The 66,494-nt window shown below is 45.4% G+C and overlaps 1 protein-coding gene across 1 annotated transcript; it reads right to left on the bottom strand.

Annotated features, from left to right (window-relative positions):
* Positions 1-13,154: 13,154 nt before the first annotated feature.
* LOC104405608 (arf-GAP with GTPase, ANK repeat and PH domain-containing protein 1) lies at positions 13,155-58,028 on the bottom strand (the record flags this gene model as incomplete). Its single annotated transcript, XM_010014356.1, has 5 exons — positions 13,155-14,677; positions 15,075-15,330; positions 49,436-49,658; positions 56,165-56,255; positions 57,874-58,028. Coding segments are annotated over 5 exons (929 nt in total), but the record flags the coding sequence as incomplete, so codon positions are not given.
* Between the last annotated feature and the right edge of the window lie 8,466 nt (positions 58,029-66,494).

The following is a 66,494-nucleotide window of genomic DNA, read 5'->3' on the forward strand; positions in this document are numbered from 1 at the left end:
GCAAACTAAGAGACTCCTTCTTTTTTTGCTGGCAACCTCGACTCAGTGTGAACCAGCCAATTTCTTTGGGCCAAGGCACTATCTCTTTACCCAAAGCCCTCTTGCACATATCCCCAAAGCAGCCCTAGGGCATGTCCCACCACCCCAAATTTAGCAGCCAGGGGTAATGTACCCTCTGAAATACATCCCCCCCCTCCCCCCAAATCTCAAAACCATACATTAAAATTGCCAGGTCACCCTCCTGCCGCATTTCAAGGCCCTGGATAGCACCCAAGAGCTTTTAAGCTTCTAAAACTCAAACCTCAGCATCTTTTTCTTAATGTTTTTCACTCAAAACATCGAGGGGATTTGGGTTGATGTTCTCCCTTCCTCTCCCAAAGCCCTAACCCCAACGCCAAGACCCCCCCCAGTGTGCAGCAACATACCCCAAAGAACTAGAACACTGTGCAAGGACGAGCGCAAAGAGTCACCCAGTCCAACCGGCACCAGTAACAGCAGCTTTCTCCCCACACCCATAGTCACCTCTTCGCACGGAGAGGATGGATCATAGCAGAGACCTTCTGCAAACCTCACAACTTGTAGATATGCCATCGAGCACTGAACATTTACAAATAGCCTGCTCATTGCTAAGAAGCCACTCGGGCTTTTAGGAATGTCGTTATGGCCGTGGTCTAATAGTATCTATCAAAAACATTGCCTTTCTGAATTAGGGTAATGGTCATTTTTAAGACACACATCTGTATTTTTTTAAGCAGATGCCTGGCTCCTAAGCCCATGACTGCTATTTCTCCCCCTCCCCAATTATTTTTATATTTCCCCGTTTCCAAAGCAGCAATAAGTTCCCGCGAAAGAAGGGTAATGGGAAGTCTCTCTCTAAGAGAAATTGTTAATTTGGGATTTATAAAGGACTTTCCTTAATGAATAATAGTTGAGATGGATATGTCTTCCTGCCTCATTCTGCAAAGTAACATTTGTAAAGTAAGGTGATCCCAATTACTCCCTCTAATAGCCCTCTCCAGTAAGAGATCTCAGAGCCGCAGCCATGAAACCCGCCTGCCTGCCTCTGCTCCCCCGGTGCCATAAGCACCACCTGCACTGGAGCTTCCTGGCTTCATCCGGCTCATGATTCCCCATCTTCCTGCCTGCCATGGACCAGCTCCATCACTGGAAACCCCCAGGGTGGGATGCTGAGAAGGATGCTCTGTCTGGCTCTTGGGAGGTTCCACACTGCTCTCGTTACCCCTCTTCAGCAGGGGCTGGAGGGGGTCTGCAGCCCCTCGATGATCTGACACCCCCCCCACCTCCTGGATTATCAGAGAGAGGAGATTATTGTCCCTGAGCGCCTGCACAGGGAGCAAATCCTGGCACTAAAGGGCTCTTGACTCACCAGGAGGATGGCAGCGCGAGCAGCGGTGACGGCGGCTCGAGCCAGACAGGCTCAAATTAGAAGCAAGGCTTCTCTTTTTTTTCTCCTCTCTTTTCTTTTTCTTTCCTTAAAATAAGGAGGACCATTAAAGATCAGAGCCAGGTAACAAGGTTGGGGGGTAGCTCCAGGCCGCAGCGTCTTCAGTTCAGGGCTGGATGCCTTTGGGGAAGAGATGCTTTAGCCAAGTGTGGGGTTTTGCCATAGTAAGCGCCTTCTCCAGCCGTTTTGCCATGTCTCCCCTTTCATGCTGCCTCCCCTCCCTTTGGATCCTCTTTACGGCAGGGAATGAACGTGTGGAAATCCCATTCCCTTTGTTCCTTTGCTTGGTGGCATCCAGATGCGTGTCCCCATCCCACATCCAGAGAATGGCGGTACTTCTGGAGCCAAGGGAAGGGACCTTTCCACCGTGCTTTAATTAACAAGTCCTGCTTCCCTGGCTCCCCAACATCTGGGATAGAGGCAGGCTCTGCCACAGCACCAGTGCTGTGCTCAGGAGACATCCAGCTTCATCCCAAAGGGATGTTTAAAGCAAAATAAAGTTCTCTTTCATATCCCCTTTGTGAAGCTGGAGGGGACTGGGAAGTGCAACTCACAAGAAGCTTCAAAAGAGGTGATCCACAGACGGACACTGCCTTTGGACGCCTTGTCCAGGCCACGAGGGCTATTTTGGGTGCTCTGTTACACTGCAGCATGTGAAGGGCAGAACATGCCCCTTTTCCTGCCTGCAGGCATCTTCCTGCAGGTGACCAGCGCTGGTCTGAGCTGGGCATGGTGCTTGGACTAGCCCTCACCCCACAGGGAGGGGATGCTGTGGGTACCACTCTGCCTGCATCCGAGCTCAGGCACTCACTGGGCGAACATTGCCAGCTCCCAGTGCTGGAAAGGATGAAATCCTGATGTATTTGTTCACCTGGCACAAACCTCAGTGCTGCCAGTATTAACTGGCCAGGCCGATTAGTGGCACAGCCACTAAAATTGGAACCATCTCCAGACCTGATTAGCTTGCTAATTAAGCTCAGTTACAGGGAAATCTGCAGTCAATCAGCCCGGCCATTACCAGTTGGATCTGCAGAGCGGGAGCTGTAGATGCTGCATCTCTGGTGGGGAGGAGGAGGAGGGAAGCGTGCTGGGGGTGGGAAGGAAGGTGGTGTCGAAATCTGCTTTCCTCAGCAGCAATTGGAGATGCTTTCCCATCGGGGTGATTCCTGGCAGCCTTTGGTGCACCCCAATGCTGTTGGGGGGGGGATTGCCCTGTCCTGTTTCAGTCACCACAGTCCTGTTCCAGTCCAGAATGCCTCCAGAGACAGCCTATTGGGAAGGGTAAACACAGGCCTTTGGTGGGGGTTGCTTGCCCTCCCCTTCCCACAGCAATGTGCAGCTCTGACACCTCTCTCTGACTCCCAGCTCTTCCCTCCTGCACCCAGAGAGCACCTGGGGACCCACACCAAAATGCTGATGGGCATCTTCATCCCGGCACAGAAGCCAAGGGCTCTAAGTGGCTGCTTCTTGCCTGCAAAGGAGGGACAGCATCTCCCGTAGCGCCCAAGGCAGAGGTAAGGATTCAAGATTCATGCCCATTGTTGCTGTCAGCATTGCAGGATGAGGTGCTTTGGCATTCAGGGACCCCCTTGCTCCCCCCCCAGCTGCAGAGTCCCCATCTTGGCAGCTGCCAATGGGTATCACGCATTTGCTTTCTCTCTACCTCGTCTCTCCCTCTGGCTCTGGCAACTCAAGACCACTTGGGATCCCAGCCCTTGCTTCATTAGGTGGAAAGAGCTGGCCTTTGGTGACTGCTAATCCTCCAAAACGCTGGGAATTGTTTGATCCTGCACCAAAATGACAATAAATGATCATTTTCCACTGCAAAAGGTGACCAGGAGATTCTCTACACCTGAGCAACAAGCAGAGCAGCACCAATGCTGAACCATTTCTTAAGAGGCTCCAGCAAACCCCAGGCACGTTACGTTCCCAGCATTAACCCCCCGAGCAACGGGAAAGCCCTGCTGGGTGCTTCTGCTGCTCTGCATCCCTCCATCCCTCCTGCCCCATGGCACAGCATCACCTTGCTTCTTCCGCTGCTTTAGCTCTTCCCATTCCCTCATTGGGAAACGCAGGGAGTCTCCCTGGCTTCAAACCAACCTGGAGTCGGGGAGTGGAGCTCAGCGGGGGCAGAATGCAAATACAGTCGTGGTAATTGCTGGCAGCGGCGCTGTGTGTCGAGCGTGGTTATTGTGGCCGCATTTATTGGCCAATTAAGGGTTTTACTGAACAGGAGGTGAGATAAACAACTGCCTGGCGTCACTTTGTGGTTTTCCTACTGCACAGTTCGTGGTTTCACCAGGAGGAACCAGCCATGCTCCCCTCTCGCAGCCCGTGCTCTCTCTTTATGGTTGGACTTCGTGATCTTAAAGGTCTTTTCCAATCTAAATGATTCTATGGTTCTCCAATGGTTTGGGGCATCGCTCAGGTGGGATGCTATACGGAATACTTCACCAGGGAAAACCCACACGGCCTGCTTCCCCTGCCCCAGAGCCAGCACAGAAACAGAGTGGAAAGGGCAAAAGGATAAGCTCAAATGCAGAATTGCTTTGTGAGGGACATGCTGCTCCCCAGCCTGGGTTTCTGCTGGGCTTTTCATAGCCAGGGAGTTAAAGAACAACTAAGAAACAGTAAATCTGATGAGGGAATGTTTTGGATGAGGGCTAAAAGCAGGCAGTACCTGTGGAGCAAGTGTCTTTAGGGCTCTGGAGCAGGTTTGCTGAGCTGGTGCTCCCAGCATCCATCAGAGCTAATCCTTTGCAGGCAAGGGTGGAAATGCACAGCAAGGCCTTACGGCAGAGCAACAGCCTGGTCTTTACAGGAATTGCTTTTTAATAATAATAAAAAAACGGAAAAAAGAAAAAAGGGGTTTTCCCCCACTCCCATGACGGGAATCAACAGCTTTCCTTCAAGGACTTTTCCTGAGCCCTGTTCCTTTGCAGTAGGATACTGTCTTACTGTCTTTTCTTCCTCAGCATCCATGAATGCCACCAGGTGAGAGCGTTTCACGGGTACAGAGGGGTAGGCTTGGGGGTAGGTGAGAAATGTGGGAATGAAAGACATCCTTAAACGTGCTCCACCATCCCTGGCACCAGGATCGTCCAGGAGAAGCCAGCTCTTCGGAGGGTTGTTAGAGAGCAGCTAGCCATGGCCATCATGAATCAAACCCCACACCCCTTTAAGAGAGCAAAGGAGGGGAGGGACGGATGCTTCCTAACAGCTCTACATCCAAGGGGAGCCCAAAACAAGTTCTCCCATGTTCGAAGTTCCTATTTCAAATCCAGAAGGGGAGAACACAAAGCACCCACCTCCTGCTTCGGTGCTGGGTGGGTGCGTGATGGGACTGAACACGGCGTGAAAGCCTTGCAAGAACAAACGTGTACAGCATGACAACACAGCGCTGTAGACCCCCCAAAATGAACAAGATACAACACCCACAAGCAATCCTGCAGGTTTCTCATCCCCCACAACGCTGCTACAGCCTGTCTGGAGCACTTGGAGAACTGAAGAGCAGAAAAGGAGACAGAAAACCTCCCTCAAAGCCACAAACAAATCCTCCTGAGGCAGGACAGAACTGAGGGCTCTCTGCTGGTGGGGGACCCGATGGGATGGGCGATAGTCTGAAGAATGAACAAATCCACACCAAGGCACAAGCAAATGTAAAGGATAAACCCCCCCAAACCCCAATCCACAGCGTGGGCAGTCCCGCTCGGCCCACGAAGATGCAAACTCACCTTTCCAACCCTGGCCAGGTCGTCTCCTGAGCAAAACCCTGCTGCAGCGAAGTCTCTGGTCCCGTGGCACGTTGGACATCCCAGGTACCCTGGCATCAGTTTTGACTGTGCTGCCCTTTGGTAACAGCTCATGCACTGCGTTGCTTGCAAGACCAGGAAAAGAGCTATCTCCAATCCGCTGCTTCTCCCCTGGCTGTCTATGCTTATCAGATCCCCCTCTTTGTTTTTTGAGGGGAATTCCTCAGTTTTTTCATCATAGCTCTACTAATTCCTGAACATCCCTCATTTCCCTGCGTCTTCGATAAGGTGGGACAAGTATAGATGGCCAAACCGCAGCACTGGTTGTCTTGCTCCATTGTGGATCTTAAAACCTTACATTTCTCCACCTCAGAGCATATTTATTAATGCACATTTAGTTATTCTCTGTGTTCCCACCTTGGTACCACACAGCTCCCGCGGCCATATGCAGCTTTTCTGCAGCCACTGATACCACTAAGTGTTATCGTCAGCCCATTGAGACACACCGGTCCTGGCAGGGACCCTTCCAGCATGTGGCTGGTCCACTCAGGTGAACACTCACCACCTCTTGCTTTCCCCTCCATCCCATCTCCCATCTTGCCGCATCAAGGCAGTATTTTGTCTTCTCCTTGGGCCTACTTAGATTCCTGATGTCTTCTCATGGTGCACTCAGGCCAAGACCTTTAACAAGGTAAATAAATGTGTCAATCAGTTGCCCATTGTTCAGGGCTTTAAACGACTTGTTCAGAGAAGCCTAATAGAGCGCCCTGATTTCCCTTCAAAGAAGTGATTAGACCAGACCATACCATGACCTTAAAGATGTTTTATTATTCTTATTTTAAATGATCATTTCAGCCAATTTAGCAGATACAGATGTAACCGTTAGTGGCCTAATTCCTTGGATCTCCTCCAGAGACTCTTAAAGCCGAGGTGCAACGTTTACTACTCTCTCTTCCTCGGGGAGAAGAGCTGTTTTTAATGAAAGCTCGCCTAGTTTTTTGGCTGGGAGATCTGTCATTCAGTTCATCAGCACTTTCAGAACTCTTAGATATACACCATTACAGCCCGCTTGACTTATTGCTTTTTAATTTATCAATTTGCACCATTACCAGCTCTTCTGACATCCCAGGTCTCAGATAATACTTCATCTTTATTACTGGCAAAAAGTGACAGTATCTCATCGTTAACAGGAGAAGGAAGTGGGGCCAGGGCAGGTATATCTCAATAACACGGCAATGAAGACTCAAGCAAAGAAGCAAGCTGTGACGAACAAGTTTTCTTGTCTTTATTAGAAAGAGACCTATACAATAGAGCAGCCTCTCTCTGTGGTACTTTACAGCCTTTTTTCCTTTTTTTTTTTTTAATTATTATTATTATTTCTTTTATTATTTAGAATACTGTACAGCTGACACAAAAACCCCAACGCGGAGAGAGAGAGAGAGAGGAAAGGGGAACATAATACAAACTGGCATACTGAATCAAACCAAACCCATATGAAACAACAAGCAAAGTGAAATGTTTGTCAATCAGTTTAATTACAGTACAAACAATATAAATAAAGCATCGTTGAGTCATTGTAAAACAAACTTGCTGAATGAGGTAATATAAAAACCAACAACAAAAGACTTTTATTTTTTTCTTATTTTTAATCATTTCCACACTGTCTTGTCATCATTTGTACATTACTATTTACAGGAACAGAAAAAAACCCCAAACAAACTCAGAAACTCGCTATAAAGCCTGCCATGTGCTAGGAATCTTGTGCCTCTACCCCAAGCAGAGGTGTCCCTACTCACCTGGGCTCCCTTTCTCCCCATCCCAACCAGAAAGACAAACATCACACAGCAGAACAACTGAAAGACTTGGGGGCTAAACGCGGCTGAACCGAAAAGCCGGCCTTTGCAGGCACTCACGGGGTGCTAAGGAAGAAAGGAAAGGAAACCAGTGTATGCATCCGCTTCCCGAGTGGTGCCGATGGCACTTCCTAAAATAAGAGGCTAGACTGAACCTCAAATCACAACCTTTGAACCTCAAATCACAACCTTTGCACCTCAAATCACAACCTCGCTGAAACCAGGGGCCCAACTCAAATATAGACTCCAACCCTGCTGAAGTTGGGAGGTTTAAGGCAGGGGGAGCTGCAGCATCAGGCCCCCGGCAATGCCAAACCACAGTCCAAAGGCAACGGTTACACAAAACTAGTCCCTGGTGGTGTAAAAGACACCACTCCCCTCTCAAAACACCTCTTCAGTTTGTGCACCCACCTGCGCAAGTGAAAGATGCTCTTGACACTGAAATAGTAAAGCTGGACTGAATGCATGAAGTCTCCTGGAAGCTTGGCATTTCCATGGAGCAAAGGGCTGTGCTCTCAAGGGACAGGTATGTCCAGTTTTCCCCATGGACTGGCAAAATGAGCTGAGTAGATTCAATGGAGAATCCAGCTGAATCTCTGGATATATTGGAAAAAACACTTGAAGGGTTCCAAAGGAACAGCGTTCCAAAGGAATTCTTTTGCTACAGGTACAAGAAGGGGAAATACAAGATACTCCGTGTTTCCTACTATACCTTGCTCAGCTCCAGCAAACACCCTTCTCGCCCTGCCAGACGTGCTCTCCCCCCCATTCATTTCCCCTGATGAGGACTATAAACCAAAAGCAACAGTAGAAATGGTGTGAGTGCTTGGTTAAGTTTTCCTGGACTACCTGGTTCACACAAAGTCTTAGCACACTTGTCTCGCTGGCCAAGTTTATGGTTTCCTCAAGTTGAGTGTTGCCTGAAGGTACCGGGTGTTTTGGAAAACCTCTCAGACAGGTATCCGTGGAGCCCCGAGGGTCTCATGGCTCACGAGCATCCCAGTGAGCCTGTACCTTGTATTCCTGCATCACTCCATCCCTCTAGCAGGGGTCCCGATCCCACACCTGCCTTCTATGCTCTTGGGAATGGCAGGTCTTCAGCTGGGAAACTTGGGATCGTTTAGAAAGGTCTACCCGAAAAGCTGGCTCTAGCTATGGATTCATGTGTGAACGTGCACCTTCTACGCTTGCTCACAGCAGGATGTAGCACATACAGAAGCACACATATGCACCCTGAACGCAAAGCACGTGTAGTTAGTGGCCTCCATGTGACACACCACTGCCTTCACCTTAGGACCCAAAGCAGACTGCACTTCATCCACCAACTCAACTCAACTCAACTCAATCCCCACGTCAGGGAACTAGCTGCCAAATAACAGCCCACCTTTAGCACCAAGCCCCTTTCCATGGTCCTGCATGAGAGCTTGGGCTTTGCCTTCAGCACAGGTCAGACACTATCAAGTTGCCTGCTTGGAGGTGTTGTACTCCCTGTACCTTTGTCATTCCAGAGGACCAGGGAAGTGTTTTCAGCTACTTCAGTTCTCAGAAACAAAACCCCCACCGATCGGTTCTGGGAAACGGGGCACACACGGAAGACCTGATGGTGCATTCACTGCCAACAAGCAACACGGTCATCCCAAATGCATGCCATGAGACCTCTGTAAGCCAGCCTCCCGCACACATCCACAGCTTCATTCTAGCTGCACAGTTCACATTTTGTACATAACACACAGGTAAAAGTTACTAGCTCTGAAGCACTGCAGAACAGTCAATCCTTAGGGCTGGAAGCTAAACACACATCCAGAAAGTTCATGGCCAAGAGAAAGCTGAAGCTCTGCCTGCCACCAGAACTGACCGCGACCGCTTGAGTATGCCACAGGGATTTGGGAGACAGGCAGACACAGAGACATGAAGAGGCTAAAATGCTGAAATGCACAAAGACATTAGTTTATCTGCCCACAAGCAAAATCTCCCCCCCTCCCCCCAGACATTCAGGGACTGGTAGTAAACAACGGGAGTCAATTCACACACATATTGCTGGCACCCTGAAATGAAACACAGTGGCCAAGATGACCAGAAGCATGCTTAGTGATGTGGGGCTTCAACAGCTCTAAACTCTGCCGCCCTCCCCCCAACAACAACCTTTTGTTTCAGAGATCATGCAAGCCTCCTCTCAACACAGGAACTATTCACAGCTCCTGAAAACCTTGGCCAAACCCCTTCGAGCCTCCCTTTAAAAACGTGAGACGGATTCAGTTAACTGTTATGGGATGAGATCACCCAACATGTACTTTAAAAACTGGCCAATGCTAAGCAACAAAACCAAACCTAGAACATCCTAACACAACAAAGCTACCTACCTACAGCTTTGGATATTTTGCTCTATTACCTCTACATTTCTTTCAAACAGGAGATGATTTTCTAATGAACCCATTGAAACCAACCTTCTTTTTGTAGCTTAGAACTTAAGAAGTCAAAACTCACTGCAAAACCTTTTGTTTTGGGTTAATTTAGGGTATATCTACCTTGAAAAGAACTTTAAGCTGGAGTGAGGTTTTCTTCTGCTATGCAGAAACACAAGAACATCCCAAAATGGTTTTCTACACAATACCTTTCACCCACAAACCACCAAGAATGGAAGGAGATGTTGGACTGAGGACCTGAGACTAACAGCCAGAGACCCCACGTACGCGTTGCTGAAGCAGCCACGGGAGGGGAAACGACGATGCCTGATGATGAGATACAGGTGGGCAAGTTGTCTCCTACCTGGCCAGGCTGCCCCAGACTTGGTCCCCAGTGCTGTCCTCCTTTGCCTTGAGTCCCTCCAGCAACAACAACCATTTGTTCCCTGCTAAGGTGCAAGCGTGGCTCCCCGAGACGTTTGGAAAGGGCCCCTTTGGGACCCCCTTGTGAAATCTGTGCTTGTCTCCACTATTACTACTTTCTACTAGAAACTACAAATTACTTCATTTTTTTCCTTATCTCCATACAAATATAAACCATGAAGCTATCCAAACCCCAGATAACCTAAATAATATACTACATTACAGTGTCTAAGCCCGTATCTGCATTCTCACCTCTATTCCTCTCCCTACGCTACTCAGCTTCCTCTGGCCAGGGGAAATCTCCAAGTACAGCTAAAGCTTTTTTTGCCCTCACACACATAATTTAAGGGAATGGAGAAAAGACAGCAAATCGAACAATAGTAATGTTCACACCGTTATTATACACTAGGCCCAAATGCTTAAAAATCCCCTCTGCCTTAAAGGAGCTCACGTGGCTTTCTGAGCAGCACCTAGCTCAGAATATACCAAGGTGCTCCAAAAAGAGCTTTTCTTCTGCCTCCTGAATCACAAATCTGGTAACCGAAGCCTTTGGCCAACTGTATGCACTGGCAAGACCCTGAATATTCCCAAGGTTCGATCTTACTTCTTCATAAATAGCAAGGAGAAGTAAACCCTCCTTCAAATCTGGGAACATCAAGGTTCAGACACTGGATATAACACATCCAACCTCATCTCCACTGTTCAACAGCAATTAGCTTAAAATAAACAGAAGGAAAGTGCTGATGTTACTAGCAACGGCTGGCTTGCTTCTACTGTTTTAGTTGATAAAGTGCAGAGGAAGGGGGATTTAAAGGTATCTGGGGTGATGCAAAGGGTTAAATGGGCGACGCAATGAAAACCACAGCCACAGACTCCACTTCTGCAGAAAACAGCTTTAGCTAACATGTTTCTGCTGGGATTTCTTACTGACTGGATCTCAATTTGGTTTCAATTTGCTCATAACATGCTCAAAGGGCATAACCAGCCTGGCAAGTGGGTTCCCTAAAAGCAACGAGAGGGGCTAAACATGCGACGAAGAACAGAAAAGGGACAGGTTAACGGAGTGAAAGCAAGGGGAACAATTCCAGCCAGTGCTCGAGGTGTCGCTTTGTATTCCCTGTTTCTGCACCCGGACGGCTTCAAGAACACCCTCTGCAAAGTGCAAACACATCCCCTGAAAAGCACACGGGGTCCAGAGACCTCGGCTCACAAAGCCAAGACACCTTCTGGACCCCAGCCATGGAAACTTCCTCCATCCTCGCTCTCAGCTGTGGCGGGAAAGTGTTCCTCCTCCTTTTACCATGCAAGAAGGGGACAGAGCCTGTCCCACCACCAGAAGGTGCCACAGAGTTTCTCCCAGCCATCCAACCAAACCCATTTGAACAGGAGATGCTGTGGCCAACAGCCCACGAGGCACAGACCCTCAGTCTGTTCTCCTGGGGCTGGAGCATCACCCGCTGTAGTGTCTTGGAGAGACAGTGCTGGGTCATCGCTCATCTTTCAAAGGGGTTATGACTGGGTATCCTCCCCACAGACCCCGAACATATTTGGGCAAGCCATCACATAGCCTACGCTGCTTCGACCTTGTTACTGCCAATGCTTACACCTCCATGGGAAAACTATGTTTAGGCTAAAAGCAACTGTGTTACTGATTGATTAACGTAAGAGGTGATTAGCTGGCTAGGCGGGCTGTATTAATTTCTCCTATAATACAGTGGAATTTTGTCTCCTAAAAATATTCTGTGTTTTTTCAACACTTGCCTTCGGAAAATCTTTTATGAAAGGAGCATATATAATTCTTCTACTTGCAATCTGCATGACAGCCTGGCTGCCCTTGTTCCTCAAACATCACTCTCAGCTTTACAAGAGGAACGTGGCCCAAGGAGAGCATTACATTATGTACAGAAAATATTTTCAATTAGGAAAAAACCAGCTCTGAAACAGAACGTGCATCGAGAACTTAACAAATCTGCCTGCAACGTATTTGAAACATGGGACTTGCGTTTTGGATACAAATGCCCTTGATGCTCCCAGGGGAACAGCAGGCAGCTATAGCACCTCAGGGACACGAGCCGTGATTCCTGAATCCCCGCTGTGCTCCCCCCGTAGGGGTGTAAAGCTCATGAGCACCAAGACACAGAGGGCTTCACGGCATCCCCTCCAGCTAGCTGCATGTTACGTGGGTTGTCCTGTCGCTCAAGGACCACCCCTAAGTACCAAAGATGAGGGAGCTGCCGGGGAACGATGGAGAAACTGCAATTAGACACCCTTCCTCGATTTAAAGACAATTCAAATTACCCTAGTACGAAGAGAATCAGCTGAAACTTCCTCTGCCGCAGCCAGCCCTTGGGGGTTGAAGAAAGATTTCCCCCTCCCCAGCAGTCAAAGGTCTATACAGGAACAAAGTACAACATGAGAACACCGACAAAGCGGAAACGCTGGCCAATATTCTCACGCTTCCACTTTGAGGCTCACTTTTCTTCCACAACTTGATGATTTTCCATCAAATCATTAATTTTCTATTTTTCTTTCCCCCTTAAGATAATGACTGTTTTTTTCCTTCACATTTTGTCCACATCCAGTTTATTTAGCAATTGCTACGCTCCTCCCATTTGTATGCTAAATGAAATCCAGAGCCCCAAGGAAGAGAACCACTGAAGGCTTGGGAAATATATATGAGCAGGTAGATTTGTAAATTACTATGCTGTGTGCACCTCACTGCCTTCACATAATTGCTCCTTTGCCATTGAATTCAGTTGAGTTTTCAACTTTCCCTGTGACAGACCCTTCCCCCATCTTCACACTGCCATATGCCACTTAAAAAGAAATCAACTTCCCTGCCTGCCAAACCCCGTACTTCCCCGTGCCAGAATCCTACTTGGTTGAACACGGGAGAAGCTGGGATCTTCCCGGGAATACCAAAATCATCGAATCAAATATTAAAACTTGGAATTCAAATGAACTGTCTAGGCTACTTTCACAAGCCATTTTTCTTCCAGCAAGCAGCCAAGTTGGGAGTCAAGTGCAGCCATGCCCTGCCTGCTGCGGTGAAGGCTATCAATTCTGAACTTAATCAAATCTGATCTTCCCACAGCCAGGCTTGGGCTTTTTGTCTTGGCTTGTGAAAGCTTTGTGACTTTGCGAGTAAAATACATTTACAGCACTGAGGAACAACCTCTTTTTCCTTTCTAAAAGGTCTCGCACACCTTCTATTTTCATGCCAAAAGCACCATCAACTCCTCCTGATACGTCCCTCAAAGCATGGCGATGGAAACAAGAGTTCACTGCTGGGAGTACTGTCAATGTACAATGATCTGCAATGCACAGACCCTAACTAGTTGCACATTATTTAGCTCACATTCATTACAGTTTATAAATTAACAGAGATGTCATTTTCTGTACAACAACAAAAAAATAATCAATGCAGATTATTTTTTTTTTATTCAAATAGATTTTACATACATATCATCTAGAGACACAATACAAAAATCTGTATAAGTTAGGCAATGCATCACAGGAGTGACCAAAAACTCAACACATTTACCTTGGCAAAATGACAGAACCTATTTCTGCTGGCTGAAAAAAATACTAGCCTTTAATGTGTGTATTAATTCCACTAAACGTACTTGCAATGGTTTTCCTTAGCGGTGTTCATTATTCCTTTTTGTGTTTCAGAGTTACTCTTATTTATTTTTTCCATTTTGTTTTTACACCGAGGAGACTGCAGTCAAATAACACTCAGCAACTCATTTCCTCTCTTTGGACTGAAAAATTAAACAGATACTAAATTATGACAGTGAATTTAGAAAGGAGGGCTCCAAGGGCTTGAAAGAACATGTCTGAGATAATATGATGCTTCTAAGAATATTGCAATCACATCCAAGCAATCACCGAAGCGTGCCATGTAACTACCTCCTCAGCTAATATGCTTTTTTCTCCGTGATGACTAATCATGTTCTATTAAACAGCGGTAATGCTGGAAGAACTCAACTATACAAGTGTAATGAAGCCAGTATTCTCCCCGGACAGATTAGCTACAACTGATTTGACACATACCATCATAGGAGCTTCAAACCTGACAAACTCTGTGCTTGCTTCTGATTTATGCCGTCAAGCTCTTCAGAGAAGAGAATGAAATCCAGGCGTCGCGTTTGGTAGAGGTGAAATGTACTGATGTGCTTAACTGTCAGTTACAGAAAGTCACCATCTCTCCTTCCTTCTCCTCTCGCTCGCCTCTCCCTCCGCCCCTTCCCTCCACGCTTGGGGAGCCTGGTTCCCCCCCCGTGGACGACCGCTCTCCCATGGTCCCGGTGCCACGCGCAGCGTGTCCTGCTCAACCCACATGCACTCGCCTGCTTGTTTCCATCGTTGGAGAGCTGCCACTGAAACGACTGCTTTCTCTGCAGCCCCTTTTGCTCCTTCTCATCCCCTCACTGTTTCCGGATGGGACAGGGATGTACCAAAGGGAAAAGGGGAAAGGAGAGTTACCAGACTCACAGAGCAGAGCTGTGATGGGGATGGAGGAATATGAGGCTGCGGATGTAATTCAGGTCAGCGAATACACGAGTGAGCTCCTCCTCAGATGATGGTGGGCATCCTTCCGCTGCTGTTGTTCCGGTTATTGTTCTTCCTGGACAAGTTTGGAGTGGCCATGAGGACGAAGCGCTCATCGGGGCAGCCATACTGGAGGAGAACGTCAATGCATTCCTGGCTGGAAGCCTGCCGGGCATAGGCCAATGCCGTGTTTCCATGGGCATCGCGTGCCATCACGTCAACGCCATACTACAGAAAGAAGAGAGGTGGTGTTGCCAAGACAGCATTAAAACAGAGGGAGTGGATTCAGGACAGATAGAACCACAGAATGGTTGGAATGGGTTGGAAGGGACCTTAAAGCTCCTCCAGCTCCAACCCCTGCCCCGGGCAGGGACACCTTCCACTAGAGCAGGTTGCTCCAAGCCCCTGTGTCCAACCTGGCCTTGAACACTGCCAGGGATGGGGCAGCCACAGCTTCTCTGGGCACCCTGTGCCAGCGCCTCAGCACCCTCACAGGGAAGAGCTTCTGCCTCAGAGCTCATCTCAGTCTCCCCTCTGGCAGGTTAAAGCCTTAGGTCCAACTGCAGGACACGTCTAAGCAAAACCCGACCAAGCCAACCCTCTCCCCTGAACACCAAGTACTTACCCAAATCAAGAGCTGCACTAACACCACGTTTCCTTTCCTACATGCCAAGTGCAGGGCAGTGCGCCCATCACCGTCTCCACAGGTCTCGTTCACCTCTTCCCGAGTCCCATGGGCGAGGAGCAGGATGACTGTCCGCAAGTCCTCCTCGGCTGTAGCCCTCAGGAGATGCTGGCCCAGAGAAAGCTCCAGGCACTGCAGTGGCGCAAGGAAGAGCTTCTGCTCGTATTTTGCACGTATCCAGAGCTCTTTTTCTTCCCTGGAGAAGCCAAAGGAGACAGGTCACTCTAAGCTGCCTTCGCTGCCTCTAAATAGCGGCAGTTCAGGCACCAGCACACTAGCAAACAGTGGTTAACCAACCACAACATTATCTCCCCTTAAAATGTTTGGCAAGAAAGCCCTCCTAGAAGCAGTTCATCCAAACTTTAGATGTACAGCAGTGCTTGTGTCACCCATCTCATCATTACTGAGCCGTATTATTGCAACGCCCAAGATCCCCCTTGCGCTGGGGTGGTAAGATCACAACATCCAGTAGGTCTTACAAAGCCCTGGGCTGCCCTGAGGGCCAGCGAGAGGTCAGTGCAAGAGCCCTCACTGTCATGAAGACCAAAGACCAAACAGGCAGCGTGGCTGCATGTTAAGGATGTGCTGCAAAACACATCACAGAACATGCACTGAATTTCTTTATCTGAGACCAGAAGTAACCAAGCACCTGAGTTTGTGTTTCAGACAGGAAAGCAAGCCCTGAAAGACACAGCCTTCCTCACAGGGGTGCTTTTTCCTTCTACAAGTCCCAACGCAAAAGGTGTATGGATGCTTCCTCTGTTTGTTTTCCCAAAACACAAACCCCCAAACCCGTGCTTTGAAGCACCATTTCCTCCTGATATGTCAAAGAACTACCAAAAGCTTTCTGCGTCCTATTAGATTACAGGAGAACAAGGACTACAGACAAGTCCCTCAACTCTCCATTAAAGAAATTACCATACAATTATATGATCTAAGAGATCGAGCCGTAGACAAAGTCCCTTTTAGAGGTACCTCAGGTAATCTGTTCAGCCTGTGAGAACCACATACATCACCTAAGCCGGGCAACTTGTTACTGGTGACAGATTCTCTCTTCTGGAGTACAAAAGGCAAAGCTCTGTTTATGCCTTTCAGCCGTGTTTACACTACTCCCAGTAATCTAGTGTCAGGTTAGCCCTAATCTGTTTTTAAATACTTATGTAAACAGATCCTTCCAACAGCAAATCTGGATTAGTTTTGCATCATTTCCTGGTACATGTGGAGTGACCTTGCTTTGACCTGCATGGATGCTTTCAGGCACAGCTTCCCAAAGCATGAGCTTCTCTACACTGACTACAATTTACCCTACAAACAGGTCCAGGGCTTTTTTTTTCTCCCCCCCCTCCCTGCCCCTCGAAACAAAGTGCAAACAGAAAGAGAACACAAAGAGTGCTTCGTTTAAATCAAACCTTTGAATGCCTCCTGCAACCTAAAAGACACACCAAAAAACTCACTCCAAACATTTGGGGAGCTGCAAATTAACCTTCGATGGCAGGATCTGACAATGAGAGTATCATTTCAGGTATTCCAGATGGGGAGGAGGAAGAAAAAGACTTTAGTTACTATTGCATCTGTAATTAATGTGGTTTATATTTTGTTTTAAGGTAAAAAAATCAAACCGGAACCAGAACTTCATGCCACAAAAAGGATAAAGTAACATGCAACTATTAATGACAAAATGGGTCTTCTTGCCCCACTGCAACAGTTCTACTTCCAGTACCCATCTCGATTATCTCCAAGAATGCTCAGCAAACATCTCATCTATGTTTTTTAAACATGGATTGAGGGATTGAGAGTATAACCAATATATCCAACTACACGTTTAAAACGTGCCAGACTGAACTGAAGTGATTCAGCCTGTGCTGTCCTACAACAGTAGCACACATCAGGGCTTAGGGGGTTCATTTCTCATACACGTATACATCCTGATGGCAAAATATACCTCAGACACATAACTGATCAAATTCTTCTAGCCTAGTCAAGATCTGCAACTGCCCCACCACCACCTGCATTAGTGATGGAGAGGATTGTCGTGGTTTAAGCCCAGGTCCTTCCATAAGGCACTCTCCTGCAGTATGATCAAGTACCCCGTAACTGCTCTGCACTAATGCTGACTGTATGCTCCGGGCAGGATTCATCCCTTAACCAGAGGAGATCTGATGCAGAGCTGGGGAGCAGTTAAGAGGACATTGTGCCCCTCAGGAGACGCTCACTGGTGTGGCTGGCCAGAGCAGGACCCTGCGGGCTGTGCCACTGGGCTACACTCACCTAGAAATCCAACCTCTGCACGTGGTTATTCCACCTCAATTCAGTTTCCTGTAGGGCCCCGAAAGACTCAATTCATTAAGGTCCGCTTCTACTTTTGGAGTCTCTTGAAGGGTTGTGGTGGGAACACAGTGGACACTAGACAAAAATGAAGTGTTTTAAGAGCCTCAGACATTTGGGGGCAGTGTGTCACTGACATCGGTTACTGAGTCAGATTTAGGTCCTGCTCAACAGTACACGAGAAAGATTCATGAGTTGGATTTTCTGGTAGGAAACTGTTTCAGGAATGAGTCCCATTGTCTGACTCAATTCTCTCTGGGGTGCCGTGTCGCCACAAGACTTGTTTCTCAAGGCCCAGGATAGTGTTCTGGGCAGTGGCGTGGGGCACAGCGTATGTTTCCAGCCATCCGGTGGTTGCTTCCACCATGGTAAGCACATAGCGCTTGCCCTGGCGAGTCGCTGGGAGTGTGATATAGTCAACCTGCCAGGCCTCCCCATACTTGTACTTCAGCCATCGTCCTCCATACCAGAGAGGCTTTAACCGCTGGCTTGCTTAATTGCAGCACATGTTTCACATTCATGAATAACCTGGGCAATAGTGTCCATTGTTAAGTCCACCCCTCGATCACGAGCCCATCTGTATGTTGCATCTCTGCCCTGATGGCCTGAGGTGTCATGGGCCCACCGGGCTAAGAGTAATTCAGCCTTATGTTGCCAATCTAAGTCCATCTGAGCCACCTCAATCTTAGCAGCAATCACTACAGTCAAAAATGAAGGTGTTTTAAGAGCCTCAGACATTTGGGGGCAGCATGTCACTGACATCGGCTACCGAGTCAGGTTTAGGTCCTGCTCACCAGTACAAACTGGGCATGAGAAAGAGACATCATTTGGGTTTTCTGGTAGAAAATACAACTTTATCACAGTGCTGGGAGGAAAAGCACGCTCACCCTCGCCTCGGGAAAAGACCAAATGCAGAGAGACTGATTTCCACTAAGCACGTACAAAGTCAACATCTATGAACACCCTCTCCCTACACCTCTGGCACACAAACCATTTCATTTGGAATGGGAAGTCCTGGGGACTTCCCTGGAAGACATCTTCAGCTCTGCCGCTCCCATTCACCTCAGCAATCCTGGCAACATGACATCAATACTGTAATTGTTGCTCTGATGCCCCGATTTCACTTCTGGGATCCACAGCTTGTCTTGGTTGAGGTTTCATTTCCCCTGAGGAAGGCCAGTCCAAGAGGAGAGTTGTCAGCAGTAGATCACTTAACCTCACTGCAGTTCCCTGGAGGACCACTGTTCACATCCCCTGTTAGCTAATGAGCTAAGAAATGAATTATTGGAGCGGTCAGCAATAAGCAGGCAGAGGAGGCACAGTGTTTCATTTCAGCCAGCGCTGCCGTACCTTTAAATAAATCAAGTGAATAAGAGTACAAGGAAATGTGGGAAGAGCAACTAATCAGAAAGACACCGAACCTATCCCTAAAAATAAAGGAAACATACATCAGCTGGTAAATATGTCCCCCGTTTTCTTCCCTTAGCTGTAGTCCTGGGAACTTCTGCTCCAAATGACCCCTTCAATTTCGGAGACTTCAGTTGTAGCTGTCAAATCCAAAACAAGGCTCTTTTACTGAGCTTTTGAAGTCCAGTGGAGTCCATTTCTCAGGACCAGATTAAAGCCAGTGTGCTGGGAAGGCAACATCATCATGTGCTCAGATCGCCCCAATGATACGTAATGCTGGAGAACGTGTGAGCTGCCTCCTTCTTATATGTATTAAAATTACTTTTCTCCAGTGATCATGCTAGCTGCTGTATTTTCATGGCATATGCACAAAGGAATTAAGGGATTATAAACTCCATCTAGGAGTTAAAAGAGAAACAAAAAATAACAGAAGAACAGACTTTCCTTGAGCCTTTTATCTCTGAAGATACTCATTCAAGCCCAGACTGCTGATACGAACTTCAAACCTCAGTGGTTATACAAGGGCCAGATGCAACAGAGTAAGACTCAAAAATACCCTGCGCTACCAGGAGAGGACTGAGCCACTAAACCTTGGCCAAAAAGTACCACCAAGCTCTTTGCTCATGCAGGAGCATCACTAGTGAACTCTAAAGTACACACAGTGGTGTGAAGAATGAAACCTCTGCCATGGCAGTGCTACTGTACATAGGTAAAGGGTTACTAGGAACAGATGAATATTTCAGTTCTCAGTTTATTTTGATCTAATTAGGTGCTTGCTTCTCAAGATAATGTCCAATTATTTAAATTACTCTGCCAGCCACATCACATCATTATTATCTGGAAGCATAAATACTGGGCACTGTAAGGGGGAGGACTAACTAGGTAGCCTGAGAGAATATGAAACGCAGATTTGCTTAGAGCACAGCTTCACTCAAGGAGCTGAACTACTTTCCTCCCTTACGGATTTGCACCAGAGATGCTCATTTAGGAGCCCATGTCCTACACACCTCAGCCCTCTCAGCATCGTGTGGCTCTCCCACCTGCACTTTTACACCCAACAAATCTGAGCAGGATACACGGCTGGTACCAACTCTCCATCCTACTCCTCCTTGCTCCTGTTCACCTCTGCCTTCATTTGTCCCTCACATACACTCGGTGGACAGGAATGAAAGGCAAACACGGAAAGGATGTGCAGGGAGGAAATAAAAGCCGTGTTCATACAGTGCCTCGGAACCGACCGTGTAGGCAACAGCATGTGGATGAAGAGCCTGAGAACTTGCCATCAAAATACAACAGCTCCAGCGCAAGAGCAGCCTTGCTCTTACCTTGTTCTTACCAAAGCCATAACAAGGATGACACAAAATGTTGTGCCACTTGCTCGTTAGCTAAAATTACTCACCATTTGTTAAAAGGGGCAGTGCAGTTTTGCAAGGAGGCATTACTAACGCAACGGACAGCAGGCGTTTACCACGGCACAGTATTTAGAGGCCTCTAAATGGTGTCTCCCGCCTTGCTGTGCCCGTGTGATGCCATTTCTGGTTGCTCACTGGAGTACAACCATGTAACGCAGTAGTAACCTGGCCAGCTCAGCAAGAGCACTACCACGTTTCTCTCCTGTTGGCCAGCTGACCAGTTTAATGTGTCTCTCCCAAGAAAAGGAAGTAAACCTAACCCCATACCTCCCAAACTGCTGGAGAGTCCCAGAATGTGTCGTTACCTTTGTGGTCCAGCACGCAAGGAGCTGCATCACCCAAGCTGGTTGTGCCAGGGTTGCATGTTTAAACAAACCCCTTCGCGATGACCATAGAGGGGAGTATCCCATAAATCGCATTGCTTTGGATAGAGTCAGCAATGCAATGGTGGGATAGGTAAAAGAGGAACATTGGGATTGGGGGGAGGGATGGGGAACACAAGACGACGGGATTGAAATGTTGGGAAAACTCCATGATGTTTTTAATTGCAACTAGCAAAGGGGGGAGAAGAAGAGAAGGCGAGAAGAAAGGGCTAGCAGCAAGGAATTTCCAAAGTGTCTTCCTGCCTCAAGCAAAGCAGGAACTGGGAGGAGAGGCATGGAAGAGGAGCTGGGAACAATATGCTGAGAAAACACAGGGGCTTCCTCTCTCTGCAGGAGAAGACCCCAGTCTATTGCAAAGTAAGTGCTTAGCAGTTGACTGCTTCCTAGCATGCATGCCTTCTCTCCCTGGCTGCGTTGCTAAGGGGGAAGGCGCACAAGCCCACCGGGGATATATAGGTCCCTGGCAAACAAGAGGGCTCCGGACAGCAAACAAAGACCGATGGGTATTTATTCCTTAATTACGAAAAGCTTTCAAGAAACAGACCACTGTAAATCCCGCCTGCCGAGGAAAGGGACCGAGATTTATGTGCGCTAGGGCAGAGAGGAAATAAATATCTCTCTGGCTCCTGATCAATATTATGAGTGTTTTGCCAACCTACAGGGTGTTTTATGAGCTGGAAGGACAGAAAGGGATCATTAATAATTAAATAAAGTCAACCTATTAAGCTTATTACTTCTTACAAGTTAAACACCCCTGACGGATGAAGACCAGCCCTATAGGAAAGCCACAGATAAGACAGCCCATGTCTTGTCTTGGACTCTGGACCAGGGCTCTCCAGCATAGTAAGTCAGCTTGGGAATGATTTGGTTACTGTCTTTGTTGGGGAAGTTATGTGTCCGAGGACTGTGTTCAGCCTGCTCTTAAACCTCCAAAGTTTTGTCCACCAGTGAAGACCTGCAGAGAGTTGCCATAAAATATGCCAAAGTCAAGTTACTTCTCCTACCATCAGACCTATTCAAGCAACCAAACCATCAGGCCCAAAAGATAGGTTGCTTCCCATCAGGAGAGTGCCCAAAGCCCCTCAACACCGCTGGGAAGCTGTTTTCTGCAGCCCGCAGGTCAGAATCTTCTCTACCATTAGCTTTATTACTACATTTGCCAGTTTTTCCTTTATAGCTGTGTGTTTAAAGGTAAAAACAAAGAGCCCTACTGTGCATGATGGGCAGAGACCGCTCACATGTGCAGAGTTGAACATGCTTCTCAAATTAATCATGCCTTGAATGACACTTACCACTACCATAATTCAGAGTCAGCAGAGCTTCTCCACTTTCTTTGCCCTTTCTTCTGACAGCATCCCCCTATGCAGGGCTCTAAAACAGCTGCACTTCCAGTGATGTCACAGGATAACCAGGAGTTCTCCCTTAGGTGTGGTGTTAAGACAGCTGCAGGATTTATTACTCCACAACATTAATTACCAGCCTGGCCAAGACATCAAGGTTTACCCACTTCAGGCTTTTTAGCTAAATACCCTGCAACTGTGGGCTCTGAGATACCACATAAAATTGCAGCAAAGTTATGTTTTCACTGCACGACACTCAATCTAACAATTTTTAAGGGGTACTCAAAAAACTGTATTACACCTGAGGTTTACTCCATCTAAAGTTAAGCAAAAGCTATGTGACATAAAATGGCAAGGAATGCTGCAGATGCTAAGAAAAGGCTTATTAAGTTGAGAGTAAAGATGGTGCAACAACTGTAAGCCCTGCAAGCTGGTTAAGGCTTTTCTCAATACAAATCCAAGCTTTTTTGTTCCGTGCAACACTGTGAAATGAAAACAGTCCCTAAAGACTTAACAAAAAGCTTGAAGAATGCCACAAATTGTACTTTTCCACTAACCCTGAAAGCCCCAGAATTTTTTGAAGAGCATTGCCAGCAATGTTTAGGAGAAAAAACCCACTAACAATGGTGAACTCTCAGCATTTTAAACACTTAGCTTGGTGAAAACAACTGAAAAAGCACTGTGAACAGTGAAGGAAGATGGCTTTCTGCTAAGGTGTGCAAGGAGAGACCTTATGAGAATCTGCAATACAACAGGCATGAATGATCGCTCCTTTTCACCCACCCTCTGCTGACCAACAGACAAACTATTGAGTTCCTGATCTGATTCCTTTTATCTAGATATTTGATGTACAGGCATATAAACATCCACGTAGAATTTAAACCAAAACATATCATTGTGCTGGCTACCAAAAAACCAAAAAGGACTAGTAAGTGAGTTATCACTGTGTGCTTCTAGATACATACATGGACTGCTTCAATTTCTTGGCTGGTCAACCTCAACACTTGGCCATACTACAAATATTACCTAGAAAAGCCAGTAGCTGCTCTACAACATGGGAATGCTAAACCCAAGGAGTATATTTGCTTCTTGCTCGTTTGCAGTAATACATATATATGCAGAGAATAGTAATTGCAAACAAGTATCTAATGCCTTTCATTATTCATGTGTAACCATACTTAACCTGATGTCTTAAGTGTATAAATCAAATTGCATTGTGCCAGTACCTAAACACAGACTGGAAATTTCAATTTACAATTTGATATACAGTCACTCAGGTTAGAAGATTCCATTAATTTGCAATTTGTTAACACTAATTTTCTCCTACAGGAAGGCAATGCTTAATGCAACAGTATCTTAAATATAGCTCAAGAAATCATTCCATATTTTTTTCCTTTTTCTTTTTAGGGAAAAAATATGAAAATTCTATTTGAAATCAGTTTTCCCACAAACCTGTTTTGAACAGTTCTGAACGCTACTAAAAATTAACTGTGAGGAAATGTTTTGTGGAAATTAAGGTAATCTGTTATCTTGGTTATTCACATCCAAAAATCTGGCTATTTCCACCCCAAACTGGGCTTCTGCTTTCATATTTGTATTAGAGGAAGCTCTTGTACAGTGTTCAGGGGAGGGGAGAGTGACATACAAATATTCCAATGCATAAATCTCAGTAATGTGTGCCAGGTGAGAGACGGAGCGAGGTAGGCAAGTGAGGTTCCCACCGAGCCTGAGTAATGTGGCATGTAACAGGGATGTACATCAGCGATGTGCTTCCCAGTGGCTCCTCCCGTGATGCGACTATCACAGTGCATTAAGGATACCATAACAGTCGCTGATGTGATCTGCTTTGGAACGTATCACATCATAAACAGATGAGAGAAGAGAAATGGAGCTTTTCCTCGGATCATAATGCTGTAAAGTGGAGAAGTAGCGTAACTATGAGTGCACCAATGCTTTATAAATAATGAGATGGGGGGGGGGGGAACCCTCCAGTCTACCCAGAGGGCTGACAAACTTGCAGCAGAGACATTAAAGAGATCTCAAATGAGAGCTTGCTTTAGTACACAAAGGTGGCTTCAATGATCCAAAATGGAACAATATGTTGTGGGCTGCAGAAGGGGAACACAATCTTTATGCGAGGCTCAGGAACTGGAAGAGGACAGTCTAATTACAACGCTTCACAAAGACCTTCAAAAATTTTCTTGACAATTTTGATCCTCTGTTACCAACAACTCCCACAGTTCGGTTTGCAAAGGAAAACAAAAGCCCTTTCAGGGGGCTTTAATATCTTAATTCCAGCCGAAGTAATAAGATGATACTCTTTGGAGTATTTGGGGGGAAAAAACCCAACCCCAACATTACACTGAATTTATGTAAGACATAAAAGAGAAAACACAAGTAATAAACATTGTATTTGAGCATCGACTGTGAAGAAAAACACATTTGGAGCAGCAAGCAAATAAAAACAAATGCTTGCTCTGCACAAGTCAGTAGTGGAAGGCAGGCACGTTTGCAGCTGAAGGTCTAGAGGGCTGGAAAGTAGTCGGACCATGCCTGTGGGCAGCATTCCTGTGACCCCTGTTCTTCAGATGCTACAGGGTCCTCTCCCCTCTGCTCCCTTCCCCTTCCAACATCTCCTGATCAGCAATTCCAATACATCCCATATCCTGCTCTCTCTCCCCAGCACATCTTCCCTTCTCCACCAACACACCTTTGCCTGTTCCACTAACGCCACCTCTAGTGGAAGCTTCACTAGAGCTACTTTGGCTGCCTCGAACGTCCTGCTGATGCCAAGGCCTGTACAAAAATCGTTACTGCCATCATACTTTTCCATTTTTTAAAGACTATTTCTCTTTACTAAACACGATGCCTGCCTTGCCAAGTTACATTTCCTGAGGTATTCTCTCTGTTCAACAAGCGACGGGATTTCCCTCTATCTCAGTTTCAGTGGGTTCCAGAGGTTTGATGCCTTTCTAAACCACAAATGGTAATAAAAGGCTGTTGGTCCAGACCAGCTCACAAGTCTGAAAAAGCAAAGATGAAGAATTAACTTGAGTAACAAAGACTAAGAAAAGAAAAAGACTTGAGAACTCCTCAGCAGTTAACATCCACAGAAATCCAGGGAGTTTCCTCTGCACCTAAGAAATGAAACCTCAATGCTGGTGGTTTTTGATTGCCTATTTTCAACAACGGGACATGCAACACTGGAGCTGGCCAAATGTGTCCCAAAAGGTGAGATTAGAAATGGACTCAGCTTTCAAAAGACACGTGAGTGCTCAAGTACTGCTGAGGCCCTTCTAATTACACACCTCTGCCTATTAATCACTTGCAAACCTTTAGGCTTTTATGATTTACAAGCCATACGGTTGGTGCTTAACAGTGGGAAACCCACATAAAACCTGACAGCAAAGAAAATTCGCACCAGCAACGCTTCCAAAAGTGACAGCAAGTTCTGCTTCAGGAGCACCTCTGGAGAGAGGTGTGCAGGGATTGAAAAGCTGTGTGCCAGAATTAAAACCAGAATTAAAGCCTCTTGCCCAAGCACTCTCAGCGCCTAAGTGCCCTCTCTTTTCCAGCTACTTCCCTGCAAATCCCTCTTCAGGACACATTTGGAAATGATTTAAACAAGATAAACCACCCTTAATCTGTTACCAATTAGGAGAAACATGTGAATATTATTTTCTAATTTGTGACTCAATCTTAAAAGCAAAATCACTGAAATAATTACATCGGCTCCTGAATATTTCTATTGTGCTCCCCCCAAAAAAGGAATAGTGGGTATGTCCTCTTCTGGCTGATATGCCCCAGGGCTGAATGTATCAATAAGTACCATCAAAGCCCTGAATGTGAACTGCCAAAAAATTGTAATTTCTGGTTTGTGGCAGCTGCAGCCCAAGGGCTGCCAAACTGATTAGTTACCTCCTAATGGTCTTTGTGCAACTTGGGTCTGCGGCAAGGAGGTGGGAAGGAGGAACGAGCCAAGGAGGGTAAAAGTTGTATAGTAAACACAGGGTGTTCAAGTTGTCCACTACACAAGTGACCAGTTTTCAGCAGGCTGTTGATGTAGAAGCTCTAAGCCAGGATTTATGAGAGAGGCGATGGAGGCTCCCTTTTAAAACCCAGACGCAGTGCGACTTGAGTGACTAACTCCTGAAAATTGGTAATTTCCTGGTGGTTAGCAGCAGAAGGCCTGCCAATGGGAAAGCAGAAGCTGCTAATAAATTTATAGTGCGTTATATGCCAATTGGAGCCCTTCAGCCCTTCAAGAGGCAGCAGCACCAATCAGGTTATCATTCCACAAATGTACTCTTTAGAGCTGATCTCATCACAAATCAATCCTGCATTTAAAGTGCAATTCTCATTAGCATTACCTGGGAATGCACTTGTGAAACAATGCAAGCAGGTATTTTTTTGTCTCCCCTCTAAGTGTCCTTTCCCAACGCCTTGTGCACAGCTATTTACTTCTCGCACACAGTCACGTCTCAACTTCAAATGGTAAATAGTCATTTTGAATATCACATTAATTCTACATTGAACCAGATTTATTACACACATCATACTTGGGAGTTTCACTGTCATTCACAAGCCAGCCGTGAACTTCCTGGTTAAATTACATCCTTGTATCTGACCATGCACCATGCAATGTTCTATCAATACCGTGACTCGGAGCAGATCCCTCAGCTTCCCACCCCATGACATCCACAAGTGCCAAGACAGCGGATACTGCTTATTTGGGCATTCAGAAAAAGCAAAAACACAGAAGCAGAGTGAAATAAATAGCCTCTATGGTTTAGCATCTTCAGTATACATCCAGATACACTTTAAACCCCTGGTTACAGCTGAAACCACGTGTACAGTCTGTGCAAGCAACACTGCATTTTGGATGCTTTGCAAAGCAAGTCTGCCTTTGTGTTCTGCCGAACAAGGCTAGAAATAAGACTTTAGTTTCAGCTTTGTAACCTATGGAGGCACAAAGATGTCCCGTGCGTGGTCAGGAACACAAGGCAACCTGAGTCACTGCTAATGCATTTTCCTTTTCCTTCTCAAGCTAGGTTCAGACCTCAGAGACGTGCACCCAGAAGCCTGACCCAACCCCAGGTGGCCCCTGCATATTTCGATTGTAAACGACTTCAAATTTGTTCTGATTGAGCTAAATGCTTTGTGATTTGCTCTTGTCAGCTGCCACAGCACGAGCACCAAGTAGCAGGCAAATGTCCTACGACTGCAGTTGTTTTGGCTCTGAGCGCTACGGAATGTTCTTGTTGGGGCTCACGAAATGGGTTGTGGGATCTTCTGAGCTTGTGCCATGAAGAACAAACCACCAGAGGCTTCCATGGTGCTTCACTCTCCTCCTTGTGCACTGAGATGCCCAAGAGCATCAGGATGTGGCAGGCAGCCCGTGCTGGAAGGCAGACTGAAGGAACAAGAACTCCCTAATGCAGGGATCAGCAAAGCAACCTTCGCTTCCCCATTCCCTCTCCTGTGCAGTCAGGTAAGCTCATCTTCAGTCATGGCAGGACCAAATTTTACTTGCCCCTGCCCCGCTCATTTCAGGTTTTGCAGAGGCTCTTCACAAAAGAAACCTCAGGAAGAGCAGTGCACAAGCCTTGGGCTGTCACCTGCATCTTATTTCTACTTAACCTCTTAAATAACATTGGAATTCACTTTGTCCCCTGATGGGCGCTGTAATGAGAACCACCCGTCAATCACAGCTCCATTAGCCTGGACAGACTTCCACTTCCTGAAACAATTTATTGGATTCCCAGAAGCGAATGGACCTTCTTCCTTTTGAGCCGGGGTTTTTTGGGGGGAGCTATTCAGCGGGAGCGGGTCTCCCTTAAATTGTTCCCCCCGTTTGCTCATGAAAACGGTTTCCTGAGTTGACCCACCTCTTCTTGTCCCGGGCAGGCCGAGTGTTTGCCAAAACCTCCTTTTGACTGCTCAGTTCAGCGGCGCTATACAAAACCCACCAGCTGTTTCCAGCCACTGGGGCAGGGGAAGAAGCCAATTGTGCTGTTAACCCCTTCCCAACAAAACCCCTCTGCAGAAGGTCTGCTTAGGTTGGGCAGTTGGTTGCATGAGGAGAGCGAGAGGAGCATGAGTCCATGCAGGTGAGCGGGACTCCGAGGTCGCTCCTCCCGACTTAGGAGAAAAGTATCTGCTTTCATTTAGTGTGAAACTAAAAACAATTTTGTTTTCTCCTTCCTTTCTCTTGGTTACACTCAAATTGCAGCTCAAAGAGAAAAAATCTTCCTAATAGAGGCTAAAACTGCTTTCATTGAGACATTATCTTTAAAGGAGGATTTTCATTTCCCTGAATGTGTGCAGTCCTTATGAGGTTCATTTGCAATGTGCCTATCTGTTTTGATGGGATAATAAAATGTCTTTTATTTAAAAATATTTCCATTTCCCCCCAAAGGGATTTAAATGGTCAGTTAATCTTTCTGCTTCAGAACAACCCACTGAGTAAATAAAAGAGGGCTCAAGATTATATAAACCAACATTTCTTTTCATCCTAACACTGGTCTCGAAGACCAAAATACAACTGTACCTGAGCATCAGCTGTATGGCTTTTGTAGTATAAATCAGTTTAACTTCTAGCCTGGGAAAGAATAAAATGGAAACAAGATGATAGTTATCTCTAGCCCTCTGTGATTCTCAAGTCAATAGTAAATGGGGGGACTCGTTAGTGCCATAGTGATCCAATCAGGATGAAATTATGCAGTCATGTAAGAAATAATATCTATTAGGCTAATTTAATCAACGAATACTTTACAGATGAATTAGAATGCAGAATCCAATTATTTCAAACATTTGGACTGTCAGCCAGTGTGTTTTTGAAGTGGTGGAAGGGGAGAAAAGGAAGGTTTAAGGAGCTTTTTAAGATGAGGGTGGCTGGGCTGTATTTATAGCAGGAGAGCTTATAACAGCAGAAAGCCTGACAACTACAATCAGCACCTTCCGCGGCTCAGAGGGCTCGCGCCTGGGTGGCTCTAATCTAACCCCTCTCCACGGCTCCTGGGGCACCTTCCTTCCTCTGGGATATTGGTATGGACAGCTTGATTTGCTATTTGCAGTGGCTGATAATTACTGTCTCAAGTCTTGCTAATTTCCCCTTGCCAGTCACCCTTTTAAAAGAAGCCTTACACTCTAATTACAATAGGTCTTCTTATTGGGAAGAGAAGATGTGCCCCTGGATTAGTGCAAAATACCCTGCAGAACTCCATCGGTTGCATGTAGTATTTACTCCCCTTGAAAATGAAGAACTTGCCTTACAATGGCAAGTGAAGGGAAATGGTGTAACACATCATTACTACTAGGAGGAGAAACTGGTTTAAAATGCAACTTGACTCAAATAGGAAAGAACCGAGGGCTGCGAGTACACCCAGGTCATATCCTTGATCCATCATGACTCAACATCTATTTTGCTGATGCTTTGTCAGATCACAAGAGGATCATAATACAAGAAGACCATCATTCCTCCACCGCTGAGAATTGACTGAGAGAAGTCTCCTCATCACCTTTCATAGTTTAAGGTGGACTCAAGTCCCCCAGCACTTCTCAGGAACTAGTGAAACATCTTACACACATGCCTACATTGGACAGTCTCATCACGTGGGGCCTGCCCATTGCATTTACTATCCAAGCAGTTATTCCAAGAACTGAAGATGGCAAATAAGTATGTTTTGCTCAAGCCTACAGGTTAAAAATGACTTTTTTCCCCTCTCTCATCATTAATGGACAAGCTATTCCTAAAGCTATTACTAGCTTGTACAGTAGAGAACAAGGCTGTAAGAAAGTGATGAAGTCTCTGTCTCCTGGACTATCTTTTACAAAGAGCCGAATAAGCTTCATGCTGCACCTTAAGCTAAAAACAGCTCATGCCATTCTGCTGGCTTATGTATTTCTTTTGCATATTAAAGTGATAGCATGAAGAACACAGAAAGCCTTGTGCCTGTTGCAGAACGCAGACGCACCATTGCTCTGTAGGGTCTGTGCTGTGATTCCCAGCATACCTGTGATCCAAACATTTTGCTGCCCTGTCATCTGGAGCAGTTAACGGACTCTCTCATTGACTGGCTGCTGCTTATTTAAACACTTAATGCTCTTCTGATGCCCAAATGATGCCTGTTTCGTGTGATGGATTAGCACGGAATACAGCCGTGACAATTTTCTGCAATCTGTGGAATATCACGTTTTGATTACTGCAGGAGGAAAAGTAAAGTTATAAGTAAACTGTTTGACTGATCAGGAGCAGGGGAATACTTAATGTGGTGGTTCTTTAGAAGGTTTGATGAATGCCTGGCAGGACTATGATGAGTCTCCCCAGAAGATGGGCAATAGCTCTGGGAAGATTTAAGGTATTTATTGCTCAGATAAAACAAAACCAAGTGACACGAATAGGTGCAGTAGCACAGGGTGATTACAAGCTGCTGATCGAGACCAAGTGCAATTCTCATTCTTGCAGAGCAAAACCAAACTGATTTCCCAGCTTGCCTATAGAAGGCTGATGGTTATTTTAGGAATTGCAGATGCTGCTTTTCTCCAATGAGGAACTGCTCTTCACAGCGTTCTAGTTAACGCTGGCATTGTTCTACTTTTGGGTGGTAAACTATTTAACAGTACCTTTTTAAGATATAAGATCTGCAGGGAACCTGTTCCTTCCAGTGGCACATTTCCACCTATGAGACTACCGACATCAAGCTGAGAGAGGTTTTCCAAAAGGAGTGTTCCTAGCATGGTGATCTGGCTGCTACCTGCTGAAGTTTGCAAGCACTGATGTCTAGTAAAAGCAGTAACTTTTGCTCCAAGGCAACATGTAGGGCTTCTCTGAAGAGACAGGCTGGTTTCTTCTCAATTACCAAACACTCTTATTCGGAGCTTCGATGTCAATAACATTCAGCAATCTTCTTGTGGTGATAGAAGCAGATGTGACCTCTCCACTCTGAAAGAGCTGCTGAACTGTGTCTTTGTGAAGATCCCTAAAGCTCTCCTGACTGCAAGCAAGGAAGGGACTCTGTATTGAAAGCATCTTCCCAAAACAGTTCATACTAAGGGAATCTCATGAGAGACAGAAGGAAGAAAAAAAGCCACTGGTGAAGAGCATGATGCATGTGAAGGGAGGGTTGCATCAGAAGCACCTTCTCTGTCAGAAAAGGGAGCTCGCCTGAGCCCACAGTGCTGTTTTGCTATTAAAAAAGGCACAGTTACAGCGGTGAAGAGAACGGATCATTTTATTTTCAGCTTACTAATTTCTGGATAGGGTTGATGGATGTTTTGGACAGAGGAGTCTGAAAGGAGGCTTTGTGACCCCAGATGATTAAAACAGTTGTCTTGAGTGGAGTTTGTCTAGTCTGGAAAGAAGTGGGTGAGACTCCGACTAATCCATCAGCGATCTACTGCTGGCAGACACATGCATTGATTAGAAATGACAGCACTGCAACAAGTTTGGTACCCAAGTGCAGTAAAACTAGCTAGCTGTCATATGTTGTTGAAAAAGCTGCCTAAAAGCTACAACTATGCTGGAGATTTTCAGCTTTTCTAGCTTACTTCAAGAGCCAGTATGTGCTCTGATGGCAACACCAGTGGCTTTGCTGGCACTCCAAGGAGGCTAAAGATGATCCTGGCAATAACATGAAGAATGCTTACAACTGTATTTGCAGGCTAAGAACACGGTGGCTTTGGAGGATGCTTTGATATTTCAGATGCTGAGCAGAACCCAATGATGGACGTTATTGCTGGCTATCAAAACAGACCATGCAGGAGCGAGGACTAAGGATCTGTTGTCTTCCCTGCAAGATGCTTGACTTTCCAGGCCTATTAAGTTGTGCCATCACATGTCCCACATCACTTGCCCTTTGCTGCTAATGTTCAGGATGAGATACAATAAATAAATGAACCTATTTTGTCTATTGTAAAAGGTTGGACCCTCAAAAAGAAATAATTCCTGATTATTCTGAGATCCAAACAATGTGGCAGACCCAGCTGGTTACTTTGTACAGATTTTATAGTGGAAAAAAAGGTTCCTATTATTGCTGTGACCTGGCAATTAAAGTTGGTCTTTCAAGGTAAGGTCTATCAAGATAACATCTTTCAAGGTAAGGTCTATCAAGATAACGTCTTTCAAGATAAGGTCTATCAAGACAACGTCTTTCAAGATAAGGTCTATCAAGTTCCTGAGGTTTTTTTCTTAGCTCCTGGATCAGACCAGAAAAGTTGTACCATGAAGAATTGCCGGGTCAGACGCTAAATCACATCTTGGTGGGGAGCGCATGGATCGCGGTCCTGCCTTGCCACATCATGGCCAGTTCCAGTAATCCTGTTGTTTGCTTGCAGTCCATCCTCAGGGAATCGCTTCTGAGGAATACAATAACCTGGCAGCTACCTCAAATCCTGTCTGGATGCTTTGAAAAAAGCTATTGCTCCCTTAGAGATCAAGTGGGCAGCAGCCCCTTAACAGGAACTGGTCTATGAGCTACCACCACATGTCTAATTAATGACCCTGCCGGTCGCAGCTGGAAGAGCTGAGCTGGGGGTGATTAATTAAATTAGCTGGCAGAGGAAATTACAGTGGAAAAGCCAAAGTTTGATTGCTCCATAATTAACCACAGTGCAAATAATATCTGCATCTATAACTTCCAGCGATGAGATCAGAAGCCAATTGAATTTGGCACTGATTGAAGCTGTAAATATCCTGTGGTGAAAAATGATAGGTTTGTTCTGCAGGGAAAACTTACAGAAATGGACACGCAGCGGATGCAAGAGGGGAGCAGGGGACATGGGCAGAAAAAGCACTGGAATTAGACCTTGATTTCAGTTGATTTCTGGAGTGATCGAGGACTCGACATGGAACAGGAAGAAATATTTAAGTAACCTGCTCTAGCTGCTGAATGCTGCGAGATTCCTTACCAGAGATTTAGCGATCCCACAAAGTAAATGCCACCGAGATCATTCGGTCCCTTGCCTTGCTCCCCATCATGTATTTATTAGTGGTTGGGATTCATTGCTTTGCCTGGGAGATGATTGTACAGCTTGAGGTAACCAGTCCAAACACTTCCTCTCAATTTCATCCCCTACTCCGAGGAGCACTTGCTTGAACTACAAAACCCCATTTTTTCAAGTAGTGCATCACCTCCAAATGCCTGTAAGCACCTCCATCCCCCATAATTATCACAATTTCATTAACCCCCTTAAGCATCTCCTCCTGAGGATGCTCACCAAAGACTCACAATCTTTCATACCACTCTTCCCCCAAATTCCCCTTCTAGTTTGGAAAGTTACCGTCTTGACATGTACTCACTTCCATCCTTGCATCAAGCTGAACTACTAGGAGCCTTATCCCGCTTTCACTGCTGAGGTAGTTCTGGCTTAAAGAAAGCTCACATTTTTAACTGAGATGGCCCCCCCAAATGAGCCAAGTTTTATTTATACGCTTTGCAATCTGCTTGCCAATGTACTCCTGATTAGAACCCCATATTCCAGATTTGTTCTTATTTTTTTAAGCAGTGAAACTAGTTTTCTTGAATGTTTCATAGTGAAAGGGCACTACAGACCTACCTAAAAGAATATTTCCTATTTTATGCATCTTATACATTCTTTTCCTCTGCTTGATAAAGACATATTTGGGAAATACACACACCTCAGTGGAAACTGTGCTTTCAAGATGCCATTAAAAACCCAGAATCAAATACACCGAGGCCAGCAAGAATCTGATGTTAACAAAAGGCCTCCAAATCGTACCGAAGCCCCTAAGGAAACGTGGACACAAGCACTTCAACTGAGAGCCGATTGCTGGGTTTGGGCCAGGCAGCAATTCAATCTCCTGCTTTTTGTGGGAAAAGGCTCTCCCTACAGCAGCAAATAGAGAGGTGCAATAGGAACAGATGTGCGGGTTGGAGCAGCTGCTGCCAAGGACCCTCTGTATTAATGATCCAGGGGCATTACTTTGAATCGATTGAGCCTCACCCTTTGAATTAAACATTCCTAACTATACAAGAGATTCAATGCACCATGGGCTGGTCCCTTGCGTTCAAGTAGAGTCTGGAGCACATTGGGTGCATGTGGAGCTTCCAAGTGGGTTTCTCCAAAGGGAATCCAGTTTGTGTGGGCCATCTCATGAACCAAACTAGTGCCTTCTGGTCCAGACCAACACACTTGTGTAGATCACAGAATCATGGAATGGTTTCTGTTGGAAAGGACCTTAAAGGCCATCTAGTCCAACCCCCTGCCACACCTCAGATACTAGCACCTACTTTGCAATCCAACCCACTTCACCAAGTCTGCTGCCTTATGCCACGGGCCCTTGAGCGGTCCAAGAGCCCATGTAAAAAGCACACTACAACTCCTCAACCTGCATGAAAGCAAAAGCACAGTACTGACTCTAAGTGCAAAAGTCCTGCCCTGCTTTGTCATTCCTTTTTGACTCAGAAGTGCCCAGACCAATCACAAGCACCCTGAGAAGACTTCTCCAAGTACATTAGTAAACAGCGCAGGTATTAACTGCTGTCAAAGAAAATAGGTGCATGCAAATTTACAAGCTACCCTGCCCACGTACATACTCATAAACTGTCCATTAAACACTGCTTGACAAATTAGTCTCGTGATTAACTGGAGACTCAACCAGTTTTCCTGCAGAGGAGCCAGGCACTGCACCCCATTCCCCACCTCAGAAACATGTAGTCCTGTTCTTGCTCTGGTGCGTTATGCCCCTTTCTGGAAGTCAAGAAGATCTGTCTGTTTAGCCCAAGTTATTTATCTCAAATAAAATCAAACAAGTTTCATTTTTTTTACTACTTTATTACTCCTGAGCTGTCTGTATTATCTTTTGCTTTAGCCTGAAAGCCTTCCCTGTAGGCTGGGTTGATTCCTGTACGTCTCATTGTGGCAGTAAGATGGGTCTGTCACCTCCTGACTGTTGAAAATACAAAGCAATCCTCCCTCCCCCAGGATGCCACATGCACTTGCCTCTTACACAGTTCACGCTTGATGTTGGTCCTTGTCTGAAGGGTATTTCTTTGCACTACGGAAACACCCTTTCTGAAGACTACAGTAAAATTTACACCAGGACATCTCATGCTCTCTTCTCTCTTATTCCACATTTTAATGCATATCCAATATATGTGTTGATGCACTGGAACAGGACGCCCAAGGAAGTTGTGAATGCTCCATCCCTGGCAGTGCTCAAGGCCAGGTTGGACAGAGAGGCTTGGAGCAACCTGCTCTAGTGGAAGGTGTCCCTGCCCGTGGCAGGGGGTTGGAATGGGATGAGTTTTAAAGTTCCTTCCAACCAAAAGTATTCCACAATTCTATGATTAAAAGAGCTGTCTGGCTCCATTAACAAATGCCATCTAAAACATTGCATTTGGGCACAGATTAATTTCACAAGTCCCAAAACTTGATCAGAAGAGTGGTTTTCTGGACACTCTTCTTTCATTTCATCACACGTGTTCCTGTTGCACACTTTGTGCATCCCTAAAGCCTCATCCCTCCACACCTCCCCCCCAAATACACCAAGGCCCCTTGTAAACCACACAAAGTCCTTAAATAATTTGAAGTGTCAGTGACTTATTTGTAACAGAACTGCCATCAGCCACACAAAACACACACTTGGCATTTCAAAGGCACCTTTGGCAGTGGAGTTTAAGTAGCCTCCCAGTATGTTCCATGGAGGCACCAGCAAGCCAGGGTGCCAGCTACCTGCGGCCGTACTGGTCTCACGTCTGATCAGCTACAGGCAAGGGGTTTCACATAGACCGGGTTTTGAAAGCACATGAATTAGAAGGAAATTCCATCACATAATTAAGAAATGTTCCCCTTCCCCAATTTTAAATCCTCTGTTGGCTTTAATTAACTTGCCCTAAAGCAATAAGCCACGCAATGAGATTGGCTTAAAAGTATAAAGCAAGTATAAAGTAAAACTCTGACAAGTATAAAGCAAGTTGTCTCTGTGCAGCTCCTTACCCTAGTCACATTTCAAGTTATGGGATGTCCTCCCCACCCCCCCCCTCTTTTTTTCACCAGGGGTTCTTTAACATGTAAACTCAGCAGAATTTCACAGCCTGCCTCCATGAAGAAAAACCCACATCCTGCCTGCAAACTGCCACTGGATTTCTATTTAAATAAGAACGTGAACAAGGAAAGATCCAACCAAATTATAACACAACATAAGACTTACTTACATTACACCACAGGAGGGAATGGCTAGTACTTCCAGAAGTGACCTGATAAGATGAATGATTTCACTGTGCGTCTGAAAGGGGCCTGATCCTTAGCTAGAATGTGGGCAGCTCTCTTGACTGTCACAGCCCATTAACATGATGCAGATCATGGTCCATGTCTCTTCACAGCCAGGAAATCCGCCCTCTTGTACAGATTGCAGTGGGGATCACCAGCCAGACTGATCTAAGGCAACAGTGCTCTCTGGGCTCACAAAACCCTGATGATTTCAACAGCAAGGAAAGGCTGCATGCAATAAACCTCTGCTACACACAGCTGGATAGGGCTTGGAGCAACCTGGTTTAGTGGAAGTGACCCTGCCTGTAGAACTAGATGAGATTTAAGGTCCCTTCCAATCCAAACCATTCTAGGATTCTATAACAGTCATCCTGTGCATAGGCAGAGGACTGAGCATTTCCTGGAGCCCATGGATTATCTGCATGTATGTGGATCAATGCGGTGTGCACGCGGCACCGGCACAGCAGTAAATCCTTGTCTTCTCCCAAGGAATGCTGGAGAAAGCAAGCACTGACCTATACCAATACTCTGTCACTGGTGATGGTGTCCACAGCTGGGTGCACCCATACCAACCAAAACTGCAGTGGTGACTACTCTGCTCTCTACAACTACCTGAAAGGAGGTTGTAGTGAGGTTGGGGTCGGTCTCTGCTCCCAAGGAACAAGGGATGGGACAAGAGAAAACGGCCTCAAGCTGCACCAAGGAAGGTTTAGATGGAGATTAGGAACAATTCCTTCCCCAGAGGGAACAACTGGGTTAGTGGTGGCCTTGGCAGTGCTGGGAATGGTTGGACTCAATGATCTTAAAGGTCTTTTCCAACCTGGTTGATTCTGTCATCCTACTTCTCAAAACTGCAACTGCAATAATAATTGAAATCCATTAAAACTTCTCTTTCTCCTTGACAAGAGGTCTGAACAAATAACTTCAATTTCTGTAGCTACTTATGTCTGTCCCCGTCCCCCCTCCCTTTGTTTGCCTTAATGCAACAGACCAGCCCAAGCAATCTCAGGTATCTATTTATGACTGGTCTCAGTGGTGGGAGTCACGCAAGTGGCCAAAGCAGATCTGGTCTGGAAAGGCTCAGACAGGAGCATATGCATGTAATTAGTCAAGGATTAGAGCTGCAAAGTTTTGCTTCTTGAGATGAGAAAGGAAGAAAGTCAACTTCTAGATATGATCTCAAGCTGGAGGCTGAAGGGATCCTTCAGTTTTAGAACACAAATGACACAAACCTATTCTTTCCACTTGCGGAGGAGTCTTAAAGCTGTTAACTGAGGTTGTGATTTAATTGTGCACACACTTGACTTTCCAAGTCCGGCTGGCGCTGCAGAGAAGTGAAAATACCTTAAAAACATCACTTAGAAACTCTGACCTGGATGAAACCAGGAAAATTTAAATCCTTTGGGGAAAAAGAAAAGTTAGCCAGGAGATTTCTAGGCCATGACATAATCATCTGTTCAGCATGAAGACTTTTTGAAGCTTATCCTATCCATACCTTTTGAGGCTTACCAATTATTAAGAGATGGCTTCTTCTCACTACTGCACGTCTCTGCAGACTCGCACAAAAAGTGCTCCAGCGACAGGACTTTGCACTGTCTGCACAATCTAGTTAATAGGCACAGCAAGGCATTTCATCTCACTCTAATTCCTACCCTCCAAAGGCTCTCATTCGTCACCTGCGTTCACCTCCACACATTTTAGCCTGCTATTTAATTACTTTAAAGCTGGAGTGATGGTGGTCTTATTTCTTCCGGTCACTCTTCCCTTTCAGGGGTTTGCTGCTGGCTCCCCTACCAGCCCCTGCACATCTGAAAATCCAGCAGGAAGTGCATTGCCTCTGACAAACGGATAATATTTGAGAGCCGTGGGTACGCTGCTTTTGGGCTGATGTGTATGTCAAGTTTCAGTCCACTCAAAAGCCAGCACCATCTTTTCACTGCTGCCCTTTTCACTTAGTTATCTTACTGAAGTCTTATCTCCCCAGTCCCTTGCCAGAGGCTACCCGCTTCCTGCAGGGCCAGAAACAAAGCTCAGTCTTAAACAAAGGGGGAAAAAAATCACAAACGAAAGTTGGTCACAGTTGCTGTTATGGAGCCCTGCAGGTTCTGTAGCCACGACCAAAGCAAAGGCATGCTGCTGCTTCTGTGCCTAGTGTCACTGGCCAGCAAGCCACCAGGAGCACGGCAAGGCATTGCCTTTCTTTCAAGTAGTGTTAAAACTCATCACTGCTAGTTTTAGGCATGTCCTTTTCCCTGCTGCCACCCAAACAACCTCCAAGAAAAGCTGAAATGGTCAAAAACAGTGCGGGAGGATGAAGGAACGCGACTACCACCACCACTAGTGACAGCTACCACGAGCTTGCTGCCCAGGCACCACAATCTGCCTGGAGCATCCCGTCTCAGTTAAGCCCAGGAAAAAGGGAACATGAGGATAACTTTTCCTCCCTCTCAGCCTAAGCAGTGACAAGCTGCTCTCCTATTACATCACAACTGGTTTACATATCTCTCAACAGCAGAAAATGCATCTAGAAATGTTAAAAATAATTGATAGAATAAAGCTTCAGCAGCACAACCCAGGAAGAAACTGGCTTTACAACAACTGCTCTTATGCCACGTAGAGCAACCAATCTGAATGACATGTTTAGTTAATCCACTTGAAGGTTGGTGAGACAATCATGACCTTATGCAGGAGAAGTTAAAAGAACAGGTTAAACACCGAGTACACAGAAAAGTCGCAAATAAAAAGACAATGTTTTATGTAAGATTTCTTTCTATATAAGAATAGGTATTTGTTAAGGTGCTGGCTATTTCCCTTGCAGTTAAGCAGCTCTGACGAGTTCCTCAGCAGAAGCAAGCTCTCAATTTGCAGTACTTTCTGAACTCTAACGGGCATCTCACAGATGAGCCTTATGCTTTTATAAAGTAAACTTAACTTTTCAGCTGCTTTTAGCTTGACATATTTAACAGGAAACTGTCCGTATTTATTCCTCAGGTGCTGTGGAGCAGCAGATACGTGCACACACAAACACATTGTGTGGCAAGGAACTTAATTCCAGTGTAAATGTAAAAATGGGTTCAAGTAAGCCCAGCTCATGTAAATGGAGTCCCTTGCAAATGTTTAATAACTTCTGTGTTTCTGAACCAGGAGTTGCTCCCGGCATCACAAAAGTATCTATTGTCCTCCCAGTAAAAATCCATCTGATTTGATAGATGCTCAGGCCTGAAAATAAGGAGCACATGAGCTTTATCAGGTTTCTGGTGGTGGTGTGGGGTTTTTTAGGTTTAAATACTCATCTGTGCTGTGCTTGCCCATCTCAGAGTTCTGACTGTAAAGCTGCACTGTGCTGTGCTACTAATTCAGGCACTTCACTAAAATAAGCACCATAAAACCCAGAGTCATTATCATAGACTGGTTTGTGTTGGAAGGGAGCTTAAAGCTCCTCCAGCTCCAACCCCTGCCATGGGCAGGGACACCTTCCACTAGAGCAGGTTGCTCCAAGACCCTGTGTCCAACCTGGCCTTGAACACTGCCAGGGATGGGGCAGCCACAGCTTCTCTGGGCACCCTGTGCCAGCGCCTCAGCACCCTCCCAGGGAAGAGCTTCTGCCCAAGAGCTCATCTCAATCTCCCCTCTAGCAGGTTCAAGCCATTCCCCTTGTCCTGTCCCTACAGGCCCTTGTCCAAAGCCCCTCTCCAGGTTTCCTGGAGCCCCTTTAGGCACTGGAGCTGCTCTAAGGTGTCCCCTTGAGGAGCCTTCTCTTCTCCAGCTGCCCCAGCCCAGCTCTCTCAGCCTGGCTCCAGAGCAGAGCTGCTCCAGCCCTCACAGAGTCCCATTTCTACTTTCTTTCTAACGCTTATAAAGGTATCTAAGAATTTTCTGGGAAAGACTAACCCACAGTGGCTGGCATCTGATTTATTTCCAGTGGTACCGACCTTCAGCCATTAGCCTTGATGGAAGCCGTATTTTCCCCCTATTTATAAATACAAAATCCCTTTTTTTGCTGAGTTTGAAATGAATCTCTTTATCCTCATTAGCTCTTCCATTCCTCTGTTGTAGAACCAACATCTAAACAGTGGCCCAAATCTTTTCTATGGTTAGCTCTCTATTGGCAAGTTCTGTGTTGACCGTTTCAAGTAGCTTATGGCCAAGCAGCTGTGAAGTCACAGAGAAGACACCTTGGTCTTCACATCTGAGACGTTTTCTAGCTCTGCCAGGTTCTTGGGAGAGAACTGACTCAAACAAGAAATAATCAGTCCATATCTAACCCAAAACTGAAGTTTGAAGCCAAGATCCTGCACTGTTCTGTACAATAAGCACTCAATTGACAGACTCGTTGTGGCAAACAAACAAACTTACCTTTTCTGACTTATGGATACCGTCTTCCCAATATATCTCACTGTCTCATTCATCACTGTTCATATGACAGAAAGAAATTCTTGCTTGGGTCCTGAACTCCAGTCCTAGATTTCCCAAAGTGTAACAGCCCATCAGCTTCTTGGGAGGGAATTTCAGCTTAACCCCGTGCTTCACTCTGACAGCCGAACGCACCCAAAACCAGAACCAAAACTTGTGGAGAACCTCAGCAGAATCAAGGCACCTGAGTTGATTGTGCCTCCAAGGCAAAACATTTTAGTCTCTATCACCTGTCTCACTGAGAAACCTCAAGAGGCAGGGTGGCCACAAACCGTTCTGACTTGTAAGATGACCAAATGTCACTGGACTTGTAAGAAACTGGCACAGAGCTGCTGTTGACTGCCTCTTCCCTCTGTTGTTGAAAACAAAGCTACCTGCCTTCTCTTTCAAGGCCCTTCCCTTCTTTTAATCTTTAGTTCAGTATTCAAAGCTTGACCATTGCCTCTGGCCCACTACTCTGATCTTTGTATGGGTTTGAGGAATGATCTCAGTGTCTTATCTAGGAGGTATCTTAGCTAGCAGGTATCAAAACAAGACCCATAACACACTGGTCTCCTCTGTCCTCTTCAAAGCCTTTTCAAAGGACAAACAACAAATGGATGTATGGATAGTCCAACACATGACAGACATCAGAGGAAGTGAGAAAAAGACAAAAGCAATGAGGATTTCTTTGGCTCTTCTCTCCAAAATCTCTAGACTACACCAGTGATAGCTGGGCCAACTGCCCAGAAGGTTGCAGAAGTTGGTAAGGAAGGTGAAAAGGATGTATTACAAACACACTGTAATTGGAAATCTCAGCTGACCGACCATAGGCTGTGTGGGTCCATACCTGCTCTAGTGGAAGGTGTCCCTGCCCATAGCAGGAGGTTGGAACTGGATGAGCTTTAAGGTCCTTTCCAACCCGAATCGTTCTAGGTTCATAATAAACTAAGCACCCACAGAGTATGTATCTGTTACATGTGAGGTATGAATGCAGAGAGCAGTGTCCCAGCTCCATATACACATAAGCCTAAATATTCAGAGAATTTATGTAAGTCTAAATCTTCAGAGAATCTATTCAAGTGGTACTTACACTATTTAGATTAAAAAATAAAAAAGAACAGTCTCGTGGCTTTTACACCTCTGCTTTTTAATGCACTGCAGAAGGAAACAGAAATACTCCCCTTCAGGTTTCTCTTTCCCAGGCAATGGGGAGAGCAACGATTATACTCCTACTGGCAAACGAGGCTGCTCTGCTTACTAAGTGTTGAGTTTTGATCAAAGACACATTTGCACATAAGAAACATGCAATGGGAGCAGGAAGCATTTCATCTAAAGCACTCATTAACTTGGACAACCAGGGCCGATGGTTTTGTTGTTGGTTGGGTTTGATTTTGAGGCATCCAGGCATCTTCCTGCCGCTACTACACAGGCACCAGTGTTTTCCTTGAGCAGGGCCTGGATGACAAGGTCTGCCAAGCAGCTACGAGGACAATAAAATACGCTGTGCTACTGCTAACCTTCATCTTTGGAGTACTGCCTTTGAGCTGCTGAGGCCTCCAAATGGTGAAGTGAGACCAGGCACCATCCAAGCTGACATTTCATTTGCCTCACTTAGTTGTTCTTATTAGGTGCATTTCCTGGAAGCTACTGGTAAGTGACAATTTATTTCTTGGTTTTCTTTCTTTGTTTTTAATTTCATTTAAAACCAATTACAATTACTCTAATCTGAAGGGATGCAATCTACCATGTCAGAATCAGCTCAGTTCCACAGCCGCACAGGGAAAGGTTCTAAGTTTCCTGGCAGCAACGAATCAGTCTCTTTATTTACGTGTGCGTTTGAAAACGCGATACTGTTGTAACTAATAATTTATTATACATTATCCTCATTATCTTCATGAAATATCTGCTGTCCAAATCACAGCTAATAGAGACCGGGAGATGCGCTCTTCAGTGTAGTTCAGCAACCAAAAAGACCAGGAGCGAGTTACGACTCGCGGGGTTTGTGTTTTCCTCCTTTTTCTCCCTTTTTGCCAATCCCTTTCCCAACTCTCCCCCGTTTTTGGGACTCACTGAAACCACTGGAAGTCAACCCTGAAGTCCCGCGGCAGCTGCAGGGTCGGCAGAAGCCCAGCTGTTTAAACTTTATTGGCAGTAAATGTCATTCTCGCACACAAACTGCACGCCTGGAAAACCCAAAGGCACATCTTGGGCTATCACATCCCATCACGTTCCCCGACGAGATGTGAAAACTGAAATGGAAAACGTCAACAAAGTCCGGCCGCGGTGAGGAGCGGGGCATGCCCGCTGACAAGCGTGCCGCCGTGACAGCAATGGACTTGGAGTTGCAATTAGTAGCACTGTCATTTTCGGGTGCTCCTGCCAATTAATTAAGCCTGTCAAATGGAAAAGCAGCGGCATTCACATGATAATTTATATAGGGAGAGACTGGGCGAGCAAAGCTGCCGCTGCAGCCAACAAAATGCCCTCCGAGCACTTAAAATGAAAATAAAATAAGAATATAAGGAGGGGGGGGGGAAGAGAGAAAGAAAGTTAAACTGTCCTTGTTATAATTGTTAACTCTGATCGCTCAAGTAGAAGACGGGCTGATTAAAACTCCAAAGGAGCCCCCAGCTCGCTTAAATCTCAGAGTCCGGAATGATAGAATCAGAGGAGTTTATTCATACCATTAAGCCCCAGAGAACTTAATTGAAAGAAGAGCATAGCCTGGACCTTGACAAGCGGGAGGTCACAGTAATTGCTGCCGGACATATTTAACATTAAGATAATCAGGCCATTAATTACCCTTTGGATCATTAAATCAGCCAGTTGCAAAATGAAATTTCTGCCTCTATTACTCACTTGAGAGACCACAGGGGTGGCTTTTAATTTATCAGTGAGCTTGAGATACAAAGGACCAGGCTTGGGGAGGAAGGAAAGGGGGAGAAAGGAGGGGGTTTGCTTCAGCAGAGGCAGGAATATCAATCCGCCATGCTTGGTGATCGTGGCAAATTAACTAGGTAAGATAACCTCAGCTTCTAAAGGCAGAAGCTGGGGGTATGTAAATAGATGAGGGCAGACAGGGAGATCAGAGCCTGCACACCACTTAGCAGGATAATAAAGGAAATCATCCTTGATTATCAGTGCTAATTTGGACACTGCCGGTAGCTTGTTATGCGTGTTCTGAGTAGCATTTAATTAATTCAATTGCTTGTTAATGAGGGAAGTGACATGTGGGGAGCAGATGCCACCCAACTGCAGATGGGTTCTGGTCAGCCCTTCACAATAAAATCTTTTTCTTTTTTTTTTTCTTTTTAAATTTCTTTCTGCAAACACCCTTCCCCCAGCCCCGGAATGGGAAAGGTGTCAGGCGTGGAGGAGCATTCAAAAGGCACAAAACACTGACCTCATCAGGCCAAGAACGGCTAAGAAACCAGACCTGACAACTGTGGATAGAGAGGTACTGATGTTCCCCCAGGCCCCATTGGTAACGCTGCGGCCTTATGCCAGGAATCGCGGACCAACAGGACTATAACAGCAATCTGATGGCCAAAAGGAACAAGAAATGAGAGAGAAATGAAACAGACCATCCTTACAAGACTCAGGATACAATAGCGGGATCTTAACTACTCACTTTCACACAGCTTACTCTTTATCTGCACTGTCTGTAACGAAGGAAGAGTTATTGCCATGAATAAAGGAAACAGGGTTTGTTTTCCTCCAAGTTGCTTCCCAGTTATCCCCCAGAAACCAGGGCACGCTCGGCGTAGCTGACACTGGCCTTGAAACAGTGCGCCAGGCTCCAGGTTAGGCTTGTAGGAGTCTGCTAAATCTAGTCGAGCTGGCACCATTAAACTCGATTCATTAGTGGGTGAGGGATTAAACTGGATCTTACATTGTAAGCTGAAAGTCAGTTCCCAACACTGTCTGCTCCTAACTCCGGGCTTCTCAGACAGCTCTCTCTTTTCTTATCACCTTTGGCAACCAGAACAAACAGGGTGGCTGCTATGCAAAGAGACCACCTGAGCAAAACTGCCGCAGATGCTCCAAGCTCCATCTAAAGAGCTTGGGGCTTCCTGAGCTTCTACTAACCACTCATCCCTCCCCATACCAACACATTTTTAACGGAGCTGGAGGTTCTTCCTATTTATGAACATTCTCGGAAAGATGCAGAAGTGGTGGAGCCCTTCCTTCGCCTTGAAGGTTTGCCCACAGCGGATACAAATACTCAGCACTGCTTGAGCAGGAGAATAAAAAGCGTGGCTGGGATGCTGCCTGGATATGACACTGTCCTTCCTCTTGGCCAACTGTTTCACTGCCAACATCCTTGTAGGAAGTTGATGGTGGCAAGGCAAGGCTGCAACCCAAAAGCCACACGGGCAGGAATTGTACACGGAGAAAGTAAAACGTGTGAGGTGTGTCCAGAAAAAAGCTAAATATCTAGTAGAGAGCTATGTACCAGTGCAAAAAGGTCCAGGCAAAATACAGTGCAGACTCCCCAAGCTGGCTTCACCCAGCTCCCACATTCCTCCACGGAGCAGTTCTGCCCCACCGGGCTACTCCTGTGTCACACCACTCCAAATCAATGTTTTAAGAGTGTGCTTAAACAGTATCAATAGCAATTAGAAGGGATAATCCTGATCTCATCCCCAGACCCAGTTAATTGTCGCAACATTGATTTACTCTAATTTGACTTCTCACTCCAAATTAAACCCGCATTACCGAAGGAGGAACCGCAGGCAAACTCTCCCCATGCCCCCCCCTCCTCTCCAACACAATAAATTTCATATTGAATACCTCTGGAAAAAACCCAGCAGTTGCTGCAGGATCCATACGGAAAGATCTTTTTCCTCTCCTCATCCCCCCCCTGCTTTTTTTTCTTCCTGCGAGTAATTAAAAGATGCTTTTCTTGACTAATGATCCCCCTGTTTAGAAATGGGAAGTCGATACTCCTTCACCAGCAGTCAGCTTCAATTTGTCACAGGGCTCCTGAAGTTTGAGCGGCGGTTCTCAGGGCTGCTGGTAATTGCTGGAACCAATTACCAGCTTTCCAAAGCTGACCTAATCAGGGACCCACGGACACCACCGCTCAGAGGCCAGCTGGTCCCCTCTCACATCCACATACTTGCCCGTGCTTGGGTTTGCTGCTGCTCTGCCGACTTCTCCTGCTCGCTGGGAGCTCGTGTTCATGCCTCTTCCCTTCCCCTCATCATGCCAACACCCTCAGACTGAACTCTGCCTCAAGCTACTGCTTTAGGCTGCTTCCTTGGGGATCCCACTGCACCTGTGCTGCCCTCCAGTTTGATGCTAGAGGCCATCCGAGGTGTTGCTTTTGATCCAGAGGCACCGAATGACCTGGAGATCGGCTTATTTTAGAAGCTGCCTCTCAGACTTGATGAGACTTGGCACGTCTTAATGGTACAGGACATACCTGGGCAATATATCCTTGATGAAAGTAACAGGAGTAATGCGTTTTGCTATGGAACTCCCAGGCTTTGAGTTCACTCCCTCCAATCCCAATTTCTGACCTTCTATCCAAATACGCTTCCAGGTTTATCTTTCCCCATGACTTTCTCAGAGAAGGAGTTTTAACTGAATGTGAGTGGATGAGGGATGGACAGCAGGATGGTGTATTTTATGTGCTTTCAGTTTGATTGATAATACTTACATTTCAGTGTACAAAATGAAAGCCACAAGCTGCACTCACAGCCTGGCACAGCTCTGTCTGTAGAAATATAAGTGACATGGTCCTGATTAAGGCTCCTTAATTATGCCATGACCTAGAGTAGCCATCTGGCAATCGCTCCTGCAAAACACCATCTCCCCAGGGCTCTCCACCCTTCCCTCTAGCACAGAAATGCATGGGATGCCACTGCAATGACTCAGTGATCAGTGCCAACTTCTCGCAAGCAGAAGGGACTCCTTCTGAAGCCATGTCAAGACTTCCAGGTTCCTTTTAGGCCAGCATGTGAATGCTCCTTGAGCCTCTAAGCCCAACAGATTCAGTATCTGTGGAGGAGTCAGTAACTCTTTTTTTTCCCCTAGAAAGCCTGTGGGTTTCCACTGACGGCTTCATCTTCAATAGGAAGACACAGACTGAAACGGAGAAACCCACCTACGTTCTCTCCACACATGTATCCCCTCTAAAAATGTGTATTAAGAGAGGGTCCCCAACAAATATCCTTGGGGAGCTGAGATTTGCAGTTCTGGTGGAGGAGGGAGTCCAAGGATATTTGGAGATCAGAGAAGAAATAGGTGTTCAGCCAGCTCCTGAAGGGAAAGAAAGCTGAGAGCTGGTGTTGGGGAGCTGCTCCCGTCCATGCTGATGAGCTCTGGGATCAGCCAGAGCCTAAAAGGCACTGTGTGAGGAGTCTAACACACTCAGTGTGCTCCTGCTTAAAGTTCTCACCAAAGCCCCATCAGATGGGAGAGGGAGGTACTCCCAAGGTGTTCCTCCTGAACTTGTTCATATCCCCGTTCCCTTCTGCAGCCCCACTCTACTTGCTTGGCTTCTCCCCCAGTCCCTCCCCTTCAGTTGCCTCTTTCCCCTCTAGTCCCTCACCAACAGAAAAAGGGAGTTTTGTTTAACCCTACTTAGGTCCATTGTAGCTGCTTCCAATAGGACTCCTCAAGCCAAACTGCAAACAGTAGTGAGAAATGGAATGCACAACTTATACGTAAAGAACTTGAACTTACTTTCTCGCCACATCTTGGGCAGAAGGATTATGAAGCTGGTAGAGACCACAGCACTTTGAAAAAGCTTTCAGGTATTTACGTGAAAGGTATCACTTCAGTCCCTGCTGCAAAGGGCAGAAAAAGCTGGGAGCAGCAAAGCAAGATTATAATTGCTTTGTGGGAAAACTTGCACATCATCTTAATTCTGCTGCTTCTAGCAGCTCCCCTATCATGTAAGCGTGTGCTTGGACACAGATCTGGAAAGATGGAGTTATAAACTGAATCTTTCTGTCCAAAAATGTTATAGTGCAGGAAGGAAAATGCAATTATGTCACTGAAACACAAGCAGCTGAATAGCAACACGAAGATGGACAGAAACAATGAAGAATTAAAATAAGCCCTGAGCATGAAATACAAAGAGAACAAAGTTGATTTTCTTTAAGCATCCAATTCCAAACACAAGCCCCTGGATGACTGAATGCAAATGGATGGTTCTCTTTTCAGTCACATTTCAGATTTTTCATGATGATATCATTACTATGTGAGTACTGAAGCAACGTTGTTGTTTTAAAAACATAAAAACCCAATTAAGCATAAGCCTTTTCTCCTTTTAAGTATTTAGAACCATGGTATCTCTCCAGCTCACCTCAGTAGTAAGGAGCAACATGTATTTGTTAGGTGCAACAATGTAAGGTCCCTGGATTAAAGGGATGCTAATGACTGAAAGGCAGCATTGATTTCACTCTACCTGATGAAATCATTACATTGCTAACAATATACACTTACACAGCAGACATACAGGTTATATATGAACCAAACATCTGCGGAGGTCCCCCTGAACATTTTTACACGTAGTCATTCATCTAAGTAGCCTGATTAATGTACTGGCTTCATTCTCGAAGATGAACCAAAGGTGGCACCACAAATTCATTTTTCAGTGCTAACGAAATAATGCAATAAGAAACACTTGACTATTACAGACAACAGCAGAAACCTACTCCTACACCATAGGAAGTGGCCCAGGTTACAATTTCACTTGGGCTGGCACTGGAAAAAGCAGGATCGCGAGACCCACATCAACAAAATCCCAATATCATTCCCTGTGATCACTCTCATATGCAGGAGGCAAACACAGAGCTAAACCTCAACCACGCCGTTCGCCACCTGGGGACCTCCCAGTGCTCGGATGTTGGGTGCTCTGCTGGAGCTGCCCCTAACACAATTACAGTGCACTTCTGAAGACAACTTCAGAGGCTGGCCCAGCCCTGCAAGAAGATCCTTCTCCTCCCCAAGCCCCTGCTGCAACTCAGTCTGCCAGAGGTCATTCTGCTTCCCCCCCAGCCAATATGTTATAACTATCAGCACTTACATCTCAAATCTACTCACATCAGGGAAGTGTTTTCAAAATGCCTTTCTTTGACACTGATTAGATAACTTAAACATAAAGCCCTTTAGTTTTTGGTATGACAATGTATTGCAGAACGAGTTTCACTGCCCTGAGCTATGAGTGGTTGGGTAAAGCACCATTCCCATTGGAAACACAACATACATTCTCACATATATCGTAATAGAAGTAAGCAAGACCACAGTAAGCAGGACCTTCACCTTCTGTGCAGAGAACCCGATGGCAGGTACAAATTCCTGAGTGAATTTGTGAGCATGAACTACTTAAGGCATAATAACTAACGACAAACTGACAGAGCCAGGTACTTTGTGGCTGACCGAAACAAAGGGATGCATTATGGTATCAGCCAGATTGAGGAACAAGCCAGGCAGGAGGTTCCAGTCTCCCACTGTTTTGTCGGTCAGTCAAGTGAGCAAACCCACTGTAGAGCTGCTGAGGAAACCTTCACAAGAGTGCAAAAGTAACGGGGTCACTCATCCTTTGACATCTTTGGACATGCTCTTCCTCGGCATGCAGTGAAGATCTAGATATACGTCATGCCTTTTACAAGGCATACTCCAAGGGAGAATTTGAAAGGGCTGTGCTGTAAACCACTGCAACGCCCTACCACCTCTGGCTGAAACCCCCAAAGGAGGATTTACTTGCTCACAGCTTGCAGCCTCGGCCATGTGGAGGATCACATACTACCCACCCGCTGCGTGCCACGGTGAGATGGAGGAAGCAAGCCTACCTTGTGGAGTCCGGAGAAGGTTTCATATGGCCCTGGCTGCTCTCCTCCCAGACGCTGTTTGCCAGCTCGTTCCCAATAGAAGACATCACCTTGATGAGCTCTATAGGCCAGTCATCCAGGTCAAGAGAGCGGACCCGGGAGAGGTGTGTGCCAAGGTTTCGGTGTATACCTGAGCATTCGATGCAGATAAGCGCTCCCAGATTCAGGCTGGCCCAGTCAGGGTCTATGGGAAGAAGGAACACCAAGCAATTAGACAACAAAACACTTAACAAAACGTAAGGTTTGTGGATAAGGAGTTTGGCTCTGGGAGTATCCTGGACTGCATCAAATGCAGTGGGAGCAGCAGGCTGAGGGAGGTGATCCTGCCCCTCTACTCTGCTCTCTTGAGACCCCACGTGCAGCACTGTGTGCAGTTCTGGTGTCCTCAGCATAAGAAGGACATGGAGCTGTTGGAGCAAGTCCAGAGGAGGCCACGAGGGGCTGGAGCAGCTCCCATACAAAGACAGGCTGAGAACATTGGGTCTGTTCACCCTGGAGAAGCTGCGTGGAGACCTCGGAGCAGCTTCCAGTGTCTGAAGGGGGCTATGAGGATGATGGAGAGGGACTCTCCAGTAGGCACTGTAGCGACAGGACAAGGGCTGATGGGTTCAGACTGAAACAGGAGATTGAGATGAGCTCTGAGGCAGAAGCTCTTCCCTGTGAGGGTGCTGAGGCGCTGGCACAGGGTGCCCAGAGAAGCTGTGGCTGCCCCATCCCTGGCAGTGTTCAAGGCCAGGTTGGACACAGGGGCTTGGAGCAACCTGCTCTAGTGGAAGGTGTCCCTGCCTGTCCCTGCCCATGGCAGGGTTTGGAGCTGGGTGAGCTTTAAGGTCCCTTCAACCCAAACCCTTCTATGATTCATTCTAACCTCTATGATTTTATGAAAAATATTAAAAAATGCATGTGTCCTGTCCAAAAGCAGAGGTAGGAGGTCTTCCAATCTGGCCAACTTTGCCCCATGGAGATAGCAACCCTTCTGAGAAAACCCTTAAGGAATAAGAAAGCCATTGGGAGTGGGATGGGGTAGTGCTCTCAAAAGATGTCTCATTCTACCTTCAGTCGAAAGAAATATATGAGTTAGAGAGAAAAGAAGAAAATATCAATGTGGTGGCAGGTAGCTGATGATGAACTAGTGGAGAAGGCCCCTCCTTGAGAATCTGGAGCCACTCATAAGCAACGACAAGGGAAAAAGGAGGAAAAACCCCAGAGTGACTAGATAGAATGTCTCTGTTGCTAACTATAGTCTCTGTTACTAACTATATCAACTCCCTTAATAATCATCTATATCATCACCTACACATGGCTTTTGCATCCAACACACCACGGGGTATGTTTTCATCTCCAAGATCAGGGAGAGAAGTACTAAGATGACAATGTGATACTTCGAACAGTATCACTTTTAGTGCATGAGCCAGGACTGCACTGACACACAGACACACCCCCCATAACCCTGCGAATGAGAAGGCTGTGACAAACCTGACCAGATTGGGAAATTCCAAGTCATTTCCCAAGGTGGTTCACTTTCTTGTCACTTGTCCTGTGTTATTTAAATGTAGCTTGGTATGAATCTCCCTCTCCCCAACAAACAGGCATTTTAACAAGTGCAATGAAAGGCATAAGGGAGGCATTTTTGGTGGCTTTTTTTCTCCCCTCTCCTGCTGTCACATCTTTTCTTCTCACCTTACCCTGGGCCTCCCGAAGAACTGTCTTAGCCTATTACAAATGGCAAGCAGGAAAATGGGGATTAATTGAGAGGGCAGACAATTTCTATCCAGATTTAAGCAAGAAAAATCCTCCATCTTATTTCACTTGAACAGCAAGTGTTTAAGAGGTTCCTCTCCATACCAAGTCTCACCCTAGAAATGCACAGCATTTCAGACCTCCAAAAACCAAGGTGAGACAAAGCTCCTGCCACGCTTTCCAAGTCCTTGATAAGACCACCATGACAAGCTGCTTTCCTGCGTATTTCTTCAGGTCACCACTACCGGTTTTGGTGTCTTGCAGCGGGGGAAGCAGGGGTATATTTGAAACACACTAAAAAACCTGAAACACTGATTTGTTGGGAAGAGCTTAAGTTACGGAGCAGATTACTTCTGTAAATTTGCCAACTGTGCCTGGGAATGAAATCTCTGTCCCTGCCCTGCAAAGGCCGGGCTGATCTTCACTAAAATAGAAAGCAACGAGCTCAATGAGGCACAAACTCAGAATGAAGCAAGAGAAAAAACCACTGATTTCTAGTTTTCCAATTATTCTAATGATGTTAAGGACCTGACCTCCCTCCCGGATACCTCTGTGCTCTTGAAGCACATCTAGTGCATCTTTTACTCAATACAGTTGTTAAATATTCACCTACTTCCAGCAGAAAGTGCTGGTACAACTGAAGTGGTGACACCAAAGCTGTAACCAAGAAGTTACATGGAAGTTTGTTAAAACAGTATTTTAAATACCAACACTCTGACACCTCACAGCTGAGTTGGAAGGTGGCAAACCAGGAAAGGCAAATGTTGAACTCATTACAGACATCCAGTGAGAAACCAGACTTGCTGCTCTTGGTTACAACTGGCTAATGCAGAGGCTCTAATGAGGATCTTGGAGAAGTGACAGAGTTCAGTGGGCTCTGGGAAAAACTGACATGCTGCCACTTAGGACATTAATTCCAGCATGTGCACATGAAAAACTGTTCTCAAAAGGATGTGTGCTAGATAACAGAAGTCACTACCCACCAATAATTAAGGCACCTTCCTCTTGCCATATGCAGTTGAGCACTTTTAAAGTCTCATGCTTGAAAACTGTTAGCACCAATTTATACCGAAAAGCAGCACACGCGGTTCCAAGCCATAACTATTCACACGGGGGGTTCTGGGTGTCTTTTCAAGAAGGTGATAAAAAAATCAGCTCCCTTTACCTGCTGATGCTACGAGTAATTCTGAATTGGAGGATGCTCAGAATACTTATAAGCAGGTGGCAGGCTTTTCTCCAGTATGCACATAGCCAGGTTTGATGGTAAAAGAGAGGAAAAAGCCCATTCGAAGCAGCTGGGGGTGTTAGGAAGCTAGTTTCCTCTCTTCATTTTACTTACAATTTGTCAAGCAAAATACGAGCTCTTTTTAACATGACTGAATATATCCAGGTGACAATTTTCATCTGTCCATATTCTTAAAAGATGTTTAGCTCTCTCCTTTTCTAAAAACCTCCTCCCCACTTTGACTTGCACCTCAATCTGATTGATCATTTGAAGGTGAAAGCTCTTGGAGCAGCTCTTTTAGGAGAATAACCCCTCCCCACCATCTCCTTCATCCTTTTGGACCTGTGGTGGCTGATGAAAGGCTTTGCCATGCTAAATCCTCATGAGTTCAGCATGTGTTAGATAGCTCTGGGCTGAGCAGAGGGAATCTTTAAAGGGAGGAGGAGAAAGGCCAGGGAAAGAAGAAGCAGGGGTGAAGGCATCTTGCAGAGTCACAGCAGAAGAGAGAAGAGTTTGCATCTTTCCTATGCTTTGACAGGCTTTTTCCTGTTCTGCATGTAAAATTGAATCTTGTGATTGGTATAGTAGGCCTGCCAGGGCCACCCAAATTATAACTTCAGCGTTTGGCTACCAGATACAAAATGCACCATAGTAAATTATTAGACTATTGGACTGGAAAACTCATGATAAGACTCTGCGTCTATAAGCCCTCCCTGTTTTCTTCTGCCACAGAAAAGACCTGATATTCCATGCTCTCCAGGTATCTTGAAAGTGACTCACGTTGATCCTCTGCTCTTTAAGCAGTAAGACTAGAAGAACTAAAACCTTTCTGGGGGGCAGAAATTTAGCTGGGTTTATTACCTAAGCAATTTGATCATCTTCAGTGCCTGCTCCAGACAGAAGCCAGCACTGGGACTCCAATGCTCTGGGAAAAGGCAACCTGAGTTTCCTTCTGAAACATGCAATAAGATCTTCTTGGGCAAAAACTCCAGCACCTAAGGAGCATTTCACCTTCTCTCTTGCTCTGGGATGGGAACATTAAAAAAGGACTTGGAAAAAGTTTAGCCTGAGACTGCCAAAGGCACACAGATGCTGCTGGTGCTACTGCTGGTGATTAACATCCAACAAGGCAGAAATTCCCTGGTGAAAAGTGCTGCCATGAAGTGCTAAAAAGGCAAAGAGCTCAAGAAAAAGAAAGAATGAGACTTCTGAAGTGGAAGATTGATGGCTCTTCAATAGAGCTGAGGGACAGCAACATCTCATATTCCTTTGCTCCCGAACATCTGGCTTTGTGAAGATGCAAACTATGTGAGCTTTCCACAGGAGCGCTGGTGTTTGTGATGCTAAATGCTCCGGGGGGTAAGGACTTGCCCAAGCAAGGCAGAAAGAAGAGAAGGAAATAAAGCAAAGCCTGGCAAAACCCCATGAGGCTGAGATTCACCTCATGGCTGTGTTCACGTTTTATGTTAAACCACTTTGGAAATGTCTCAAACTTCTTCAAAAGGAACGATGGTAGCCTTAAAATCAGGAAGGCCAAATGGCAAGAAGAGTCCCAGAGGGTACAAACCATCTCCAGGAATACGAACAATTAAGAGGTTCCAGCTGACATTCTAAATTCCCCCCTCTCCCTCCTCTCTACACTACAAAACAGAGCACTGAGTGTTGCCAAAAAGGGCAGTCCAAGCCTGCCCCCTCCCAGCAACATGTTCTTGGCACATCCCTCCTGCTGGCACCATGTATCTGTGGCCAACTTGACCCATGAAGCAACCTGGAGGAAAACCAGCTTGGCTGAAGTGGAAATAAAACCACAAAGAAAATAAAGTGCTGCTTTCTTCTTGCACAATCCTTTTCCTGATTAAGCACAAGCTTGGCTGCACAAATGCATGCATGACTGGGGAGAGAAACACACACCTCTGGGGTTAGTGCTGATGGGGCTTGGAGCAACCTGCTCTAGTGGAAGGTGTCCCTGCCTGTGGCAGGGGGTTGGGAACTGGATGAGCTTTAAGGTCTCTTCCAACCCAAACCAGTCTGTGTGTGATTCTATGAGCTGGATCAGGGGCGGAAGTCGTGTGGGAACAGGAGGGAACACACTCTGCTCCCCCTCTGCCTGCGTGACCAGTTAGCAGGGTCTAGGGAAATGCCACCCTCAGCTCTACAGACAGACTGAGCAGAAATCAGTAATGCTCCTGGTGTGGTCTGCTCACAGACAGCAGTGAGTACTTCAAGTGAGCTAAATATACATCTAGGTCACCTGAAGACCCTGGCCTTCTCATATACAGCACAGCATCTTAGATGCCTTTTACCTGAGCTGTATCAAAGCTCTGGTGTAAAGCTGAATGACTACCAGGTCAATGTGAAAGAACTCTAAAGAATAAGTGTCATGATGGGCTGTATATGTCAAAATACCAGTCAAACCAGCATTTTCTTTTATTTATTGCATACTGGATTATCAGCCACTGGAACATAAAGACCTTCATTTATCAACATTGCTATTATTTCTCTCAGTCTATGAAATTCCTGCTTGGGATCTCTCTGCAGCAGGCCAAGCTGTTCTGCCAGCATCCCAGTCCTGGTGCTCGAAGCCTGGTCCAGCCAGGCCTCACATCCCTGTGTGCTGAACCACTGGGGACAGCTGCCTTTCTTCTTGATCCATCTCCTATGGACAGCACACGGATATCTGACAGCATCCACAAGCAGCATCTAAAACCAGTCTGGATGTGAAGCTGTTGATGTGTTAAGCACCTTCCCTTCAAGCCTTCTAAGGATGAGGCAGGGGATAAGAGGGTTGTTTGGTGGATGACTGAATGAGTTATATCAGCAGATAGCAAATTAATTGTGCACAAGCATTTGCACGTCTCTGTGAACGTTCACTTTAGAGTTAACTGGGATGTGAGGATGTCTTAGGCTACTAGTCACAATCCTAAACAACAAGTCTTAAAACCAGGAAAGAATTATACCAAAAGAAAAAAACAAGGATATTTTTCCATGTGAAGCACATGTAAAAATCAGCAGAAAAGTTCTGACTTTCAAATATCAAAGAAATAAAAATGCACAAGTTCCCAAACCTCCTGCTTCTACAATTAATTGCTTTACAGCAAGAGTACTTCCTTTTTGTGGCTTTGTTGCAAGCCCCTAGAACTGAAGAGCACCAGAATAATGACCTCAGACAGGGTTAGTGAGGTGAACCACAGCTCAAAGTATTCTTGAGAATACTTTCTGAGCACTACGTATGTGTTTTAAAAAATAAAGGGAAAGAAACACAAAGGGGAGGAAAAAAGAAAGATCCCAAATCAAGTTTTCAAGTATCCAGATATAATGAGCAACGACTTTGGTTTCTTTTGACAAGGAACCCTAAAAAACCAAACCAAAAGAATACCAATCAAGCTCTTTGAAAATAGCACCATGGCACATGTGCCCTTTCCATGCAAAACAGGAGGAAAATGGAAGTTACAACTTCTTTTTCCTTTTCTTTAATGGAAAGTAAAGAAATGATGACATTCAGAAGTGGGATGTGAAAGGGAAAAAATGAGGATGCATCTGGCACAGCACATATTAACATAAAATAAACCTGATTAAGCAAACTCCATAATGAAGCCGAAAACGTGCAAACAGCATATGGAATGTAATACCAAAGCAGACAAAGCCCATGGCAGGTGTTCACCTAAGTCTTGGCCAAGGAATAGTCTTGGCCAGGGAGAGCTCTATTTTGACGTGGCCATACTTACTCTGTGCTTCACAGTCCACGCAGTGGGAATTGCCTCTGATGTTCCTTATGGACTGAAGGGCCATGGCTTCATTCTGGCTCGTCAGGCGGGACTGAATAGATGGAAAGAAATGTATAAACAACAAATAAGAACCATCAGATGACACAACTGCCACCTGAACGAATGGCACAACTCAGAGCTTAGATCAAGGCTGAATGAACATGATCAAGGAACCTCAGGTCTTGGTTTGCCTCCCAAAAAATGGTGATCCTTTGGCATCTCCAAGTACTGCAAGTCTACACCAGCCAAGCAGGGACTCCTCTTTCCTCCCATGTTTCCTGACAGCCTGGTATGCCTCCCAGGGGTCTCCACCCCGTGCACGAGCTCCCCGTGTTCTGGGGTCTATTCTAAGAAGTGGGGAGAGTGCACTAAAGAAAAGTGAGCTTGAAAATGAACCCTCCTATTCATAAGAACAGTAGTCACAGCACAGGTTTGCTTCTTGAGATAAATTAGATAAGAATATTATTGTATAAAATCAATTTCTTTCATTGATGTGTGTGCTTTTGCTAATGAAGACTAAGGGATGGTTTGCAAAAGCAGCTGAAACCTTTTTATCATCAAAAGGTCAGACTTAATCAGATGGCTCCCATTTAAATTCTCTCCATGATGACCTGCCAATGACCTCTACTTGGACCTGGAGAGACTGTCAGGAGGTACAAATAGTTCAGCTCTGTCCAACTCAACTGCCTTGTGAGCTCTCAGAGAAGTAAACTGTTAGTTGTAGCAAGTGATGGACTCTTTGCAAGGAATTGATTTAAGCAGGATGAGGACCAGGTCTTAAGAATGGCAACGTGGGGATGTGTCCTCCTAATATACCAATGGGACACCTGCTAAACCTGTCCAACTTACTGCACTTTGCTATTCCAACTAGTTCTTCTGACATGTTTTGACACCTCAGTAATACTTTAGAGGAAAGAAACCTCTTGGAGTCACTTACCAGCCACTGTCTATCCTCTTTTGTGTAAGTATTTTTATATAGATGTTAGTATACAAATTCCATCCTTTGTGCTCCCTGAACTCACATATTAGAATGTGTAAATCCAAGAAAGGCAAGAAAACACATAAGCAGTGATTCTTCTCTATCTCAGAAATACTTATTGGAAACAAATTCTTTTTACTTTTAATAAAATGGGAAGTAAATTATATTATGCTGATGATAATCACTGGTGTCTGATCTACTCTGGCAGATCAGGGCAATGAAAGCAGGCATTCATTTCAACGTATCAGTCTGCTCCTTGTAATATAAAGCCGTTAAAGACAACAGTTAGGTGGATGATGTTAAAGAATCTAGAGGCCTGAACAGTTATTGCCCATTTCTCTCCTTTGGCTACCACTCGACACCCTACATCTGCAGCAGTGACTACACCATACAACTTCTCCATAGGGAGAGTCTGCAACCTAACCCCAGGTTTCATTCCAAATTTTAAGAGCAATACTGAAGGCAAAAAAGAGAATCCATTACTTCAACTGCTGTAAAAAATAAACTGCAAACCAGGCTACAGCACCAGCTGTGTGGAAATACCTGCGATAGATACACCTGCAGCTCTAATGCTGCTCTGACAGCTTGTCACTAAGAATACAGATGTAAAACTCAAGAGTTCTCGATTTTGCTTTCATCTTAATGATCAGTCACCCCTGATTTATTTTCAGTATTCCTCTGTGCACCATACCTTGTTCTTGCTGCTCTCACATGACTGTAAACTGGCCAAGATCTGACTCTCTATGGCTTGTACCCACGCATCTCTTTCTTCATATGTGGTAGCTTCAAAGTGCCAAGTCTGGCCGGTGAGAGAGACAATGATAAACTCAAAGTTTTCTTCTTGTTCTGAAAAAGACATGCAATAGGAAGAGAAGGTTAAATTTAAGGATACTGATTGCTAGGCCTGACCTATCTTTGTTGATGAGCAGTTCTGCGACGCAACAAGCAAAAGCAGGTCTGGATTGTCGAGGTTTGAAGCTAGATACATCTAATTCCCTTGCAGTTGCATGATGCCTCAGAAATCAGCCTGCAGATCCACTGCTTTTATTCTCCAAATGTTACACAGATAAAGTACTGGTGTGGGTAAATATTCAGCTCCTGTGTGTGTGTTGTGTGAGGGCGGTATCGAGTCTATACCCTTCTTGAACACAAAGTGGCTAACAAGCATTATTTAGATTTAAACCTGAGGTGCTAAGAGCTACATAATGTAAAAATCAAAGTGTGCCACAAAATAACTTAAAAGAACTTAAAAGATGAATGGACTGTTAAAGGCTGACAATACAGAAAATGTCACAATTTACCCTCTTCCTTCAAGCAGTTTCTTACATGCCCAGATAACATTAAAAGTGGATGTGTACATTTTCTTGTCTGCAGCAGAAATACACTGGGTTATAATACAGGATTAAAATCAGTTCAACCTATTCAACACTCACGTTCGACATGGGAGATGAGAAAATGATCTGAGAAGCTCACAGAAAGGGTCAGGGAAATATCCTTAGGGCTACTAGAGTACAAGGACAAGTATTCAGGCCAGAGGACGGCAGCACATGAATCTACCAGTAGAAGTGAAATAAATGGACACACGCTCCAACCACACATGGGACACCAAAGTCAAATGAAAAAAGAAATCAAGGAAGCTGAAACAGAGCAAGTGGAATTAGGAAGGGCAGGCATGAAGCATGAAAAGGCAAAAAATAATAGAGCACAAAGTTCTGGTGAACATCAGCCATAATGGGCTTTAGAGCGAGCATTTACATTCGCTTGTCTGCTAATGACTTATTATATATTCAGAGCCATGAAACTCCTGCATCACCATGTCATCCATAAGCGTTCCAAGCTAAGTGACAAATCTAGCACTAGCTTTGCAGACAGCACTGCTGCTCACTGGCACTCATTTTCTCAACCTGTGGGACAACTGGTTTTCTTTGATAAACTCCATCTTAGCAAGGCCAGTGCCTACTGCTTTAACGATGCCCCAAAAAACCAGCAGAAGGTGAGCATGCACCTTGAGGTGAGAATAAACACAGAGGTGAAGGTTATTTCCAGGTGCATGAGGGCACAGGCTATGTTTTTACTGGGATAACCAGGAAAAGAAAGATATGGGAAATTATGTGACCTTATAGCTACAGCCAGTTCAGCAACATTGTTAGAGACAAACAAGTAGACTCATTATCCAAAACGGTATTAATAACTCATGGGAAAAGCCCTATTTACAAACAGAGCTTTCGGGAGTTTATGAAGAAGCAGCAAGAGGAAACTACACACTTCCTATAAGGGAATTAATGTTGAGTCCAGTCTGCTGTAGGGTAACACAGTTATGGTCATCTACTTGTGCAGAAGTGGTATGGCATATGGTCAGTGGAGGGAGGTACAGGTATATGCAAAGTTCTGCAAGTGTTGATGAAAACAAGGAATGATTATGAAAGAAGAGAACATGAAAACCTGAATTCCACCTGAAGCAGCCCCCTGCAGAGAGCCATTTAGGAAATTCATCATTTTTAAGGCCTTTCAGTGGCTTTTAAGAGATAAAACTTTGTACTCCTGAAGTCTTACTAAACGAGGATTTCCCCACACCTCCTTTTTGAGCAGGGAGGAGTAGGGACACAAAGACACAGAAGAGGACAATGAGAGAGGAGACTTCTGCAGCGCACTGGCAGGGGATGACTTCTCAATACATAACAACTCAACAAGAAGTTGAGGGGGAGGGACTTTGGACAAGGGCCTGTAGGGACAGAACAAGGGGGAATGGCTTTAACCTGCCAGAGACTGAGATGAGCTCTGAGGCAGAGGCTTTTCCCTGTGAGGGTGCTGAGGCGCTGGCACAGGGTGCCCAGAGAAGCTGTGGCTGCCCCATCCCTGGCAGTGTTCAAGGCCAGGTTGGACACAGGGGCTTGGAGCAACCTGCTCTAGTGGAAGGTGTCCCTGCCCGTGGCAGGGGTTGGAACTGGATGAGTCCCTTCCAACCCAAACCATTCTATGAAGAATATACAGTATATAACTAATACTCAACAAGCATATATGGTGTATCTTTACAGAGTTTCTCTACACTACTCCTCTACCAGTTCATCCCAGCATTTAAGAGCTAGGTGGCTTTCCAGCATTACAATTCCAGACCTTAAAGAGGTATATACAATCAAGCTGCTGCATCACTGAAGCCTCCTATCTCCTATTTGCCAATAATCCTCATCACATGCATGAAGCTGGTTTGCCCAAGAAGGGCTTATGAGAAATACACTCTGCAATTCACCAGTGTCCCATTGCGAAGTGAGGCTGAAATCCCACCCCTGCAGCAGTACCTCTGAAAGCTTTGCTTCCCAGAAATGCTACACAAGGTTATTCCCCTGCTTACAGGAGACCTATGGCAGAGGACACAATCCCGGCTATTCAGGTGAGTGGGAGTGCAACTCAGGAAACCCCCCCAGCCATTCCCCATGGTCCCTCTTTTATACGCTGTCTCCTTTTCCCGAAGGAGAAGCTCCCTTGTTTCATCTCCTGACCTTTTCTGCTGTGACCATCTGACACTGACAAAAGTGGCCAAGATCTTACACAGCCTTTGTGGCTCTGGACTGCAAAGTCCACACAGGACACTGGTGAGTTCGTCCCACTACAGCCCCACCATGGGTTAAGAGGGCTGCAGCGTGTTTTAAGGAAGGACATTTTCAGTACATCAGTAAGAAAACTTGGTCATCGCTGATGATACATTAAGAACATGCAAGTTTTCACTCTCTGGTATCTACTGAAGTTTCAGGTTTACTCCTTAAAGAGCTCAGCTGAAAAGCAACTGTGCCAGTTGAAGACGTGTTTGATAATACATTTGCTGTTCAAACACACCACGTTTTGTTTTGTAAGCCCAGCCGGGAAACAAAGCAGCAGTGCCTGCTCCATATCACCCACAGCCCAGCCCAATGCCTACAAGTAGCCAATGTGGATGTTCTCAACCACCACATACACCAACAGGAAAATCCAGGCAGCAGAATGGAATTGTTCGGTTTTGCTCTTCAGTCAAATTATAGGTTGTGCTATTTAAATCCCTGTGGGCCCAATCACAAAATTTTATTAAACAGTTTTCCATGTTTAACAGTTATTCACAGAAAGGTCCACTATAATAGTATTTTAGCACCATCAACCTGTCGAAATCAACCTGCCCAATTACTCCAAACTACATTAATAACGCCAGATATTACACTAATTGTGTCCAGTTTCTATGCAGACGAGGTCCCACGGGGCTAATTTTGCATCCTCAGGGGCAAGCAACTCAGCCATCAAGCTGATTTCCCCAGGAATCCCTCCTCATTACACAGGTCCAGGCTGTCAAACTTCTTCCTTTTTTTTTTTAACCAAAAAAAAAAAGGTTAATGGGCCAATCAGTCATCAATTATTCCCTGGGAGGCCGGCAGGCAAAGGGTTAAAGTGTGAAGAACCAGCTGCAACCCAGTTCCATTTGGAAGTTATTATCAACAGGAGGTACCTCAAATGATGTTGTTGTTTGGTTTGCCTTTGTTTTAAAGGGGTGGGTGCTAGGACGGGCAAAGAGCTGAAACCGTCACATTATGATGAGATGAACCTAAAGCCATTTATTTCTTTAGTGGAAGTGGGCTTGAAATCAGGGAATTTTCGGAAAACCACCACACTGTCATCACCACCAAGCCGCTCCCGAGGAGCGCCACGGTCCCACTGCTTACGCTGCGCTGTTTTCCCCATGACCTTCTCATGGTGAAGTTAACTGCGTTTAAGCCAAGCTCCCGTTTATTTTGCTCTGCCAAAGGACAGACGTGGCTGCAGCCCACCCACTTACAGCAAACAAGACGCACGGTTTCTTAGAAGCAAAGGATTGTGCGAGGGAAAACAAGTGTTAGGCATGGTCTCACTGCATTCCTCCACCAATGCCTGGGTTTATTGTATGACACAGAGATCAGCTTTAGAAAACCACACTGTCAACAACTACAGGCTACAATTAGTCTGTAACTTGCTCCAGAGAGCTCAACTAACTACTACAATGTAGAGAAACACAAGTCCAGAAGCAGTTACACCTCTTGGTGTCCTGCGAGATTGGCTCTAAACGGCGTGCAAAGATCAGCTTGTTCCAAATTTTCACTTCCCCCATCTTCTATTCTCAATATTAAGAGTTTCATGAATAGCCACTGACACCTTGCACCAGAGGTAGATAGTAACCACAAGCACAGTTTGAAGTCGATGGAAGACAAGGGCTCCTTTCCACCAGGCACACTACAGTCACAAATTACAGCTATCCCGAAAGTCTGCTGTTAACCAAAACCATGATTTCTATTTTCCATGCCTATAAATCAGCGATTTGCTGGGCTTAAGGCACTTCTCATAGGCAGACGTGAGTATCTGGCCAGAATCAGAAATAAAAGTGGATCTTCTGGCCTCCAAGCCAACCAGCCTCTTTCACCAGGTGCCAGATTGCGTGTTTGCTGTCACCAGAGGACCCTGCTGCTGCTAATGAGCAGCAGTAACTCACCGTACATGCCTGGTACAGGAAACACTTTCCAGAAACAAGAAGTCAAGCGCAGAACCAAAAGATTCTCAATGGTGTATTTCAAACACCCATGAAGCATCTCCAAGAGTTGAGGTTACAGCCTGAAATCTAGTCAAGCCTGCCTCAAGTAACACTGAGACCTATTTAAACTCCCTTTTTATTCATGCCCTCCTCCCCCTCTCTGTTCAAGCACCCTTTCTTAATAACCCTTCATCATTTCAAAAGGATGGGAATGAAACGGTGCCGAGATGCCCAGCAATCCACATCAGATGTTTAGAGTATACAATCTGTTTACAACACAGGCACGTTGGTATTTACATACTATATGATGTTAACTATCGTTACCTTTTGCCACTTGGTGTAAATTATCCCTGTAACTTAGAAGATAAGTATGTTTATTAGCAGCCTCAATTAAGGAAATATTTGTGTCATGTCCCACTGGGCATGACTATGCTAATACTTCTCTCCCCTTTCCAAACCCAGTGTCTAAATCTAATTAGTTTCGAAAATCAACCCTATGAGGACAAAATAGCTCTGCTGTCGGTCGCCCACAGCTCTTGATAAAGGTTGTGTTCCACTGAAAGAGTCTTTCAGTGTTTTATGTCACTACCCGTGAGTGACAAACTGGTAATGAGAGGCTGGTTCCCCTCCATATGTACTCGTTGTTTTATCTGGATGCCAAGGCAACACAGTTTGAGTAAGTGCATGAAATAACATTAAAACTCAGTTCATCCAGTGTATGAGCCTGCACTTGTATTAGGTGTTTCCTGATGTGTTTCAAGCTTGAGGTTTACTTCTAAAACGACAATCCCCAGGGCAGGGGCGTTGGAACTGGATGATCTTAAGGTCCTTTCCAACCCAAACCATTCCATGGTTCTATGACACGTGTTTCAAAGCTGAAGAGCTTGCTTAACTAAAGGGTGTCGTGAAGCTGAGTCTCTAGAGCGGAGCTTATCTCGGGTGCTCTGAACAGCCTCCTGCCCATCTGCCATCAACATTCTACACAGGCACAGTACCGCAGCAGTTATCATCAACTTCTAAACACAACCTGGTTTGGGAGTTAGTGAATACGCAGAAGAAAAGTCTTCCAGGAAAGCCTGGCCCTGTTTAACGTGTCAGATAGGTAACCAAGAAGAGTGGGAAAATAAGGATTTCATATCTTTCTGCATGTTAAAAAACCAGAGCACGCAGAGCACAGCCATTTAATGGCTTAAAGATGAGCCTTTCTGCGGTGCTGCAAAATCTATTGATAGAGGAAAAATAATTCTTATTTCAATAATATGCAGGTACAAGTGACTCCAGCTTGTCTTATAACCAGACTGGGGTCTGGTTTAAATATAACACAGTAATACGACGTACTTTCTCCCTAGAGAATCAAAGCATTGCTTGAAGCCTGAAATAAGGAGCAGGTGGGACTTTTGCATTTGTCAGTGGCTCCCTATAAAAAGAAACCTCAAAGTCTGAAAACTGAAGAGTTTTAGGCAAACTCTGAAATTAAGAAAATAAAGTTTCTTGCAATCACACAAAACTGATAAAGGACACAGCTGCACGATGTCCACTTCTTTCTGCCCTCAGAAGCTCGAGTCCTTCAGCTGTGATCTTACATCCAGCCACCTCTGTGAAAATCCTGCCCTTCCTCACTCCTCTGTGGCCAGACCCATCAGTAATGGGTCAGATAATAGCCATGGGTCAGTAACAGCCAGGGAGAGAAGGACTGTCAGCCTTGCACGGCATACAGCAGAAGGTGACCCTGTGTAAGCACAGCAGACCCACCACGCTGAGGACCATCCATATACCTGCTTCTGCCAAGCACCTACAGGAACATTTGCAGCATCTGAACTGCAGATTTCTCCATCTGAATCAGAGATTTGCAACCTGGAAGCATAGAAAATACCTAAAAATAACAGAACCAGCCTTAAAAAGTATTGGAGAGGCTGGTTCCCAGCTCAAGCTTCCAAAAATGGGACTGTATGCAATGGAAATGGGTTTGGTCTGTAGAAAGGTGGAAGTGCAATTGAGCAAGCATGCGCTAAAGACCAAAGCAGATTTGTTATTCTGGACTGTCATTTCCTATCATCGTTTTGTTTTTTGAAGGCATAATTATCTAAACATGTGGCTTTTAATACCTACAATGCTCATTAACTCAACATTTGCATGTCTCACCATTCCAGCTTCCACACAAGGGCTTACGGCACCAGCTCGAAGATGCAAAGCTATGGAGCACACTGATTGCTCTGTTGTTAGTGGGGATAGTACTTCCAAAACAAGAGATACTTCTGCCTAATTTCAGAAGCTGATTTTGATGATAGGTCTCAAACCCCTTTGGGCTGTGGCCAGCAGGAACATGTTCCCACATGCTTATCCAAGGTGCCTTTGATAGTTGGTTTGATCAGTACGAACAAAAGGTTACTCAAACTAGACAGGCTGTAAACCACATGGGAATTCTTTATACTTGTTTCCCTGGTGTGGTTTCCTAACAGATACATATAAAATCATAAGCTTCTCAAGCAGTAACAACAAACACGCTGATTAGAAGAAAAATCTGGTTGGGAGATAAACCCCAGCAAATACATAGAAACCAAAAATACACAGAAAACAGCAAATCATTAGAGAGTATCTTGTTTCCTATCAGGTGGGAAAAATCCCACCCAAACTTATTAATACCTGACAATCATGTTCTCTCATTTCATAGTTTGCACTTCCTGCAAAATATGCACGAATACTACATACTTTATACTGCAAAATCATCCAAAATGGAGTGTTTTGCTCTGCAAAGGTGATAATTCTACATTTACACTCAGAAAGAAACCAAAATGATAAATGAAACCCCCCAAAGAGCTTCCTTAAGAAGCTGCAGGAAAATCCCACTTTTGTTTCCTCCATACACTTTGTTTGGCAGCACGAGCAAGGCAATAGAGCAGTAATTGTGCAAAAGAAAGGATGGTGATATAAATCACCAAAGGTTAATGATCAGGATGTGAACATAGGGACTTGTTTACAGAAATAGCATGCAATTTAAAATTTACAAGAGATTTAATGCCACCGCTTGGCAATCACTAAAATCAACAGCCCAGAAAACAGTGACATTAAGAAAAATATTACAGTTATAATCATTCCAAAATAAGTCAATTAGTGTTAGGGCATGCGCTCGCGATTACTTGACCCATTTGCTTTGCACTTAAGTGAAGAGAAAGAAGAAATCCCCCCTCCTTTATACCGAGATTATTGAATTGTGACCTATTTTGCATTCTCTGTTTCTCCCACCATCCCTCTTACATGCTCCTGGAGATGGTGGTGGAGGGTGGCGGGCGTTTTTTTGCTCTCCTTGCCTGGCTTCCAAGTAATTCTGACCTCTGACATTTGTAATAAAACAGGCTAAAAAAAGAAGGAAGTTTATAATTGTGTTGTTCAAATGAAGGTGGAGGCGGAGGGGGGGGAAATATAAAATTCAATGTGCTATTATACCCAAGCCATGACGGCTGTCTTCGGTGGGAAAAAAGCAATGTAAGTCAATTTGTGAACTTTGGCACCAGGTGACCTTTAGAAATACAACAATATACAGAATTTACAAGCAAGAGTAGTACATGCAAATGACCCGGCACTGTCTCGCCTTTGGATTAGAGCTGCAAAGAGCATTACGGAAAAGGCTTGCACAAAGCAAATTAAGACTGTTACTTAAATGTCACGGCACACTATTGTATTTGGCTACAGATCATTACACCTGATACTAACACTTTTAAAAACTGTAATAACTTGGGAAATATTACATTGAGTGCCCACATGTAGAAAGGGGAAAAATATATATATATATA

The sequence above is a fragment of the Nestor notabilis genome, unplaced genomic scaffold (genome assembly GCF_000696875.1).
Source record: "Nestor notabilis isolate BGI_N333 unplaced genomic scaffold, ASM69687v1 scaffold14345, whole genome shotgun sequence".
In the NCBI taxonomy this organism is placed as follows: domain Eukaryota; kingdom Metazoa; phylum Chordata; class Aves; order Psittaciformes; family Psittacidae; genus Nestor; species Nestor notabilis.